At 34.0% G+C, this 70,739-nt stretch overlaps 6 protein-coding genes across 10 annotated transcripts; 2 read left to right on the forward strand and 4 right to left on the reverse strand.

The window, feature by feature from the left end:
- Window positions 1-1,302: 1,302 nt before the first annotated feature.
- Window positions 1,303-5,113, reverse strand: LOC105779751 (serine/threonine-protein kinase STY13). 2 transcript variants are annotated; one of them, XM_052629630.1, is made up of 7 exons: window positions 4,863-5,113; window positions 4,134-4,189; window positions 3,847-3,979; window positions 3,464-3,659; window positions 2,657-2,781; window positions 2,401-2,559; window positions 1,303-2,033 (listed from the first exon to the last, which is right to left on the reverse strand). In XM_052629630.1, the coding sequence occupies exons 1-7, from the start codon at window positions 4,869-4,871 to the stop codon at window positions 1,719-1,721; spliced, it is 993 nt and encodes a 330-aa protein (XP_052485590.1). In that variant the 5' UTR covers window positions 4,872-5,113; the 3' UTR covers window positions 1,303-1,718. The 2 variants fall into 2 exon arrangements, with proteins under 2 accessions (XP_052485590.1, XP_012459120.1); XM_012603666.2 differs by lacking the exon at window positions 4,863-5,113 and having other exon boundaries at window positions 4,134-4,843.
- A 667-nt stretch (window positions 5,114-5,780) lies between these two features.
- On the reverse strand, window positions 5,781-8,906 carry LOC105779753 (ribosomal RNA-processing protein 8). The gene is made up of 9 exons (XM_012603670.2): window positions 8,579-8,906; window positions 8,435-8,496; window positions 8,174-8,225; window positions 7,680-7,794; window positions 7,441-7,535; window positions 6,892-6,998; window positions 6,682-6,796; window positions 6,302-6,346; window positions 5,781-6,013 (listed from the first exon to the last, which is right to left on the reverse strand). The coding sequence occupies exons 1-9, from the start codon at window positions 8,753-8,755 to the stop codon at window positions 5,942-5,944; spliced, it is 840 nt and encodes a 279-aa protein (XP_012459124.2). The 5' UTR covers window positions 8,756-8,906; the 3' UTR covers window positions 5,781-5,941.
- A 3,125-nt stretch (window positions 8,907-12,031) lies between these two features.
- LOC105779752 (putative glucose-6-phosphate 1-epimerase) lies at window positions 12,032-14,882 on the forward strand. Of its 2 annotated transcripts, XM_012603669.2 has the most exons (9): window positions 12,032-12,427; window positions 12,588-12,734; window positions 13,178-13,252; window positions 13,344-13,400; window positions 13,500-13,657; window positions 13,754-13,885; window positions 14,126-14,228; window positions 14,306-14,405; window positions 14,487-14,882. In XM_012603669.2, the coding sequence occupies exons 2-9, from the start codon at window positions 12,657-12,659 to the stop codon at window positions 14,702-14,704; spliced, it is 921 nt and encodes a 306-aa protein (XP_012459123.1). In that variant the 5' UTR covers window positions 12,032-12,427; window positions 12,588-12,656; the 3' UTR covers window positions 14,705-14,882. The 2 variants fall into 2 exon arrangements, with proteins under 2 accessions (XP_012459123.1, XP_012459122.1); XM_012603668.2 differs by lacking the exon at window positions 12,032-12,427 and having other exon boundaries at window positions 13,132-13,252.
- Window positions 14,883-24,241: 9,359 nt separating this feature from the next.
- LOC105780034 (uncharacterized) lies at window positions 24,242-27,277 on the reverse strand. Its single transcript, XM_012604115.2, has 5 exons — window positions 26,875-27,277; window positions 26,714-26,787; window positions 25,888-26,193; window positions 25,718-25,801; window positions 24,242-24,897 (listed from the first exon to the last, which is right to left on the reverse strand). The coding sequence occupies exons 1-5, from the start codon at window positions 27,256-27,258 to the stop codon at window positions 24,531-24,533; spliced, it is 1,215 nt and encodes a 404-aa protein (XP_012459569.1). The 5' UTR covers window positions 27,259-27,277; the 3' UTR covers window positions 24,242-24,530.
- Window positions 27,278-29,935: 2,658 nt separating this feature from the next.
- On the reverse strand, window positions 29,936-33,198 carry LOC105780188 (serine/threonine-protein kinase D6PK). 2 transcript variants are annotated; one of them, XM_012604373.2, is made up of 3 exons: window positions 32,841-33,198; window positions 31,432-32,499; window positions 29,936-31,022 (listed from the first exon to the last, which is right to left on the reverse strand). In XM_012604373.2, the coding sequence occupies exons 2-3, from the start codon at window positions 32,472-32,474 to the stop codon at window positions 30,146-30,148; spliced, it is 1,920 nt and encodes a 639-aa protein (XP_012459827.1). In that variant the 5' UTR covers window positions 32,475-32,499; window positions 32,841-33,198; the 3' UTR covers window positions 29,936-30,145. The 2 variants fall into 2 exon arrangements, with proteins under 2 accessions (XP_012459827.1, XP_012459828.1); XM_012604374.2 differs by having other exon boundaries at window positions 31,432-32,507.
- Window positions 33,199-65,806: 32,608 nt separating this feature from the next.
- Window positions 65,807-70,378, forward strand: LOC105780137 (uncharacterized). 2 transcript variants are annotated; one of them, XM_052629632.1, is made up of 7 exons: window positions 65,807-66,043; window positions 66,147-66,238; window positions 66,559-66,658; window positions 67,143-68,001; window positions 68,203-68,333; window positions 68,585-69,396; window positions 70,173-70,378. In XM_052629632.1, the coding sequence occupies exons 1-7, from the start codon at window positions 65,937-65,939 to the stop codon at window positions 70,202-70,204; spliced, it is 2,133 nt and encodes a 710-aa protein (XP_052485592.1). In that variant the 5' UTR covers window positions 65,807-65,936; the 3' UTR covers window positions 70,205-70,378. The 2 variants fall into 2 exon arrangements, with proteins under 2 accessions (XP_052485592.1, XP_012459727.1); XM_012604273.2 differs by lacking the exon at window positions 70,173-70,378 and having other exon boundaries at window positions 68,585-69,511.
- The last annotated feature ends 361 nt before the right edge of the window (window positions 70,379-70,739 follow it).

The raw sequence follows: 70,739 nt of genomic DNA on the forward strand, positions 1-70,739 counted from the left end.
AATCAACCTACTTCTTCACTAACTGAGGTTAATGCCATAATTTCAACCTTCATGGTGGAGATTGCTATAATTTGTTGCTTTTTATACTTCAAACAAATTGCTCCATCTCCCAATGTAAAAATATATAGTTAGTGGTAGATTAGGAATTATGGGACAATGTATTTCACTTACCATCATTGTATCCTTCTGGTACTAACTACTTTTGATAAAGTATACCATAACTTAGAATCCTTTTTAAATATCTCATCCCATTATTAACTACATTTTAGTGTTCCAAGTTTGGTTTACATGTAAATTTAGCTAGCACCCTTACAACATAAGTTATGTTAGGTCTGGTGTAATCATTGGCATACCTCAAGCTACTAATAATATATATATATATATATATATATATATATATATATATTACATACATCTTGATAATTCTCTATAGGAAATAAATGCACGTTTGGATCAAAAGAGAGCACCAAAGTCTAGTCTAAAAACTTAGGTTTTTTATTAAAAATTCAATATAATGAGTTTTGTTTAAAAAATACTAGTTAAAGTCTTTGTAACCCTCATGCCAAGAATTACATTTACTTCTCCTATGAAGATTATCAACATATAAATATGAATTGTTATCTAATTTGTACCAATCACTTTTGTTGGTTTTAAAACCATTAAAAATTAAAGATAAGTCAAATTTCACATGCGAGATTTATTTTAAACCATTTAACCATTTACGCACTTTATTTTCATTACCTGGCATAACAAAGCTCTCATGCCCCATACCATTTTTTTCTTCTAACTTGACATTTTAAAAAAAAGTTGTTTTTACATCCATTTGATGGATTATCAAATCATAGATGACAGCAACTCTTATTGATCTTATTCTGCTCAGGAAAAAATGTACCTTTTTTTTTTGTCTAAAGCCTTTGACTACTAGCTTGAATTTATATTTATCAATCACACTCTATTGATTTATAGCCTTCTACTAGCTTTCAGGTTTTATTGGCAGCTAACATTAAAATCAAGAAAAGAATAAGTGATAGGATGTTCTTAAACATTAAATTTATGATAATTAAGACCAAAGTCTTGCTAGTTTTCCTCTCACTCGCAGATTAATTTTCTTTAACCTTTTCGTCCCCTTTTTACAGATCTTGTCAATCATTCTCAAGCCAGCTACTCAGTTCACTAAAAACGAAATCAAAGATTATGAATAATGCTATTGAAGTTATTAACTTCGTTGCTCCAGCTCTTCATTAACCTTTTTTCTTTTTGCAGTATTGGCATCTTACATATATTGAACATGATACAGTAATATAACCCTTCAAAAACCCCTTGAAATTTTATACAGACAACACTCGTATCCGAGTTGGAGTAGCATAGCATGTCAAAACGTAAAAGCTAATGCAATGTCTAAAGAAGAAAACAAGAGCATAGGCATTAGGATGCACCTTATATACATTGATATTTCCATCACAGCAACCCCTAAACCCCATAAGTTTTCTGAACCATCTTGGTCAGGGCATTCTAAAATTCATGTAAATCAGTATGTAAAGCTAACAGACACATCAGATTCATACCAGACAGCTTTCTGTCATATACATGTTATAACTGAACTAAACTAATCCGATTAGATTGTATTCTTTCTAATATCCGAGACTAGTTATCTTATTGAACTCCCCTAAATATTAGTTTGTGATATCCTCGAAAGTGAAGTTGTGCATCTGAGAGATTCAGTAACACTGGTTGAAGCAGAACAGGAAGCTTCTAGGCTGGTCTTCTTCAGTGGCTTTTGGGGTTTCCACTACGTCATCTCTTGCAGCCATCAATGAACTTGTACCAGGAGACTCCGGTGGCAATACAGCATTTTCTGAAGTCGTTCTCTTAGGAGGCATCACAGGCTCGGGTGGTGAAATGGTCGAGAGATAGTGTAATAGCATCTGTATGATTTGGCTGAAATTGGGCCGAGCATTTGGATCCTCTTGCCAACATGAAGTCACAATTGATGCCAAATCTTCCGGAAGGTCCTCGGCACTAGGCCTGACATTCTGAAACAACATAGTTAAAACTTAGACCACGATGCCAATACCGGAATACCATAGTTGCATTTGAAGAAACTTAATCGTATATGAGCTTATTCTTGGCAAACACAAACTTTGAACAGCTTTCAAGATGCATGCTACTCTAGCATCATCGAGAACTGGACACTCTCCAAATCACTTATGTATAAGATAAGGTAGAACTATCCAGGTTCAACAGTGGTCAGGTAATTTTCGACCATAACATATTAGTATTACGGTGATATTCATGGTACATAGTATCAGGCGAGCTTTTCAAAGGCAGGCTAACAAGCACATACTCAAGAAATCATTAATAACAAAAAAATTTTATAAGAAAAAGACTGCACATCATTACCTTAAAAGCAGCTGCATAAGCCGCTTGTAAATTTGACATGCCTTCAAAAGGCAACTTGTTATGGATGAGTTCCCACAACACAATAGCAAAGCTGTAGGCATCCACCTTATGATTGTAATGCTTTTTCTCTCCCTGCCTTAGTGTGACCGTGCTATAAAGCTGTTAACATATGTAAAAGGGTCGGCATCTCAAAAAAAAAAAAAAATCTGAAGGGAAGAAAAGTCGATTTTAAGTTCTGAATAGGTCAGTACATTACCTCAGGAGCCATCCAACGATATGTCCCGGTCTCAGCAGTCATCATTTCGGTTAACGATTCTTCCCTGGCTAAACCAAAATCTGCTAGCTTAACTGTCTTATGGTCTTCGGTCAAGATCAAGTTCTCTGAGAAAAGAAGAAATTATCAGGATCATGCATACCTAAGAGAGGTGACAGCAATATTGCATAAATTTCATTAAAGACTGTTGCTACTTTCATTTACTTCAAGTTAAATTTGCTGTTGGAATCATAAATAGCATATTCAATCCCTCCAACACCTACTATATGGCCCAATAAAAGCATTGGTGAAAACAACTAGGGTGTCAGCAAGCAAAATAACTGGATCTTGCAAAACCCCAAATGCCACATCTTGAACGTTAAGCCATCTTATATTATGTCAAATCGCCTGCGCGCCAATCATCTTACGTTTATCATTATAAGCAATAGATCTTTGGTACATGCATTGGTATTTCAAAGAAAAACTTTTTCTTTTTCGTATTTCTTTTCGAAGGTAAGTAAATTATACTGATCAAATTATCAGTGGCCCCATACAAATATGGAAAACAGGACTCATCAGTTGTAAACTCTTAATGGTGGATAACATAACTTGCAACACACACCATTGGTTATTTTGGATTCCTTTTGCTGTTTTACGAGTTGGACTAGAACAATATAAAGGAACAAAAGCCATAAAGCTGTAAACACCAAATCTTACAGATACATGGAGACAAAAATGTAATTAAACATAGAAGTTTTAACCTTTTCTAAGAACACTACTAAATCAGGCTTATAAACACACTAGTCATACCAGGTTTCAGGTCCCGATGAATGATTCCATGGGAGTGTAAGCATTCCATTGCACGAGCGATATCAAGTGCAAACCCAATCGCTACACGCAAGTCCAAGCACTTCGGCCGCAAATTCAGAAGGTACTTACGCAATGTCCCACCTTGTAAGAGCTCAGTTACTATGACCATGATAGGCTCCTTGCAAGCTCCAATAAACTGGAAACAGATAAAATCTCTGATAACTAAGATATGATATGAACCTATTTCCAATTGATATAACTTACAAACTTCATGATTTGCAGATATTCATTAACAATATCCACACACGCACACACAAAAAAAAAAAAAAAAAAAACATAAGTCAGCAACAAGAAATTAATGGCATATATAATAATTCAACAACCTTCACTAGATTTCTATGTTGAACTCTGGATAACATTGCAACTTCCCTTGCAAACCTTCCTTCTCTCCTTGCAATCTCTTCAGGGGTTTCCCCTCTTCGAACAACTTTAATAGCGACAGTCTCATCCTTGTATCTAAATGCATTCAATGGATTAAATTACACGAGATAACCGTTACATAATAACAGCTACAGATAATCAAATTATCAAGAAACACAAGCTTTTTGTTCTTCAAAGTTGATCAAAAGGTCAGACAGGATGAAGTAGAATCCAAAGGAAATTGACTTACTTTCCCTCATATACTTTAGCATGAGCACCTTCACCAATCTTAGGACCAACAAAAAGCTGCTGAGGATCAATCAACCACTTAGCATCTAAATTGAACTCTTGAGTTGAAAAAAAATCATTTCCAGACCCCATACTTTGAAACCGCCCTTTTTAAAACAAGAATAAAACAAACTAAATCTATTGAACAAACAATAAGGTACCCTTTCGAAAATCCCGCATTTGAAGGGAACATGAAAAGCTCAGAAACTCAAACTTTTCATAGCTGAAGGGCAAAAAAAACAGAGGAAACAAAGGACATGCCTTTGCCTACATTAAAGAACCTAAAGCCTGAATTTTTACTTTTTTTTTTAAATTTATTTTCCCAGCTTTAAAACAATAAAACCATCCCAAAAATCAGGGATTGTAGATCCAAAAAACCATCAAGAACTGCCCTTTAATGGGAGGCAAGGAATAAAGTCCCACATGTTCTCAGCAGACAACCCGCAACAAACAAAAAATTTAGTAAAATAAAACGAATATGTAGTAATAGAAAATTGAAATATATAAACCCAGAGAGAGATAACACACAATAGAAAAGACCCTTCAGCAAACAAGCAAGTGCTGACACAAGAAAATAATTTTAAAAACAAAGATAAGTTTTTTTTATGGGACGTGAGCTGAGTAAGCAAAGAAATGAAATAGTTGAATTATATTAAGATGAAGGAAATGAAAGGAAGAATTATTGGAGTACCGGGAGCATTAATGGTGGGATAAGAACTGGTTACTGGCTATTGATAAGAGACAGACACAGAGATTATTTAATTGTTGAAAGTTATTGTAATAGAACTACGGAAGTGCAATGAAAGCTGGGTTCTTTTTTTTCCCTTCTGATTTCCTAGTGTTATTCCTTGTGAATCTTAAACAATAGCGATTTCTATTGTTTGTTTCTTGAACTAATTTTGTATTTGATCATAAACCAAACATGAAAAAGTAACAAATCAGTCTGCATAAGGTTCATGAGATGGCTCATATCATATGATGAGAATGAGATTAAATAATTGTTGATTAAATCCACTTTCTTATGAAACCATGCACTGAAAACAAATTATTAAGGCAGTTGCTCTCTCTTTCGGTAGGGCTAGATTGTTTTGGGTGTTTTATATAATTTCAAAACCAAAGCTAGTACAAAATTTGGAAGAGACATGAGATTGAGAGTTGGGTATTTTCATGTGATGCATTCTGGTGGTGTTGGATATAAAAAGGATAAGTAGGGCAGACATGTTAGCTTCTTCCACCTTCCATTGCTTCTCACATGTCTCTTGTTAACCTTTCCTTATTTTATTTATTCTTTACCTTTTATTTCAGTATAATCATATATTTCACAAGTATATATCTATGTTTTTCTCTCTATTGTATTTTATGGTATTTGTAGAATATATAATAATTGTGGGACTAATTTCGGTGATATTTTTGTTTGAGCCTATTTCGTCCAAGTAAAATTTAACTAACATGGTCTGTTGAGAAGATTGATTCCAGTGTTAAACGTAATAGATATGTTAATCTTTGTAAAGATTTTCTACGCATTGAATGATTAAAAGCTATATTCATATTTAAATAGATATTTCAAGAAAAAAAATCCAGGCAACATAGCTAAAACTGCCAAAACTCATAGTCATGAAATGATCAGGCCTCGTTCTTTGATCGTCTCAAATAAAAATGATAACAATGAACAAAAACAGTTGCTAAAATGTGGCCTAACATTACATTAATGTGGATCTATGATTGACAACAAGCTTGACTTATCAAAGCAAATAAAAGAATAGGCTAATCTCAACGACGCTTGTATATACAAGGCTTCAACTCTGGCCATTCAATTTCTCTCCCATTTGAACTTTTGTTTTCCTACAATGGAAAATATGAACAGAGGTTAAGGAACAATGGATATGAATGGAACTACATATAATTCTTGCCATGCCATCCCATATCAGCTTTGTTTACTCGAAATCTGGTGCAAATGTCAAATAGTGGTATGTGTTTGGTAAGTTTTTTACATGCATTTGAAGGATCCTTGGAAGGTCAAATCTCATACCCATATCTAAAATGTGTCGGACACAGACGTCAAACACGAGTACTTCAATAAAAATGGAAAGTCGGAACAACACAATAAAGAGAGAAAAAAAAGTCACTAACCTTTTTCTTGAAGTATAATAGAACAAACATCTTATTTGAGAAATCCTGCAAATAGGGTTGAATTGAATGAGTTAGCTAAGGATAAATGGTATGCTTTGATGTAAATAAAAGGGTCCATATGTAAGTTACATAAAATCACAATTAGGTACCAAACCTTGTATTCGATTACTCCAATAGAGCGGTTATATAAAATGCTAATGTTATGTGATAAAACCAATATCAAATTGCCATTCTCAAGCCAAATATATATATATTTTAAATATTAATGCCATCTTAGTATTAGTCAATTTAGTCCATTAGGCTAGTTTGACCAAATTGTTAAAGGGCGTATAATTTTAGGGTTGATTTTACATATTAACCGATAAAAGAAAGATAATAACCTTCAATGCTGAAGTAAATCCCATCTCACAAACAGCTTTTGAAAACATATTTGGGTCTGCTCCTCCATTATTTGGATCAAATCTGCTCTTTACCTCTGCTATCAAAAGCCAACCACTGTGAAGAACCAAAACAAGTGGGTTAATTAACGAAAAACTCATTAAAAAAAGGGTAACAACAAACATTAAACAATATATTAAAGCTCAGCAAACCTTGGCTTAAGAACTCTACATGCTTCTTTAAGGTAACTAGCATAGTTCGTCCCCATCAATGAAAGGCAAAAGACAGCAACATCTACCGATGAAGGACGAAGTGGTGTCTGCCAGAAAATTTCAAAAAACAATCAATTACTACACTGAAAGCACCCAATACTTTGTGTTCTCAAACATTCGGACACATATGTGCACATGTAGAGAGGCAGAGATTCTTAAACTCTTATCTTCGATCCATATAGAACAGCTTGCATTCATTGTCGAAAATGAAACCTATAAACGGAACCATCTACTTGTCGTGTTTTCTTTCATTTTAAAAGGTAATTAAACTAGGTATTTGGTTGTATGGTATCCTATGGAACCAATTTTGAATCAGGCAACTTATAGTTGCAGGCAGACAGTAGTTTTCTCTACAGATACTATATAACCGATAGCATATGCAGTATACCTACTGATGGATCAAAATTATGTAATAACACTCAGTGATGACAGCAAGGACTCATGCAATGATCATAACAAGCTTGTATAAAGGATGAAGGAGGGGCTTACGTTTGACATATCACAAGAAATTACTGAAGGATCGTTTGAGACAAGATCGATCGAGAAAACTTTATTCTTCACATTTTTTGCAACGCGTGCGTCGCCTGTGATAAAATTGAGCAGGATGACAATGGAAGAAGAGCCAAAACAAGATATAACGGATGTAGTTAAACATTTATAATGGATATGAGTTCAAGAAATTATCATTGCAATACACAAAGGCAAAATCCAGTTAACCAAATTCTCACCACATCCAAAATCAGCTACGATCAAAGAAGAACTACGTTCCTTCAGCCATTTTATGATTATATTGACTGGCAGCTCAGGCCAATGTGACATTTGCTCTTGATATCCTGCATGGTACTGGCCAAGTGAGCAAAATGTATAAGTCCAGAATGCAGCTTCAATATCAGACTTAAGAACATCAGTTTGAACTTAGAACTACCATTCATGAACCATGAATGACAAGGAAACAAAAGGCAGTTTAGATGCATCAACATGGTTACATAACAATAATAGTTCAACACCTATTTGGCCTAGCACAAGCATAACAAACGAATTCAATGCAAAGATCCTACTAGAAGTCATTGCAGCTGAGTTGTAAGCTGTCTAAGGATTCAATTTCAGAAGCAAATAGTTATCACAAGAAAATATATAAAAAAAAAGACATGTAATTTCATGGAATGCAATTGAATATCATACAGAAGCTAAATAGAAGAATAGGAATAATTTTAAAGCTTACCATGTCAAACAATTCTGGGTCTTCCTTGAAATAGTCCAGTGCTTCTTTACCACTAAGAAAACACAAGAAACGAAGCTGAATTTGCAGTACTAAGTCGAAAAGCTACAACTTCAATTAAAAATTAACTAAAAACAAAAATAAAGCACCGCTTGTACATAAGGCAAAGAAACAAAACTTCTCTCTTTTCCTCCTTTGGACTTGAGCAAAACCAATACGCAACTAAATTCAAATAGAAGAGAAGTGAAAAGAAAGAGAACATACGTGCAAGTGTAAAGCTTTTCATTGATCATCCTAAAATGCCCACCAGCTAGCCTTGCTTTCATCTGCATATTGAAATAAATCCCATAAAAATAAATCCAATATCAGATATATATTTAAATATATGCGAATACATATAGAAGTAACCTTGTCAAGAAAACTAGAGGATTTTAAGGAAGAAGAAGAAGATTGATGGGCAGGGTTTTTTTGTTGATGGGTCTTTTTGTGAAGCTTTGTTGAGTGTTTAGGTAGCAAAGATGGTTGGGTTTTTTGGGGTTTCTTGTGTTTCCCCCTTCTCCGCTTTCTGCTTTGTTCTTCTTTCATCGTGTCTGGTTTTCTGCTCTATTCTTGACAGCTTCCAAAGTCCTTTGCTCTTAGTTTTAAGACAAGGGATTCATTCCTGCAGAAGAATTGGGCGAAGGTTTTTGCAGAGGAATTGGGCTGTTTTCAGCCATTCTAAGTCAATACATGTGTTTTTGAAGCCCAAATATCACTGCTAAAGGCTAATCCGAGAGGACCAACAGAGGAGTTGCCATATAAGCTATTAAAACTGTCCATGAGTCGCCCAATCGGATCTTGGGTAAGAGATCGCCTTGGCTCCACTTTACTTTTATTTAAATATTTAAATATTTATTTTTAATTATAAAAATATATTAATATTAATAAAAAATATTTTTTAATACTTAGAATAATAATGGACACAAATCGGAAGAGTTGTTTCGCGTCAGCTTGTTATTATATTTGGAAGCAACGGCGTTGGTTCTACGAGTTCAAAAAGTCTAGAAGTTTTTTACAAAAAATTTTGAGAAAATTTTGATAAATACAATATCAGTTCACCTAAAGATGTAAGACCAAATCGTGTTTCAAGAATAAGTCATCATGATAATTGAAGCAGACATAATCATCCAAAATCAAGTTTAGATGACCCTTGGATCCAAACTTATTTTTAAGATAAAGTTTGATTACTCTTAAATTCAAATCAAATCAAATTCTCGCCAAACTTAACTTGAAGATCAAGTCTCAAGAACCCTTGAAGTAAACCACATCATTCCTAGATCAAGTTTAAATGACCCTTAGATCAAAGTTAAATCGGAGAAAAAATTAGAGTTTCTTTTATATTAAAAATTGTAACTTTTTCAAAGTTCATAAATAAAATTTGACTCCAAATCTTTAAAGTCAATATTCAATTCAAAATTTGTGTACACTATTATATGTTATTTTTAAACTAACATATGTGTTCTAAGTATGTAGTTTACATATGCACAGCGTGTGATAAAATTTCTAGCATTAATAATGTTATTGATTAAGTTAGTGTCACAATTTAATTTAATTATTTTAATTTTAATATTATACATATTTTATGTGTCATTATTAATTAGCTTCAAATATATGTTTTATTATTTATTGTATGTTATTTTCAAACACACATATGTATTCTAAATTCGTGATTTTCACACATATACGCATGTGATAAAATTTCTAGTGTTAATTGATCTACAGAATAGGGTTTTGTTGTTGTGCCCAGGGATTATGGGTGAGCAAAAAAATCGACCAAACCGAAAATCAACCCAAATCGAAGTCTTTTGACGATTTATGGAATGTAAGTTCAAAAATTGGGATTACCTTAAATTGAACCAAATTCTATTTTTTATTTAATATATAATAAATTTTAATTTATTATGATATAAAAATAAATATTTTATATTTAAAATAGTGAAAGTAATTTAAAAGTTGTTAAAAGAATTATTGATTTTTAGAAATATTTATAGAAAAGATATTGAAATTTTGTCAAATAATGTTTAAAAGCAATAAAACAAAACTATTTTATCAAAATAAATCTAAAAATATCAAAATCAAAAATTTATTTGAAAAAATCAAAAATCAAACCAAACGAATTTATAATGAATAATTTTAAAAATTTATAAAATTTAAAAAACTCAATCGAACCAAATCGATATCACCCCTACCAGGTACATTACCCTCCGAAAAGTGTTCCATTATTATTGCTTGTTCGATGCTAGCTTGAATGGATTCTACAGTGTTGACTTTGAGTTGGGCGGGAGTTGGAAGCCTCGTAATGAATTAGGGGCTTTCGATTCGAACAATATGGTAGCTTAGGTCCCCCGTGGAACCCTAGCAATGTCTACGGGAAATGTTCGGATCAAAAAAATGAGGGATACTGGACGGCATGTCTCAAGCATCGCCCCTTACTCCTCCTAAGGTAAGGAGAGGACAAATTGGATATATGATAAATTTTAATATCAACATATTATATAATATTTAGTGGTAATGCATATTTAAAAATGATTTTTTTAAAATATTTAATAATATATTATTATAAAAAATATAGGAGTTAAGGATTGATATGAAATATTAAAAGAGTGAAAATGATGTAAGGTAGGGTTAAGATTAGATTGGATGAAATGAGAAATACACCGAAAGTTTGAAAAGAATACCTAAGCCTTACAATAGATTTGTTTGTTTGCTTGCAATTTGCCTACCCCTTATCTCTCTTACCTACCTACCCTATTCCTAACACCATCTTACCCTTTTTTTTTTTTTTAATTTTAATATTGATAATAATTAAATTATTTAGGTATTATAAGTGAATTTAATTTTTATTTTTATATTTTTCAAAATTTAAAATTTCAGCTCTTATTTAGGTGATAATCATTAAAATCATTAAGACTAAAATTTAATTAGGATTAAAATTTTAAAATTAAAAATACATTAACTAAAAATAACTAAATTAAAATATAATAATATAAAAGTAATAGTAAAATGAAGATCTCTAGGCCAGTTTGTAAATCTTTTAATGTAATTTTATTTATAGTAAAATTTGTAAAAAATATTTAAATATAATAAAAACATAAGACTTATTTAAAAATATATCAACAATTTTCCAGTATTTATGTCGATTAGAAAATTTGAAAATAAACGATAAAATATTGGAAGAGTTACCAAGAAATATAATATAAAAGGGTATGGGCCCTCCAAGTAAAAATTAAAAATGAAGGGGAAATTTTTACAATTTGAACATTTTCATTAGGGGTGTGAATGACGTGGACTCAATATTTTCCCATCACTAATAATGAAAACAGACAAAATTTAGATTTCAATAAACCAATTAGAACCGTTGATTATTTTAAAATTTTCCTTAAAAGATCACTGATGTACGTGTCAAACTTCAATGAACCTAATCCTCTGAGATTGAGATTCTTCCTCTTCAATGGTTAAGCACCTCTGACTTAGTATACTATTTTTAAATTTAACATATAAAAATAAAAGCATCTAAACAAAAATATTTAGGAATTTATTTTAAAATCAATTAAGCAACTTTAAAAAAAAATTCTTTGAATGCCTTTAAACACATATTTTTTTTTATTTTAAGAGTTTGAGAAAGGTAATAAATATTTAAAATTAATGAAAATGATCATTAAAATAAAAATTTTGATTGATATTAAATCACAATTAATTTCAAAATTATTATGAAATCTTGATTGGCATCAAATTTGGATAATAAGGGTAGTTAAGAGCAAGAAATATTGATGTAGTGAAATAAAAATTGGTTGAGAATAGACATGGCAAAGTGAAAGAAAGAAGAAGTAAAGAGAAAAAATCAAAGACAAAACACACAACATCAGATGTACAATGAAAGAGACAGACAGAGAAGGAAGACAGAGTATCCAATGACAAAAAGCATTACAAATAGTTAACATTTGATGTGTTTTCTTTGGATATCCTTCATTCATTTCACCATAACTTCCTCTTCTTTTTCTTTTTCTCTCTTCTAGACACACGTATTCTTCATTCATATTCAATTTTTAATATTCTTTACTTCCTTATTTCACAGCTTTCTCTCCAACTTGGGAGTTGGTGAAAAGTTGGGTGTTCTTCATAGTCGAAACTGATATTACTACCAAAATCTTCCATTTCTTTTCTTTTTATTCATTAAATATATATATATTCCTTATCATCACATTCACAACTGTAAATGTAAGTTCTAATTTTTTGTTTATCTAATGTGGGTTTGTCGTGTTAACTTGTTCTTTTATTCAAATATGAAATCTTGATGTGAAAATTTTCCTGCTTTTCTTGTTTGTTTGCATGTTTGTTTTACTGGGGCTTTTTTTTTTTTTTTATGTTTATGGTGTAGCTGGAGTGGAGGAAAGGGAAAGTAAATCCATTTTCAAGTAGCATAAGGGCCAGATTAAGGCCAAAAGCTATGCCAATGAATCTAGTTCATGATGTTGATGGATTGCCCAGAATTATACTCACTGAACCAACCGGTTCATCTGCTGAGGTTTGTTTTGCCTTCTTTTCCCTGAATTTTTATCAACAAGAAATTTAGAGAAATTTGCAGTGAAAAAGGAAATGGCCAGGTGAATCTGAAGCAATAGAGTGAAAAGTAGGGAAGATTGATATTTTAACGGTGAATATGGTTATCAGATATAATTTTACTTTGAGATAAATATCTTGTTTTAAAGCTCAAGTCCTTTTTTATTTTAAAGTTTACATAATTAAACAGGTTAGATTGAATCTGATTATCAAATAATGGGGTTGTTGCTATGATTATAACTCTTGAATTGATGGATAAAAGTTGATAACATTTCGAAAGATGTATGTGTGTGTGTGGATGTGTTTATCAAATATGTTAACCATCTTTCTCCCTTTTCTTTGCTACTGGAATTTTCTATCAGATTAGTACATAAAGGGTGCTTCAAAATTGACATAAAAGAGTTTCAGGTGCTACTCTATGGTGGACAAGTTGTTTCATGGAAGAACGAAAGAAGGGAAGAACTGCTTTTTATGAGCAGCAAGGTGAATTAATTCTTCTTTTATTCTATATGTTTTTCGATCTTAAAATGCTGGTGTTGTCTTTGTATTTACCTGTTTTTCCTGTGATCCCTAGGCAAATTGGAAGCCACCTAGAGCCATCAGGGGAGGTATACCCATCTGCTTTCCTCAGGTTAGTATATACCACGGAGTTGGGAGAACCTTAAGCTTAGAGACATTCTTGAGGGTAGGGTAGGGTGTATGTTCTTTATTTTATTGCTGGTTGTTGCAGTTCGGAAATCTTGGTTCACTGGAGCAGCATGGGTTTGCACGGAACCGAATGTGGTCACTGGACAGTGATCCTTCGCCTTTGCCTCCTGCTAACAACCAGTCATCGGTGGATCTTATATTGAAGTCTACAGAAGAGGATCTAAAGATCTGGCCCCGTTGGTATGCTTGTGTATCCTGTGTTCTTTTGAGATTAAATGTGGAAAAGCAGACTTCATGTATGCACTGATGAATGTTGATCACCCTGCAATTTTGCAGCTTCGAATTGCGTCTTCGTGTAACTCTCAGTGCTGGCAGGCTGACGTTGATCCCTCGTGTGAGGAATATGGATAACAAGACCTTCTCTTTCATGTTCACACTCTGCAACTATTTTTCTGTCTCTGACATCAGGTTGGAGCCATGATTTTTTGACCGCTGTTTCTTCTTTTTCATGCAATAATGGCCAGAAGGTTTTAAATGTTGAACTGCCCTAATTGATATAAATTCGAACATGAACTGTAGTGATGACATATCAGGACAGCTTTGCTCATTTTTTTGCTTTATTTTGCTTATGCATTATGCATTGATGATTGAGGAAGAAGTTCCATATTCTTTGCTTAGAAGAGTCGGAAAACTCTGTTAAATTTGCAGTGAAGTGCGTGTGGAGGGCTTGGAGACGCTCGATTACTTTGACAATTTGAATAACAGACAAAGGTTCACTGAGCAAGCTGATGCAATCACTTTTGATGGCGAGGTAGTCCTCTCGTATTTTCATATCCATGTGTAAAGCCTTAAAACCATAACTAAAAACATATAATTATTATGCTTTAGTTTGAAAGAGTATATTTGAGCACCCCAACAAAGATTGCCATCATTGACCACGAGAAGAAGAGGACATTCGAACTGTGGAAGGATGGGATGCCGGATGCAGGTTCATTCAAATTTCTTAAGTTACTTTGCTTTTGTAATCCTTGATTCTTTCCAAGGATCTAAACATTCACTTTGTGTGCAGTTGTATGGAATCCATGGGATAAAAAGGCTAAGGCTCTGCAAGATTTAGGGGATGAGGATTATCAATCCATGCTATGTGTAGATTCTGCTGTTATAGAAACCCCGATCATCTTGAAACCATTTGAAGAATGGAAAGGCCGACAAGAGATCTCCACAGTCTCCTCTAGTTATTGCAGCGGACAGTTGGATCCCCGGAAGGTTCTTTACGGCTTTCACTGAAACTCTGGTTCAGAGTAAATCAAGGTTTTCTCATGATTCAAATAGTTAGTCCTATTTGCTGTAAAATATAAATGCACTTCGTTGTGTAGTAGTTGCCAATATAGGGCATTTCACATTGTCTGAGAGGGATTATATATATATATATACTATAAGTAGATGGAAAACTTTCTCACTCTTACATATTTTGGCTAAAGATAACCATTTTAGTACATCTATAGATGAATTGAAGTATATACATAGCAATACTCCACAACTGTTGTTTTGAAACATAATGGAAGATTATTGAGGATTATGTTCATTGCACACCCCCTATTTCTTCGCTTCTTCCCATTGAATACACTGATAGAAGAATCCTTGTTCTCGGTCCCACACAATCCCTGCTCGGAAGTACATCTGCTTCGATCGAAGATTTGTTGTTCACAGGTACTGGTGGATACAGTCTCAATGTCTTGCACAATGCTGCATGTATGTAAACAAACTTGTTCAGCTCTCTTGCACTGAAACACACCATCTTCCCATCATTACTTTCTGGACAATTGGCTTTGATCTCTTCCAAAATCTTGTTTTCGACGGACGGATGTGATGTGATGAGCCAGAAAAATCATGTGAGTCCTATGCTTCTGGTTTTCCCAAATCACACATCTGATTCGTCTTCCACTAGATAAGCTGTCAACAAGTCGAACTGATCATCGGCCTTCGGATCACCTTAACTGCTCTTATCTCGATGAAATGCAGTCGTACACAAAATCATCCACAATTCCCAACCCTTTGCTCAGCTTTTTTTCCTCACCAAGTTGAAACCATTTCTGCAATCCCCAAACCATTTGAGGCACCACATTCCTATAAAGCAAAGCCTCCTCTATGTAATCGTAAGTGAAGCACATCTTTGAGGTCAAGTTCAGTTCCAAGCCTCAGAAAATGTTCGAGGACCGGGATGAGACTTCCCTCGAGCATTTGTAAGTAGGCTGCATACTTCTTGTTGTTCTTGGTTAATGACTGCAGCACCTTCCTTTGCCTCTTCCATACGTGTGAGTCCAAAGTGAGAATTCCTTGGCCGAAGGGCTCAAAGATTTCCCTGAACTCTGCACCTTTCTCAAATGTTTTCATGGTTTCTTTGTAAAATTTGGTTGAATGTTCATAGGATGGGTGATAACAAAGTCCAAGCTTGGAAACCAGAGTCCCTTGAACTTGAACGCGCCCCCATAGAACTTACGCATGTCAGTGAAAAAATATAAGATTCCTTCTGCATTGGAAACAAGTGCAGGCAACAGGCCAACAATAGGCCAAACCTTGACCCCTGAGTTTTGGTTTCTATACCAATGGCCAAGAAACAGGTAAAGGACAATCAAGAGAGTCGCTACAAGCATGTCCACTGCCATAACTTTTCTTATCTTTTTTTTGGAACAGGTTTTGTTTTTTATTGTATTTATGGTTGTGATGCTCCATGGCTTTTCCAAGCTGCTCTTTTATAGAAGAACCAAAAAGAGTCTCTCCAATAAACCAAAAAAGACATGGTTTCATTGATCATAGGACCCCGAGTGAGATCATATCTGGCTTATCTTATTAAAATAGCCTTAAAAAGTAAATAATTATAAAAATTATTTAAGTTTAAAAACAATCACCCAAATGACATTAAATGAAGGTTGGGGGACTTAATGGTTGGTTCCACCTTGATTTTTAACCCAATTATTGCCTTGTTATTGTGTCAAGCTTAAAAAAAATTAACTTTTGGGGTTGGGGGACTTAATGGCCGGTATCCTTGTATTTTTTTTTCAGACGGTAGCATACTGGTATACATTTATACCAGTATTTGAAAAAACAATTGGGTTGGGGGGTGTAAGTGGCCGGCACCACTTTACACAAAAATATTTTTTTTTGTGCTAACACACTGATGGTCGGCACCCATTTTACGAGATAAAAAAATTTGGGTTGGGGGTACTAGATGGCCGACATCAGCTTTTTCGGGGATCAAAATTTTTTTTCAAGTGTTAGGGCACCGATAGCTGATACCCTTGTACCCGATTTGAGAAAAAAAATTGGATGCTGGGACGCTGATGGTCGGCACTCTTGTACCAAATTTCAAAAAAAATGTTTTTTGTTTGTTTTACCAGTTGAAAATCAATACTAAAAATTTCAGTTTTGTTTGTTGAGGAGGAAGTAGAAATTGTTGAAGATGAGTTTCTAAATTCTGCTTGTTTATATTCATTTTGATGGTGAAATGATAAATACAGCTGAAGAATGTTGTGTATTTCAAAGTCGGCAGAAAATCATAATGAGATTCAACAAGCTTGTGTTGCTAGCGAATTTGAAACAGAAGATCCGTAAAAAGATAGCTACCCGTTGCGGGAAGCAAATGTTGAGACTGTTTTACAAATTTTCAATTTCAACAAATCCGCTGAAGTTCTCGAAAATGGATCTTGAAGATGATGATGATGATCTAAAGGCAATGACAACAATTTATTGTCCCCTGTTGAGTTGTTTGTGGAGATAGCTGAACCGGAACTTGTTCAAGTTGTAATTTTAGTAAGCCAGCGTTCGAGAATTGATTTTGATCTTAATGTCTTCTAGGAAGATTAATCAGGTTGTGGAGGTTCACTGCAAACTCCAAAAAATCCAAACTACGGTGGATGTTCGTACAACATTCCAATCCCGTGTCATCGTCTAAAGATTCATCCAGAGGTGTTGGCCACCATAGAAGATAGTGATGAAGGGTCCGGTAATAAAGGGTTTAATAGTGAAGATTTTAGTGACCCTGATTTGAATGACATCCTTGAAGACATAGACGATGAAAGCCCGGTGGAGGGTGAAGATGTACATCCCCATTAGGCCGAAACACGAGATCCGATATAGTTATCCACAGTAATTCAGGGGCCTTCATAAGTGATATACCTCCTGATGCAACGCTTGCACGAGTTCTCTGAATATCCAGATTTAGTGTCAGCTTACCTACTGGATGAAGAATTGAAAGTTGAAGAGTTGTTCGTAGGATAACAATTCGATAACAAGAAAGACTGCTTACATGCAATAAAGTAGTACAGCTTGAAGTTGTCTGTCGACTACAAAGTCACGAAGTCAATGCAATCTTTATATGTCGAAGAATGCTGGAAATCCTTAAATGGCTATAAGTGGCGTATTCGAGCTACATTAGTACAACGGACACAGATGTGGACAATCGGAAAAATAGAATATCCTCATACATGCACGGCCGCTCATATGTCTCAAGACCATCAAAAGTTGAATGCAAAAACGATATGCAATTGCATCATCCCCTTGGTGAAAGACTCGCCCACCATCCCTGTATCTACGCTTATTGCAGATATGCAAGCTCGATTCAAGCACAAGGTTTCCTACAGGAAGGCATAGTGGACGAAGCAAATGGTGATGTAGCAGTTATATGGTGACTTTGATGTGTTATACAACGAACTACAAGGGTGGGTAGCTGTGATGCAGGAGTATGTGCCGGGAACGGTGACGATTTGTAAACATTGCCGTATAGAGGCCCGGACGGTGAGATAGAACCTGGGAAACGAGTTTTCCACCGATTTTTTTAGACGTTTGAGCCGTATGTTAGGGCCTTCCCTCACTATAAACCGATGTTGCAGGTGGACGAAACCTGGCTCTACAGTAGATACACACAAATACTCCTTATTACGGTTGTACAAGACGACAATCGAAATATACTTCTTATCATTTTTGCCATTGTGGAGAGTGAGAACTTTGAGTCTTGGGAATTTTTCTTGTCAAATATGCAGAGGCACATTGTCAGGAAAGACAGCATTTGCCTAATCTCGGACAAATCAAATGGACTACTTGTTGCGATAAGGCGTTTGAAGGTTTCATGAAGGTTCGTTTATTGCATTCGACACATCGCGTCAAACTTCCATAAAGAGTATAAGAATAAAAAAATAGCATAAAGAAATAATGATAATGGGTAAAAAACACTGTTCCAAAATTGATCTGATCATATTTTATTTTTTGAATCTGTTTGTATTTTTTTCCAAGATTTATCAATTTGTAATTTTAAATTTATTTTTTCTAAATTTATAACGGTGTAATTGTTTAAAAATATTGATTCAAAAATGCATAAATAGGGTACGAGTTAGAACCGCGAAGATTTAGGCAAAGGTTCGCGAGACTTGAAGCTCAGATGACATCATTACTAGAAAATTATCATCTCCGTTAGTGGTTGGGTAGTATGGAGAATTGGCAGTGGAGTCTAAGTTACGATGATGGGTTTTGGTATAGTTAGATGACAACCAACCTCGTAGAGATGGTTAACTCAATCTTGAGGCATATACGTCATTTGCCAGTTTCTGTTGTTTTCTCAGAAACATTTTATAGATTAGCCACGTTAAGGATGGGGCTGAGACAAGTAAAGTAGATAGAGACCGGGCACGTGTACGTTGAGGGCATCCAAAAGGCATTGAAAGTAAATGCGAATAGAGTGCGGAGGATGAACACAGAACTGTATTCGCGTGACTTGGAGACTTTCCGGGTTCAAGAGCACGTCTGCCGTCGCTTATGGCTTTCGCCCAGGTCATACACAATTGATCTACGAAATAGGCGTTGCAAGTGCAGGTTGTTCCAAACTTTTCAATATCCATGTGCGCATGTTCATGCAGCGTGTGCACGTGCAAATCTAGACATCGAACAATTCATAGACGAAGTTTACATACTGCAACGCACATTGCGTATATAGGACAATGAATTTCCAATAATGCCGAATGTCTCCAACTAGGAAGTTCCGCCGCTTGCTTTCAAGATGTTGTTTAACCGCAATCTCCGTAGACATCCTAAAGGTCGACCACAGTCGACAAGGATTCAAAGTGGCATGGATGTCAGGGAGACGGGCGAACCTAAACAGTGCACAGTATGACGAACATTCGGTAACAACCGATCCACTTGCCCACATCGTATCTATGATCTAGCATGGATGTCTAGTGATTTCTTAATTTTCCATGATTCAATTAATGTATAAATTAAAGTATAGATAATTTTCCATGATTTCTTAATTTTAATTAAAAAATCAATTTAAAGATTAAATAAAAAATAATTTAATACGTTTCAATTATATAGATTATAACCAACTTATAAACCAATTAAAGTGTAGATGATTTCAATTAAAAAATAAAAATTAAATACATAAAGTTTAACTTAATAATTAAATTATAAACTAAAAATTAATTGAATTTCTTAATTTTAATTAAAAAATCAATTTAAAAATTAAATAATTAAAGTTTAACTTAATAATTATATATTAAATTAAAATTTAATTGAATTTCTTATTTTTACTTAATTTAAATAAACTTAATATTTAATTGAAAAAAAAAAGGAAGGGAAGGGATGGTGGGTGTCGTGCCAGTGTCGGCCCAGAGGTCAGAGCCTAGAATGGCCATTAGATGGCCGACTTCAGGCTTAGGTAGGCCTGCTATGTCAGGCTATGCATGTGGTAGCCGGCGTTAGCCCTGTCAGCGAGGTCACGGTTCATTAGTAGTTAGCGTCAGGCCTGCATCGATGTGACCCGACGGGCACAGATCACGGTGCTCTCAGGTATTTTTTTCCTTTCTTCTTCCTAATTATTTACTTCACCCTCCCTAATGGTCTCCCTACTATAAAATCCCCCATTTGGACCCCAACTGTCCCAACACCACAATTTCCACCGCCGATCACCGCAAGTTCCACCATCGATCACTGTCAACCACCGCCGAATGTCGTCAACCACAGTCGAACGCCGTCGACCACCGTCGATCATCAAATTTTTTTCCTAATTTTTTTCGATACTTTAAATATGTTAGTAACTAAAATATTTCAATCAAAATTAATGGTTTTTCAGTTTTTATTTTATTTTTAATATCGTTCATGATAATTTCTTTGATTTTTACGCGGATATCAAAATGGTTGATAAATTTCTTCTAAAGTATGACAACCACATTGCTAAATTTGTTCACGATAAGGTAAAATATTCACTAATTGACCTTGAACAAAACTTACAATAATTTGTTTTTTACCAATAAATAAAACTTATTATTTTTACTATTTCTGCAGGAACAATACCATGTTGTCAGACCACAACTCCATAATCCAAAATATTTTCTAGATCAGAGGGTTCTACCGTATTTGAATGTCGCGGGGTCTGGGGTAGTCGCGTACATTCAAATTATTGATCTTCGGGCCAACTTAATATCAGCATTGGTTGAACAATAGCGCGCTGGAGACATACACGTTCCACCTCCCATGTGGGGAGGCAATAATCACACTACAAGACGTAGCAGCCCAGCTAGGGCTGTCTATTAACGAATAAGCAATGCCAAGCCGGGAAAAGTGACGGATCCGTGGGGCACTTGCCACCGATTATTAGGAAAAATACCCCCGATGATGAGGGAAGAAAATTAATCGAGTTGAAATTAACTTGATTAAGAAGTAACTTCAAGCATCTCCCTAGTCGTCCAACGGAGATGGCATTATCTACACTGCTAAAGCGTTTATTCTGCAGCTCATAAGTGGGATGTTAATGCCGAACGTAAATCAAAATAAAGTCCACATTATGTATCTCCCCTTACTCGAAGACCTGGCCCAAGTCGGTAACTATACTTGGGGATCTACAGTATTGGCGTGATTATACCGCGAACTTTGTCAAGCGACAAAGCCATCCACGAAAACCATGGGCGGTTGTGGCCTTCTATTGCAATTGTGGGTTTTATACCAGATGTTATTTCTAGGAGATGTGAGCCACCAGAAGCTATCTTGTCCACAGGATGTCATCTTTATACTATCTAGTTTCTGCGGATGTCGTATTCAGACAAAAAAATTTACGCCACTCATACCAAAATGGGTTCACGATTAGCAAGCTCCAATCATGACAAATGTTCCATTAATTAATTCTCATATGGTCAAGTGGCATGCCACGAATCGGGTCTTGAGATAGTTCAGTTGCATGCAACTTATCCCTGACCCTCTATACGACTTCAAAGAAATACACAGGATGGACAAAAAGGAGAGGGACCAAATAAATTGGGCGAACCAACATGCTCCGTACATTATTCTGTGGAACGCCCGACATGAGAGGTAACCCCTCTTGTTTATCTCGGAGATAGGGTTCATTTCTTCACGCGAATACGCAACATGGTATGTTGAGAATGGTTTGCCCTACATACATCAGGGTCGATAGATGGTGATTTCGGAGCATGCACAATCGACATCTACTCAATGGCCAAGGACCGGAACACAATCGCGTTGTAACCAAGTTTTACTTTTTGGGAACATAGAATTTGTCTCAAACCCTGGGCCCGAATCTGAATCATCTGAGGAAACCTTGCAAACCCCCATCTGAATCCTCCTTCGTTCGAGGACATATTTGGCGACAACCTTGAGCCTCAACACTCGGCACACTCCGGATCGTCCTCATACCACTCAGAGCTCCATCAGTAAGCACCTACGCTTAACATTGAGGATATTTTTTGCTCAACACCTCCGGTCTTGCAATACCCCTTCACCCCCGATGACGGGGTATACAATTATACAACTTTTTTAAGTACACTGGGAGGGACACCAGACACCGGCCCAAGCAACTATCAAATGCCTCCTCAAAGTGCACGTCCTTGCCAACAGAAACAGCCCAATCGTTATACGCCGGCCTCGGGGATGTCGTCAGGATCTAGACAGTTTTGATTTTTTTTGTAGATATTAACTTTGTAATTATTCTTCCAATATGAAAAATTTTAAATTTTTAACTTAATTATTTATGGGCATAAATGAGTGCAAAATATTAAGTAAAAAGTAATAATTTAAAAAAATGATAATTCCCTAAAAAATTGCATATAAAAGAAAATGCGAACATCCTAGAAAACTAATATACGAAAATATATAATTCGACCAACAAATAATACCAACTAATTTTGAATAGTAGTTTCTCCACAGTTAGTCATCTTTTGCTTGAATCAGGTCTACATTACATTTAGTAATTTCGACCATGTTTGCCTGTCGTATTTTTTAACCGTCACCGGTCCACATAGTTCGCCATCTATGGTGAAAGTAGTCATTCGACCCTTAATGGCACAATGTGGTTCATGTGACAGTATGTCATTCCACTCTGTTAAAACATGATAGTATATAATTCAACCCTGAAATTCGATTGTACACTCTAAAACGCTCTCATATGCAATCCACTAAATCACACCAATTTGCTGATATACTCCCAAATACGGTATCCTCATTTGATGGTACACACCCAAACACCCCCATTTAATGATAATCTCAACAATTTTTTCTCATCTAATTACAATACCACAACCAAATAGCTTATATATATAGGCTAAAGGGGTGTTGGCCATCAATGTCCTAGCACCCCCCAATTTTTTTTTCAAATATGGTCCAAGGGTGTTGGTCATCAGTGTCCCAGCACCCCACAATTTTTTTCCTCAAATCAGGTACAAGGGTGTCGGCCATCAGTGCCCCAACACTCAAAAAAAAATTTCTAACCACCGAAAACGCTAATGCTGACCATCTAGTACCCCTAACCTCAAAATTTTTTTATCTGATACTGTGGGTGTCGACCATCAGTATGCCAGCACCTAAAAAAAATATTTTTTTGTGTGTAAAAGTGGTGTCGGCCACTTACACCCCCAACCCAATTTTTTTTTTTCAAATACTGGTACAAATGTATACTAGTATCTACCGTTTGTAAAAAAATACAGGGGTGTTGACCATTAAGTCTCCTAACCCCAAAAATTAATTTTTTTTAAGCCTGACACAATCATCAGGTAATTATTGGGTCAAAAATTAATGTGGTGCCTGCCATTAAGTCCCCTAACCCATTTTATTGTTCATTTAAAGTCATTTGGGTGATTGTTTTTGAACCTGAGTAATTTTTGTAATTATTTATTTTTTGGGAGTCATTTTGGTAAAATAACCCATATATGGTGAAGAATCTTTTAGTTCGGGTTTAAAAATTTATGCATGTTTAGCATTAAATCTTTTATTATAGTCCCTGAACTCACTCAAAAATTCTTCTTTAAACAAAAGGTAAATATAGAGTTAGTTGCCATCAGCTTCTTTTGATAGAAAATCTTCTGCTTGATACATGAAGAAAATGAAAGGCATATGTACATTTTTATTTATTTAATATCCGATAGAATAATTTAGAAGGCTCTCGGGACAACATGGCCTCCAACTTTGTAATTTTGATGCAAAGCAATCCTAAACCTAGTAAATTCTAATTCCAAACGTAAGACACCCAAGTTTTTGCCCCAAGCTTTATCGGACTAGTATGATAAAAATACAGAAATAGCATGCAGATGAAGAGAATTTTTATAGGAAGAACACTAAAGTTGGTAAAACAGATTATAACCAATCTCAGGATGTTGTAACTTTAGCCTTTAAGATTAAAGGCCGAAATCTCAAGTTTCCTGTTTTAATTACCTGGTCTTTTAACATCAGTGATCATGAATATGGAGGGTTTTGGGGGTGTCATATAGTCGAGTCAATGCCAAATAAACAGATGTTGAAGGAGGTATTCCTTTAAAGCATTAAGAAAAACAATACCAAACAAACCAAAACTTTAAATTATATCGTATCCAACAAATTTTAGCAAGCATTTTTCTACTCATAATTTCGGTATCGAGCTGAAGCATTCCAAATGTCTAATTGCATCTACTGAAACATCTCAATGCAAGTAGATATCAAAATAAAAGTAATATGACTATTTGTACCCATCTCCTAATGAAGTTTGTCGTTTGGAGGATTATTTTATTGTCACCATTGCCTCCGCAACCAAAAAACAGGGGTGTACAACCCTTGAGCAAACAGTACGAAATTGGATTACATGTCCTTAATTCAGCCTGACCTTTCTATAGTAGCTATAAGCCACAGCAACGGTTGCCACAGCTCCAACCACCGCTGCTGCTGTAAGAACATCACGTTGTTCCCATGATCCTACCCAGCTTGTCAAACCGCACAGCCCCTTTTTTCCATGAGCTTCTGTTGTTTCTTCAGTTTTCTTTGTTTCACTTACTTCCGAGCTAGCAGTCATGCAACAGCTAGACCCATTAGCACCCTGGCAACAACCGCCCAAATTTTCCCTGGTCTTTTGAACAGTTGACTCTTCAGGCTTCTCATTTTTCTTCACTTCTGTCCCATTCGGAAGCTTCTGTTCCCCTGTTCCATCACCACTTTCAGTAGAAACCCCCATTTGACCCCTGCAGATGTATGGGTTAATACATGGTTAAAAGCATTTATTTCATTTTACATGTAGTTGCAAGGAACTATGCTATTCAAACTTAATTGCATCAGCTACAGTACGTGTCCAGCACAAATGCAATAAAAATTTCTAAGTTTTTTCATGTATTTGAAGGATCTTTGGAGGGTCATCTCCCGGTACCATGTCCAAAAACGGGTTAGACACGAATGCCAGACACAGGGACTCAAATGAAGAGTCAAAGCAATATAGCAAGTAAAACTAACTATAAAAGAAAAGAAAACAGCAAAAGGAATAACTAAAAGTTTTTTAAGGCATAAGGAATTAGCCATTCGATAGATATGGGGCTTCCCATAAACAAAACACTGTATATTGTGTAAATAGTACTTGTTTAAATGATTTCCCTAAAATCCTAGCAAAAAAAATAAAGCCCAACATAAGTAGCATGAAGTCAGAAAAGAAACATTCATCAGGACATTCCACAGAAATCAAGTAAAGGATAGCCTCCAGAAAGAGTTCTGAAGTAGTATTAGTGCAAAATAAAGCTAAGAGTCAATTAGCTACTGCCTTGTCAGCAGTTAAGACAATCAATGCTAGGAACGGCTTCAGCTGCTGCAGTAAATCATACAGGTCTAATGGTAAATTAGATACTCTTTCAATGAATAACTTCAAATTTATGCATTTTAAGCATGTTCAGACAAAAGATCGAGGTAGTATATCCATTTTGAATAGATAAATATCATCAGAAATGGAACAAAAGGGGCATACTACACATTAACTAACTTAAGTTCAGCACAAACAAAATGTCAAAATCCACAAACCTCCAAAGACGTTCTATTATTTTGCCATTCGCAATGTGCTGATCCAGCAATTCAGGTACATCTTCAGGAGTAACATAGCCATACCTGCAATTGTTTGAGGCGAAGTAATCAATAACATCAAAATCCATCCAATACAAAGAAGCACGATGAGACAGGGATGTAGATATTACCAGTGGCCTGTAATTTTTCCCTTGGAATCTGGACTGAAGATAATCAAGTTCCCAGCATACTTGTGCCCTCCAATGTGAGAGCAAGCATTTACAAACACCTGATCCTTCAATCCTCGCAATGCAATCTCCTCATTCAGCTTTTCAATCAGGATCGGTCCACATACACCGCATCTCTTGTCACGATTACCATGAGCACACACAAAGACATAAGAACCAGTAAACGTTTCCTGCATTCCGGAAGCCCATGGTTTGCCATTCACAAGCACATCCTCAACAAAGCCATCCAGATCAGCCTCGGTCAAACCCCTACCATCAGAACAACAAAAGATCCTCAGCAGAAGAATCCCTTATCTCATACTCTATTAATAGAATTTTTCCATTATTTTTCAAACAAAAAAGAAAAACATTCTATCTCAACTCAACATATAAGCATTAGAAAATAGTAAATAAAGCAAACTCTAGCGCAGGATATGCTGGCCTACAATTTACAAGAGGATTGCATTGACACAGTCAGACCTTCAACTTTTGACACATTTCACCATTTAGTTAAGCATGAAAATTATTGTCTACAGTTATAAAAAAAAGTGAAGTCATAATTCAAGAAATGCTACTTTCATGATTTACAAATAACCAAATCAGAAATCTTATTACTTTTTTTTTTTGGGGGGCGAGGGGATCAGATTCTTAAACCGATAATTTTTTTAAAAAGTAAATTTCTCACCAAAAATCTATTCGGTTTTACAGCATCCGATCTTGTAAAGGAAGTCAAAAATATCTAAAAAGGAAATTAGTTCTAAAACATTCAAGACAGGAAAGGAAAACTTACTTGTATTTGATCATTTCAGGGAAAATCAGCACATCTCCATCAGATTGCTCTCCTTCAATAACCGTCAACAGTGTCTATCAAAGAAAAAAGAGAAGGAAAAAAACAAGATTAATTGAAATTCAAACCTTAAAGGCAATGGTGAACCGATCGAAACAACGAACCTTAACAGGGATGTCGTTTTTGCGAGACTTAAGAGTGGAGGAGAAAAGCTTAGGTAGGGAGTCCTCTTCAACGCGGGAAGCCCAATCGGTATAGGACCTATGGCGGAGGAACAAGTGACGGTCGTAAGGATTGACGGTGCCAGCGAGGTTACTCGAGTACATCTCCTCGCGCGTGAAGCCATACTTCGCCTCATCTTCGGCGGATACAGTTGAGAAGTTGCTACGATCCGCCATGGATGAAGAAGAAACAGAAGGCAAAGGTTTTAGAGAAACGTTAAGCTGAGTTCGAGCAAAGGAAATGGAGGATGTGAAGAAGCAGCGGGAAGGGTGCGCAATGCGCATAAGGGGAGCTTTGAAAGAAAAATTGAATCGAGCGTAAATCATACGCGCGGACTGAGATTGAAGGAGCGGATTAGCTGGTGTTAGGGCTATTGAAGGTTCGGTAGAACTGCTTTCTTTCTTTCCTTTTTCTTTTTTTTTCAATTTGAGTTAATTATAAGGGATAATATAACTTTTGGCCCCTGAACTTGGCAACTAGGTCTATATTGGCCCCTGAATTTTTTATCCACTTTGACCTATGAACTTGAAAACCGTTATTCATTTAAGCTTATTTTGTTAGTGATCGTAAAAAAAAATAGAGAGGATAATATAACTTTTTATCTCTGAACTTGGCAAGTAGGTCCATATTGGCCCCTGGACTTGGCAAGTAGGTCTACGTTAGCCCTTGAACTTGACCACTGAGTTCACTTTAGTACCTATACTTTTTTTGGTCAATTTTAAGCTTGACAATTAGATCTATTTTGATCCCTAAACTTGAAAAACCTAGAAGTTTAATGACGTGACACTCTGAGTTTGAAAAATAATTTTTTTTAGATGATGATGTGGTACAATCCCGGAGTGTCATAGTTTGTGTTTTTAAAATCAAACCCATGATTGAACAGGTTAGACCATCAGTTCTCAATTCAACCAGTTAACCATTGAACCAATAATTAATTAATTAATTAAAAATTCATAAAAATCTAAAAAGAAATAAAAAAATATAAATACGATTTTACTTCTTTTAGATTTTTATGAATTTTTAATTATTCATTTAATTATTGTTGGTCCGACAATTGAACCAATTGAACTTGTTGAATTGAGAACTGGTGGTCTAACCTGTTCAACCATCGATTTAGTTATTGAAACACTAAATATAACACTTTGAGATTGAACCACCTCATCATCTAATTTTTTTTCAAGTAATGTTGTGGCACAATCTCAAAGTGCCACAACATCTAACTTTTAAAATTTTCAAATTCAATGATCAAAATGGATAAAAAAAAAGTACAAGTTGTAAAGGGAACCTAATTGTCAAGTTCATACACCAATGTTTAGGGGCCAAAAGTTACATTATCCTTTTTTTTTTTCACGTAACAGAATAGGCTTAAATGAATAACAATTTTCAAGTTTAGAAATCAAAACGGATAAAAATAAAGTCTAGGAACCAATATGTACCTACTTACCAAGTTCAGGGGCCAAAAGTTATATTGTACCTAATTAAAATGAAATTTATAAGAAGTAGCAAATTCATACCAACGGAATAGTCCAAAAAATTCAACTTCACAAATAATAGCATACGTATTCATATTGTTAAACTACACCATTAGCAACTAAACTATACATAAGTTTTTGTTTTGGTCACTTAATTAAGAAAGTTATAATTTGGTCCTTAAATTATTCTAAAGTTTTCATTTAAGTCACTTAACTATTCAAAAGTTTTTATTTAAGTCACTGGGTTGTTAAGTATTTTTTTAAAGTTCCACAAGTGAGCTCCAAGCGATGATTCGACGATTGGTACAGTAGATCAATATCTATCGATGAGTAGAAGAACATACTTTAGATCTAAGTTGATTTGGCAGTCAATGTCGAAGATTGAAGAAAAAATTCATTTGAATTTTGGTTCACAATTCGTGACATTCAAAGTTATTTCATGAAAAAATTGAACTATAGAAAAGAAGGAGAAAGAGATCTTTCGATTAGTGCAGACAATGCGGATAGAGAAATCCATGTAGCATCGAATTTAACAACCCAGTGTCTTAAATAAAAACTTTTGAATAGTTCAGTGAGCAAATTGTAACTTTTTTAGTTAAATGACCAAAACGAAAACTTACTCATAATTTAGTGACTATAGTTCAGCTCACCCACATATATATTAGATGAGATCAAGGTATTAATGTGATATAGTTAGCAAAAATTCTTGAAAAACCTAAAAACATTTATCAAATAAAATAACATTAAAATATGTGATAGGTCTTTATACTATTTGAAAAATTAAAATTTAAAATTTAACCTTTATACTTTTATTTTTATGAATTTAGTCCATTTACTTTTCATATTTCAAAATTCAAGTCCAACTGTTAATGTCATTTAATTTTTTGTAAAATTTAGATTAATTACAACAATTTTTAATTACATGGTTACTAAATGAGTGTTTATTTTAAAATGTCACACCGACAAATTAAATCGTGTTAAAAGTTATATCTAAAATTTAAAATTTGAAAAGTAACAAGATTAAATATCTGGAAATAAAAATACAGGGACTGGGACTAAATTCAAAAATTTTAAAAGTAGATGAACTTATAACATATTTTATCCACAAAATAAAATATAAATCATAGCCGTCGTTATTGAAAAATCCAAAGAATAGTAGGTGCAATTACCGCATGGATAGCCAGTGGACTAGTAAAAATTTCTAGAAAGGAAGCAGGGCCCACCTACACGGGAGACCTTACCTGATTTGATTTACCCCTCCGATCACGTTGGAGAAACGAAGATATTTTTTCGTGTACGCCAAGTAGGTGGGACCCCCCCAATTGTAAGGCCCCACGTAACTCTTAGCTGACGAAGCGCGTGGGAGAAAAAGAAAAATGAGTTCTGGTTTGCAAACGTGGAATGTTTTAGTTGGGCCTTTCGTGACGAACGCGTCACTTGGTAATTATTGGCCCAAGTCAATTGTCCGTTTAATTTCCTCTCTATTTTTTTCAATATAATATTAAAATAAAATCCAATAAAACACCATACATCCTTTCAATTCATTTGAATTCAGCTGATAATTTTTTTCAAAGAAAATGCAGTTGTTTGAGGGGTGGGGGGGGGGGGGGGCTTCAAAGTACATGTCCCTATCAAAGGAACTAATGATTTAGCAAAAGATTAGAGACCAGTTGTGCACAATTGAAGTGAAGGTGCATGGTGTTGGAAACATTGTTTCTAAGAAAGAAAATGATTACGAGAATCAAAAGAAATCAATCTCTAAATAATTACCAGAAGGCTTCACATCTAAACCCGGAACCTTGTCATTGGTTGGTGGTACCTTTGCCGAGTTTGTTCCAGCAGAAAAGTCCATCACAACTTGCTTCGGCACATCGGGTGGATTTGCACAACGAATGAGAGCCCAATTCACGCTTTGAAAGAATGGATGCTGTTTAATTTCGGTAGCGCCACGCCTATAGGCAAGCCGATGCTGCGGTTCCTTTACGAGTAAACCTCTGATCAAGTCCTTAGCAGCAAAGCTCACGCTAGGATACTCGGGAAATCTTAATGGCTGGCCAACGACATTAAATAGAGTTGCACGGTTCCCGGCCCCCTTGAACGGGGTTTTACCAAACAAAAGTTCGTACAAAAAGATCCCAAATGTCCACCAATCTACAGCACTTCCGTGACCTTCACCTTTAATGATTTCAGGTGCCAAGTATTCATGAGTGCCTACAAAGGACATCGATCGAGCATTTGTTGGTTCTGCAATGAGCTCTGGAAGAGGACTTACTTGATGACTTGTTTCGTTCTTTACTTTGCTCTTCTTTTCTTTCTTGGACTTGCTCGAAAAAAACCGCGGCCCAAAACATGCAGGTTGGATACAATCTGGCTGCATCACACAAGTTGGCTCAATACATGCAGGCTGAGCACAGTACGCTGAACTTTTCGATTCCAGGGTCAAATTCGAAGATTTAACCAGAGTAGGAGAGACGGAACATCTAAGAGAGAGGTCGAAATCCGAAAGCATAATGTGCCCATCTTCTCTTACCAAAACATTCTCCGGCTTAAGGTCTCTGTAAATAATCCCAAGCATGTGCAGGTACTCCAAAGCAAGTAGAACTTCCGCCACATAAAATCTGCGGATCATCAGAAAAGATCAATGCAGATAACACAGTTAGTACTAGTACTTACTCAGCTTTAACCGTTTTACATCAATCAGTCCATGCCAGACCACGCATTATCATCATCTGATATGCTGAAAAAACCTGAATGAACGGTATATAATTAGGGATGCCCAAAACCCGGGATCCCATGGTGCGCAACAAGAGATGATAATGTCCCGTATATGAATACGACCAACTCAATACAAAGGGTTTCTTATGGTTCTTTATAGAGAACCACAATAACAACAATATTTAACATCGAGTTTCTAGCAGGAATGGATCCACAGGTTTATCATAAAACATTGTTAATTTGACCAGCAATAAACTAAAAATGCAATAATGCATGCTTGATTATCGAATAATGAGAAGATCAAAAGCAAACCTGGCAGCCTGCTCAGAAAAGTACTTCCCAGGTTGTCTTTGCCGGAGAGCATGTAAATCGCCTCCAGGGCAGAACTCCATCACCAAGCAAGAAAGCTTTTGCGTTTCAAAGTGTGTATACAATGTAGGTAGGAAGGGATGATCCAAAGACTGGAGAATTTCTCTCTCTGTTTGGGCTCTAGGAAGCTTCTTTCGACTCGCCAAAAGAGCTTTATCCATAACCTTCATGGCGAAATAAGTCTTTGTGCCGGTCAATTCCGATAAATAAACACTGCCAATATCCCCACATCCGAGTCTCTTCAGCACCCTGAAGTGCTTGAAGTCCAAATCTCCCTTCTGAGATCGAACGGCTTGAATTGCTTCCCATCTTATATCATTTGCTTTATGGGGCTTATACACTGTACTGCTTAGAAAACTCGAGCTGCTTTCATCGCTAACATCACTACCAGTGCTCTCTCTATAGAGGCTTGTCTTCCTACTCTCACCTAAATCGAAGGAATTACTCACTTCACCGCTTTCACCAGACTTTTCAACACTGTTTGCACATTCACTAACTTCAGTATTGGTGAAACTTTGTTTGGCTTCAGCATAATGTGTGCCAGCGCACATATTCAAAGCTGGATTCGGATAAGAGCTCGGTTCCATTCGAGATACAGTATGGTTGTTCAACTGCACAACTTTTTCAGATTCCAATGAACCACTTGAACTAGAACTTTTGTGATCATAAATGGGATGTTTGAAGGAAGATTTGTTTTCCGCTTTCTCGGATTTCCCTTTACTCGAATCGGAACATTGTTTTGCCGTATCAGGCAATTCTTCATACTGCACATTGCCATCAGCTGGTTTGGAAGAATGCTTTTGATAACCTATAGAACCGTTGGGATGTCGAACAATCCTTACGCCATGGTTAAGAGTAGCAACATGGGATGTCGAAACAGTCCTTTCTTTTTCGGATCCGTTCGGAGACGGAGGCCGAGATGGCCTAGGAGTCCCAGATGTTGAAGGAGGGTTACTCTTTGATGAAGAAATTACAAGTGATTCCATTGAACAAATTCAACAAAACCTATCACTGACAAACTAAAGTTCAATTAATTGCCAGAATCTTCTGCCAAGAAACAAATATAATCACCACCAACATTCACAATTCAGAAAAGACTAGAGATTCTGAGCTTTACAACAGATTAATAAATCATAATTAACAATGAATTGAGCTAGAAAAGGAAGCATGACTTTCAAGTTTCTCAAAAACCCAAAAACTCAACCTTTTTTTCTTCTTTTTTCAGAGTTAAAATGCAAACTTTGTTTACTAAGAAAATGCATTAACAAGGAAAAAAAAAACCTTGATCAATAAAGCAAAAGCAAAAGAACCCACCAAAGAGCAAGACTTTAATGAGGCTTAAACCAAGTTACCTTATCATAGAACAGAGAAAACAATGCAGTGGAAGGTGAAATCTTTCATGAAATGAAAACCCCAGAAAGGAAATTTGAAAAAAAGAAAAGAAAAGAAAAGAAAGAAGAAGCTGTTTTTTGAAGAGAAAAGTGAAACAGCTTTCCTGTTTCTTTGAGGGGTTTGCCTTGTTTCTGAGCTTCTCTTCTTCTTAGAAGCTCTTCCAGATCCGATCCAAACAAGGAAAGAAAGAGAAAGTGAAAGAAAACAATGATAATAGCTTTGGTATTTTTCTCTCTCTCTCAAATTATAAATTAAGAATGAAAGAGGTGTGTGTTCTGTTATTTTCGTCGCTTTATGAAAGAGGCAAAACCAAAGCTATAACTTGACCGGCAATGCAAAGCAAAGCTAAGCTTAAAGCCGTCTTTGTCTTTGGATTGTTGAGTGACTTGCTTTCTTTTTTTCTTTTTTCTAAGGAAATACTTTTAATTTATATAATGATTTTATTACTATTTTTAATGTGTTGAGTGAAAGCATTACTATTTATATAATTTTTAAAGTAAAACAATAAGGGTATTTTTAGTATTGTAATTCAATTAATCGAAACTGAAAAATAAAATAAGAGATAATCTTATAAATATTAAACAAAGCTTTTCTTTATGTCCCTTTATTTTCTTTGCTTTGTCTCCTCGCTTGTTTTATTCTTTGTTTTTTGGCAAATAAAAATCCTCCAAATTAGAAGTGTAAACAAAGAGATTCAATTTGGGGCACCCAACTTTTCAACGCAAACAAAAGCCTTCAAATGGGGACTTTAATTTTAATTTTTTAATTTTGAAATTAATAACACACCAATATCTTTGTAATACATCTGACGCTCTCCGTTCGTTCGAGTGGAGGTGTTGCCAAAGCTCATTATCTTATCAAGAATAAACATCCCCCATGTCTCGTACACTACCCGTAAGGTTTATCGATTAAACTCTAAGGCCTAATGAAATAAAACTTGATTTAAGAGATACATCCTGACACATTAGTAACATCACATGACTCATTCTATAAACATAAAAAAAATAAAACTCAATATATATATAACTCTCACTTATTATGAATAAGAGGAAACTTATTAACTCGACTAAACTACCTATTCCCTCCATTCATCGTTGTCTTTTCTCACCTTCGTTACATCAAGAAACTATTTGTTGAGGGGAGGTCGAACTCTCTCTTGGAAAAAGTCTTTGAAATGTTATTCGCTTGGGAGCTGGCAAACCCTTCAACGGAAGGTATTATCCTCATATCGAGGTTTAGTCCCCAACCTTCGCGAAGAGGCTCAAGTGGTACCAAGGTTGCAAAGGTAAGGCTACATATGCTTTAGTCGGTGGTTCGAATCCCCTACGTGCAAATTCGCCATAATTAATATTTTGTACAATATTAACTCCTCTCCCATGAGCTTTACAAATCGTATCTCCATCAATCAAGGTGTCTCTCTCCATGAACCATACACAACTCTCCGCGGAGGCTAAGGACAAAATCCTGACATAGGGATAATACCTTTAATTAAGGGGTCCGTCGACTCTTGAGCAGATGACACTTTGAAGACTTCTCCTAAGAAAGCGTTCGACCTCCCCTCAGCAATCAACACCATTAAACATTTTAATTTATTCATAAAATCATATTAATTATATTTTTATTTATTATATAATAAAGTATTGGATTCAAAATATTATTTTTTATTAATAAAAACTAAAAAACATATAAATTAATGTAATAAATGCACTTACTAATTGAATTAAGACTTGATAAATAATATCTTATTATAAAATATTTTAATTAATTTATATTTCATAAAAAAATATAACTAATTAATTTAAAATAAATAAACACGTGAATAGATGTGCATAGCACGTGACGTAAGAGAGTAGTTAGATGAAAGCCATCCCTTGATGAACTTGCATCAAAAGATTAATTATATTGAAGTGTGCATTTAAGAAAAATTAACACCACAATTTCCTTAAGAAATTACAAATTAGACATAATTCAACTCTTTTGCCCTACTACTCGCCACATAAAAAATCTATTCAATCTCTTTCTCAAAGACTAAAATTTATTCTCCCTTTATTGGCTTACTACTTAATTTTCCATCTAATATAAATATTCATTTATTAACCATCTCTCTTTTTGACCCAAATTCCATCCGAACACTAACATTCAATTCTTTAACAATAGCATTCTTTGTTTCGTAAACATTTCTCTCACCAAGTGGCAATCTAAACAACAAATGTTCTTCTCCCCTTTTCTACCTTATAGTTACAAACGATTCTCTTTATACATTTTGCACATCTTTCAAGTTTCACTGTATTTATACTCATGCAATCTCATCCCCCTAAAAAATTATTGACATTAGCAATAGGCACATACCTTACATTGGGAACATCACCGTTGGAGCTTCAATTGGATTCTTCTCATATTTTACCTTCTAACTTTGGTTTTTCTCCATGTTGATGCAACCAAAATCTCTATTCTTTTGCAAAGTAGTGAACATTATTTAGTCCTTACACACATACACATTGGCAGCAAAATCTACCACAAATTTAAAATAAATTTCCACTAAATCATTACTTCTATATAAAGTACATCAGCATCATTATTGGTTCATCACTGTCCTTTTTAACATTTTTAAACTCTTCAAATCTTCTCACATCTATGGACAATGAGATTGAATGTCCCATATTCTTCATAGTAGTATCGCCTCACATTACTATAGTCTCACAAGTCAAACCTTTCTTGTTGTCCACTTTTACCATTGGAATTGTTCCTTCCTTTATATATATATATATATTCATAGTTAATGTGTTTCCATTCATTAGCATGATCCTCTCTATGCATCCGTTGATGTTCTTATAGAAGAGTAGTTAATTCTTCATCCCTATTCAACAACTAACAAGCTTGCTGCTCAAACTTATTAATATGATCAAGTAGATTACCTTATTCTTCCATTCTCAATATATATAAGTCTAACCTCAAGCATAGATGATTCTTTAATGATTTTGATGCATAAATCTCTTTTTTACTCAAATCTCGATAGGTATTTTCTCATTAACCTACTGTACTTAATTGCTATAATAAAAGCTAACCTAAATATGATTGCAATTTTCCTCTACATAGGGAACCACTCACTTTCTTTTTATTCGTATAAGGCTTCAATACGCATATATATATGGATATAGAAATGGTAAGAATAGGCGGTTCACCCAGTTTAAGACAAAGCGGAGGGCCATCAGATTAGGTGGTCAAAATGGTCAAAAGAAGGGGTGTGTTGTATCGGTGTATGTTCTTTCGTCCCTTTATAGCTCTGAGCCTTGGGTCTTTTGTACTTTTAACTCCAATCCCAAGGTGCCACATGTTGTGCCATTACTATAAAATCAAGGACAAGTGGCCAAGTGGTTTGGGCCTTAACAAGGTGGACTATATTTTACAAGAGGTTTTCTAGGTTGTTGCCTTACCACCAGTTGATTGGTTTTTAACTTCAGTGTTGTTTTATTAGCCAAGAAATGTCCTAAAAAAATTTGGATAGCTCTTCGAAGCTAGCGGTTGGCCTCAGTTGTAGTTGTACTAACTATTTGCATTACCTCGAAGTGTTAGGGGGAATACCTTGCATTTCAACTCGTCCAATGTCTCTAAGATTTCCATGTATATTTTAAATTGGGATAGATGGTCGGTAGGGTCTTTTCTTTCATTAAACATTTTTTCGGAAGCTTGAAATTGTTTAGGTATACCATGCCATTGATATGGGGGGCTAAAGGACCATTGCCACTAAGCATCCACTTAGTGGAACCATGTTGTGCAGTTCACAAGTCTTGTACTTACGGAGAGAGTCTATACTTCCTCTTTCCACCTCATATATTGAGACATGTTACGAGACACACTCCTGGTCCCTCTAATGTGCTGTCCCTTTGCCAATGGGTATCATGATTTGGGTTTAAGGGTTAGGGTTTAGGGTTGGAAGATCTCTCCTCCTCGTCATTGTGTTGTCTTCTTTCCTACAATTGGATATTTAATAGTTCTTACATACTGCGCTACAACAAATCTTATTTTTACTGATAAGCCAATTATATTGATGTTAGAACTTTTGAGATTGCCTGTATTGCTTTTGCAAGTGTCTAAATTATTGATGCAATTCATAGAATTGTTGAGAACTCACATTTTGGTTTTGGGTGGTGTATGTTTGGTTTGGGTATTGCTAATTGGGGTAAGGCTCCTAATACCTCTACTGATATGGGTACAACTGAGGATATTGGGTATATAGGTTATAGTAATAGATTCTGATGTTTTGGTTTTGTTGTTGGGAGTGGTTATTTTAGTTTTTTGGGGAGATTGGGATGGTGGTTTCTAGGTTTGCCATCATAGTGACTTCTTGGCAAGAGTTAGTCTATGCTGACCTTAGCAATTATTATAAGTAGATATATGCGGATATAGAGGTGGTAAGGATGGGTGGTTCACCAAGCTTAAGAGAGGGCAGAGGAGTGTCATATGAGGTGGTCGAACTGGGTAAGATGGTCGAGAGAAAGGGTAAGTTGTATTAGATTGTTAGAAAAAATTCGGTTCGAAAATGGTTTTCTTGCACAGCGACAAATTAAAATTTTGAAAACTGAGCCGATTTGTAATATTTATAGCAATAAACCCTTTACCAAAATTGCACTTATTTTTTTGGCTAGACGAATCCTCGTTGTTCCCGAGTTTTAACTGAACGACATTCTCTGCTATTCTCGTACCACGAACTGCTTCGAGTGTGGGCTCGAACGAATTCAAATCAAACACAGAACTAGAAATTATTTACTTTACTTTCAGTTGAAAAGCAAACCTCTCTTTAGTAGAAACCAGTAGAATTGTTATTCCGAAAAATAGAATTTATACTTAGAAAATAAATTCTCACTATTTTCGGGCAGAATAACAATATCTCAAAGTTGTGTATTTAGCCCTATCGGTGCCATCTATTTATAAGGAGAAGAAGTGAAACCTTTGTTGATTTAGTAGAAGTATATTTTAATAGAAAAACAAAATCCTAGTCTAATTAGGACTGGGGGGCAACCATGGGCAAAACCAGGGGGCTGGCAGAGGCCCTGGCCCCCCTAAAATGGAAAATTTTTCATTTAGTCCATTTGAAATTTTTAAAATTTTAAATTAGTAAATGTAAAATTACACTTTGTCCCCCTTAAAAATGATAAAAATTTGATTTAATCATTTTAAAAATATAAAGATAAAGGTTATTAAAATGGTGAAATTGCATTTTTATTATCGTAAAAATTACAGTTTAATTTTGGCCCCCCTAAAAAAATTTTCTAGCTCCACCCCTAAGGGCAACCCTAGTTAAATATACTAGGGTTTGTCGTCTCATATATTTAGCATGAAAGGCTTTAGGGTCTCTCTCATATCCAGTCAATTATAAGTACTTCCTGGACTTTTAACCAGCCCTTTATAATTCAATCCAACCCAATACTTATTTTTCTATTTCCCAAAATAAACATAATAAATTAATTTCCCAATCAAATAATTTTCTCAACTCGATTCTAATTCCATTAAAATCATGACAACTTTACTGTAAAATAATCTATGAGAAAATATATTTAATATTTCTACATTCAACATATTCACTATGACCAATTAATTTAATTTTATTTTTGAACTTCAATTAATTAATTAATAATTTAAAAATCATATATCAATTATCAGGTCATTTCCACATAGAGAAAACCACATTCATTTCCAAATGTTTCCAATTTCTCTAACTTTACCATTTCTGTTAATTTGATTCAACATGCAATTCATTTTCGGTTTCAACAAGCTAGTAGAGGGATTGATTGAACATATGTTATTAGGGCTCAAATGATTTATAATTAAGTTACAGCTTTCCGTTTATTAATTATAAACTCATTTAGTCACGAAGTCATTCCACTATAGTATCATGATTGAGCTCTCCCTAATAACATGCCATTACGAAAGTAACTAGATCAATACTCGTCCAATGACCTTGTCATAAGTGTGTAACCCTCATAGGATATACTTAATCTTTTTGGGATAAATTCACTCTCCCAATATTATCTTATTTTATCTCATGGTAATCATTACATCTTCCTTCATGAAAAGTCAATTACTATTAAATAGTAATCAAGTCATTCATCACAAAGATGAACGATCCGTGACCATGTTTACTTTTCATCTACCATGTAATGCCAATAAGAGAATATCATTTACCTATTGTTGGAAAATCGAGTTTAGAAAATGCAACGAAAACTAGATTTAAGGAAAAATCAAAGTTTTGATTTTTTTTTCCAAAACTAGAACTTGGTTGTGTTATCTAAAGTAATAAACACTTAATCAAAATTGTACCTTTTCGATTCGTTTAGGATGAACGCTCCAATCGAGTAGTCTTCTCTGTTATCCTCAAGCTCACATCTACTGAGTGTGGGCTTGCTTCGAATTAGAAAATTTTCCACAAATTACCATTGGAATAATTTCGCAATTTCTCTAAACTTTTGAGCCAAGTTGTAAATAAGAAAAATATCTCTAGAAATTTTTTGAAATAATTTTTTCAGAGAATTTTCTCTCTACAACTTTCTCTTGAATTCAAGTGTGTGAAGATAATGACTCATGACTCTCTTTATATAGGGAGAGTTTAGAAAGTTCAACGATGATTAAACTTAATCACTTTAATATAGTATTTATCAAGATAAATATTAGATTAAATTTAATATTAAATCTATTCAATTAAATCTATTAAATTTATTAAAATATTATTATTTTTTGGAATAATTAATCTGAAATCAAATTATCCAGTAGATTCCCAATATGAGTGTGATTCCTCCACTGCCCAACTATCGAAGGACCACTTGTCGACCATCGAAATGTCGTCGTTGCCGTAACCGGCACCGTCGTGTCCAGTGGTGCCATCACAGGTGCAATACCCTCATGGCACCTTAAGCCGGTTTGGCTGTTGCCAGTTCGATCTGGGCCAGTGACGACCCAATCGGTTCGATCCTGCCACTAGTTGTATCATCGACCTGGTTTCACTTACCAGGCTTGGTTCGACCAGTTTTTAGGTTTCGATTTTGGGTTCTCAGGCCAAATTTTCGATCTTAGGTCCAATTTTCAAGTTCAATTATCCATTGGGTCAATTGTTTGACTTGAAAATTAATTTCTAAAAATATCATATTAATTTTAATTAATTTGATTAATTTAATTTTATTTGATCAAAATTAATTTTCTAAAAAATCACTTAGATTTTCCAAATTAATTTTTTAAGAAAAATTTTTAATTAAATTCTCTAGTTGAACAATTCTCATGACCACCTAATTTAATTCCACATCGAATAAATCAACTCAATTAAATTATTTCCAAAGTTGTAGAATTTTCTTTTAATTCAAATGCAATTCGATTGAGCTTTTGTTGAGCTAGTGAATGGACCAATCATATATATATACATTAGGCTCGAGTAATTTTAATTATGCCCAGAAGCATCGTTCCGATAATTCACAATTTACTTAATCATGGAGTTAGTCCACAAGAAGTACCATGATTGAAAACTCCTTATTGTATACTCTTTAGGAAAACAATTCATCCAACTACTTTATCCAATGACCTCGTCATGTGTGTGTTACTCTCATACGATATCCTCGATTCTTTTGAGTTAAATTCGTTCACTTAATACAATCTTATTTTATCTCATTGTCACTATTATGTCTTCTTTGTAATAGCCCGATTTTAGGCCTAGTCGGAACAGTGGTTTCGGGACCACAAATCCGACGAAAAAAAAATGTAATGGCTTGAATTTTCAGAGGTGTCGGAACGGTGATTTGAGATCACTAAATTCGACAAATGGGTAGAAAATATTATTAATTTAGTAAGTATAAGTTAAATGTGAAGTTAGGAAAATTTTTGAAATAGTGAATAGTGCACTAGAAATAAATATTAAAATAATTAGAATCGAAATGAGGTATCAAGACCTCGGGATTTTAAACCGAGCCATAAATATTTTTATAAATATTTATGGAGTGTTAAAAGTTAGTATTAAAGTTTCGTTAAGAAATTTTAAAGTTCGATAATTAATTGAACAAAAGGACTAAATTGTAACAAATGCAAAATTATAGGAAATGATTAAATAGCTTAAATGATAAAAGGAAGAGGGCTTAAAAGGAAAATAGACCCAAGGCCTATTTGGGCTGGACGGCAGGGCATGAAATCAGCAGAAAGTAAAGAGAATTAAGGGCAAAATTGGAATATTGCAAAATTTGCTTAATAAAGTTAGGACCAAAGTGGAATTATCTAGATTTCTCTTCATTTTCTGAATTCTCATCAGCTAAAACACCATGGAAGGGCTTCTTCAAGCTGGTTCTTCATATTTTTATTACAAGTAAGTTCAATTCTTGACTATTTCTTGAAATTTTGTATTTCTATGACTTTTACAACTAGGCCCACTTGTTAAATTCATTAGTTTTGATTTTATGAAAGAAGTTGAAAGTTGATATGAATATGTGCTGGAACTATATGATGATTTATCATGAAATTAGAGCTTTAAATTGTTCATATGCTGATTTTATTGAAAGAATTGAATAGAAAGTGAATGTTTGGGACCTAATAGTAAAAGAGTTTGAAGATAGAGTTATATGTGGAAATTCTGAATTCCAATAGTTGTGTAACAGCTTATAATGTCTAGGTAAAGTATTAAATGAGAAAATTAGATTAATTTAGGGGTTAATTGAGAAAGGACCGAATTGTATAAACTGTGAAATTTGGGGCAAAATGGAAATCAACATTTTGCAGTAAAGCAGTTTTGGACAGCAGTAGTAGTGTAACTTTGAAAAATCACCAAAAATTGTAGAGATTGAATTAGAGGATGAATAAAATATGAAACTAAAGCTTATTGAGTCTAGTTTCTTATAAAAGAAACGATGTGAGCAATGGAATTGTAAATCATGAGATATAATAGATTTTGTGAGACAAGGTCAGAATGAATTCGGGTTCCCCTGTTCTGACTTTGGAAAATCATTAAAAATTGTACAAAAATGATTATGAGTTATAGTTTATATGGTTAGAATCCTTAATGAGTCTATTTTTAGAAGAAATAAGCTAAAACATCATCCGAATTCTGTACAATGAGATAATTAATTTTTAGTGAAGAGTGGTCGGAACTGTCAGATAGCGAAACAGGGGAAACTGTAAAGAATAAACTGTACTATTTGGCTGAACCAAAAATTCTGAAAATTTTATGGTATAAAGATATGTGAGTCTAGTTTCAGGGAAAATTAACGGATCTCAATTTGGAGCTCTGTAGCTCCGGATAAAAATAATTTAGTGACTCTGACTCGGATAAACAGCTTTGAATATATATGTTAGTGAATATTGAAATTATGGTTAATGTTGTTTAAGTGTGTTATACACATTAAGGATGTGGAATGGAGAGGAGGAGGAGGAAAATTGAGAAATATATGAATGATTTGTGTATAATTGGTCATATGTTTGATTATAATTGATAGATGATGAAATAGAAATGATGCTTAAATTTGTGCATTATTGGACATGGTTTAAGCTCATGTGTGAAAATAAAGTTTCATAGCATGTGTGTATGGTATATTCGGTATATGATTTGGCATGAAATAATGTCATGAATGGTTTATCATGTGGTTAGTTCCAAAAAGAGTTATGTTTCAATACACTAGCTTGCAACTATGGTTGAATGATATGTTTATATCTTGTGTAATGTGCATAGGAAACAAGTGTGGAAGATAATGAAATAGTAAGTTCATATGGCTGAAATTTAATGATTAAATGTTAATTTCATGAATTATACAATGTATGATGAAATGTATTTATTGTTGAAATGAGAATAAAATAAAAATGTGAAAATCGAATAAATGATCAAATTAAGTGGAACGCCGGATTTGAGTACTTCTGATCAAGTGACAAAGTGATAAGTGGTAGTTTTAGCTACACTTATCTGATCAAGTGACAAAGTGATAAGTGGCTACACTTATCTGATCAAGAAACAAAGTGATAAGTGGTTACACTTATCTGATCAAGTGACAAAGTGATAAGTGCTAAACTTATCTGATCAAGAGACAAAGTGATAAGTGATGGCTTTAGCTACACTTATCTGATCAAGTGACAAAGTGATAAGTGCTACACTTATCTGATCAAGTGGCAAAGTGATAAGTGGTAGCCTAGCTACACTTATCTGATCAGGGACAAGTGATAAGTGATCATACGTAAGACCATAGTTATACTATGGCAAAGTGAAAGTGAAGTACTCAATTTTCCGTGACTGCTCCCTAATTTGATTAAGGATGGTAAGTGACAAATGGGCCAAAAGAATTAAAGTAAATGGATAAGTGGTAGTGTATTTATATCGGACGATGTTGTTATTCAAACTAAAGTGATATTTTCATTGCAAAATTGAGAATTTCATAAATGTGTTATTGAATGGTATAATCAATAAACATTGAGTTAAATGGTAAATACGTATTAGTTTTGAACTTGATGTCATTGAATTGTACGTGAATTAAATGGAAATTGCTAGTGATATGATTTAAATTATGAGCATGAGAAATTGCGAATTGAATGAAATGGAAATGAAGCATTAAATTGCATGAGTATGTATCGGGTCTCGCAGGCCGTAATTATTATGATTATAATATTTTGAGGATATATTGTGAAAAGTTATAGAAACATGTTAATTATTTTGAAAGTTTTAATTTTGATGAAAATTTATAACTCGGTTAAATACGTTTACAAGTGTATGTGTTTTGGTAATGCCTCGTTCCCTATTCCGATGTTGGATACGGGTAAGGGGTGTTACATTCTTAATGATTAATATGATCACCATCAACAAATGATTATGATAAATTGCTCATTCGAGAACAAGCAACCCGTTATCACGTTCCATATTTATCAATCCACACAATACCAATAAGAGGATATCGTTAATTTTTTAATCGAGCTATGAATTCCATTATTACTAGTAAGGTCATGTCAGGCACAAGTCATATACCCAACATACCGTTTATGGGCTTGATCATCTTTAGAGCATAAGCCTCCACTTATAATACACACGGTCAATGACTAACTCAGGATTTAGGTAAATCATATCATGAACATCACAAGTGAATTAATTCACAAACGGATTCAGAATTAATTCATCTTGAGTCCAGTCCAATGCATCAATCTTCCAATGAATACATCTATGTCTCTATCCGTGGAGTCAACTGCTCCGATAGCCAATACTAGTCATCTCTCTAATTGGAATTAGAGATGACATAATAATCCTTCTAAGCATTTGAATCAAATGCTCACTTTGATTCTTTTACGAGATTACGAACTCATTTAAATTGTCTATTAAAGTAAGTTGTCTTTCTTGCAATGTAAACATTCTTACAGTGCCACTTCTCATCAGCTTGAACTTAGACAATCAATGAGCTAATATTTTCTTGTCACAATTTCGCTATGAATGCAAAATATGGAAAACAAAAACACAAAAGACATAATAATGAAATGTGAAATTAAATTTATTTATTTTTCATTGTTCAAATACATAGAAAATAATTACATGTTTACTACAATATGGACACATTTCCCAACACCCATATCTCAAACTATGAATTCCACTATTGTGAATGACGCTATATACTGCAGAATTTGTATACCGAAAGCACCAGCTTTTGCTTCCTTATATATTTAAACTTAAGCTTTTTCTTACATCAAAATATACGAGTCACACATACATAGTTCATCATCCACTCAAGATTAAGGTATGTCACACTATGAACATCACAAGTGAATAAATCCATAAACGAATTCAAGATTTATTCTCCTTGGGTCTAGTTTGATATGCTGCCAGTCCAATTAGTCACATCTATGTCTCTATCTTTTAAGAGTTATCCGCTCTGATGCCCAAGACAAAGCATCTCCCCAATTGGACTTGATAAACGAAATATGAGTCTTTCAATCGATTTTCTCATTTTCGATTAGACTAAGGAAATGTTAGGTTCATCTACTAATATAAGTTATCTTTCTGTATTATGATCTGACCAAGCAATACCGCTTAATATTAATTAAAAAATTAGACAACTAGTGAGCTAATATTTGCTTCTATTTTGCTTTGCAAGAAAAAATCATATGAGGACATTATACAAAGAAAATTAATGTAATCCATGAATTATTTTATTAACCAATCTATTTAAAAAAATTACAAGTTTATAAACGAATATACTACACTTAGGGCACCAAATCCAATAGTATTGGCATATGTTCCCCCTTTTTAGATCCAGGGTTTGGGTCTTATATACCTTTAACTCTAGTTCTGAGGTGCCATGTGTCGTGTCGTTGTTATAGGATCGGGGACAAGTGGCCAAGTGGTCTGGTGTTATAGGTCCAAGTAGAGTTGAGCTATGATATGATTTAAATCCCTTCAGATGGGATGTGGTAATTGGGATTCAATGTGGTGGTTGTTATGGAACCCATGTGTCAAGCAAGTTGTTGTCCATTGACTTATCCCGAGATTTCCTGTTGGTGAGTTTGGTGAAGAATGTTCAATGAGACTCCCACTAAGGTGTGGGATTGACAACGTATTCCAGGTGAGGTGTAACAGACCTGATGGAGTTTTATTTCATTCTTAAGTTTTATTGCTTCAAATCAATTAATTTGTAGATATAGATTTGTTTTGTAAACGGATTGATCAGTTGTTTAACGTCACATCAATAATGTGCAAGCATACATTGTCAATGCAGGTATAATAGACAGATATGAGTCTGTCGGATATCGATCCCATAGGGATGATTGTCTTTTGTCTATTAATGTTAGTGTAATAACTAGATAGAAACGAGATAAAATGTGAGCATAGTTGTTGGAGCAAAAACTTGAAAACAATAAAATAAAATATGAGAATGAGAAATTGGGATCCCCAACATGAATCTTCAGCAGAATACTAAGTGCTCACAAGGTATAAATGGATAGATGATTGTCGAGCCAATAAATTTCAATTTATATCTTACCAAGCGTCACTCTTCTATTTAATCTGAGACTTAAGCATGCACATTAACCCCACTTTCTGATGATGGCAACATGACACTATTAAGAACAAGTGGAATAAATTTCTCTAATCCTCACTCAACTTCTGTTGTAATGCTTGTTGGCTCGAACTATCACTGCACTTTCCAGTGTCAATGATTGCAATAACACTTCCATCTTAAGAAATATTCAAACCCCAAGATTAAACAATAAAAGTAAGATTGAATAAGATAACATTTAACCAAGAATTCATGTGTATTTTCATACAAATAGAAAACAAAGAGTAATCACCAGCATTTAGAAAGAAATAAGAAAGAACCGAGTAAAGAATACTATTCCTAGACAACTTGATTGAATCTCTCTATTCCCTCTTGTCTCGTACTTAGGTCTCCTCGTCAGAAGCTAATATGCATTAATTTTCACGTTGGCTCACCCGTGAGAGGCTTAAGCTGCTATAACCGCAAGCTTCAAGGTAGGATGAAGAAGATGATGGTCAAGAAAAAAGCTCACTCTCTATTTTTCTTCTCATGTCAACTTTTTATGTCCTCATCCAACAGTACAGGTGTCATTTCCTTAGAATTATTTTGTCCTTATACATACAGGATGGTTATGCCTAACTGGACAGCTTACGCATTTTAAGTTCTTATCGGACAGCTGTCAGATGCAGCAACAATTTTGGACGCAATCTGGAATTAACTCATGCAGCGACATTAATGTAAAAAGATAGCAAAATTAAAAAGAAAATAGGCTAGGATTCACTAAGTTATAAAATGCAATTTACTAAACTAAAAATGCTAAAATATATACTAAGGATAATTAAATGGGAATAATTTAACCAATAAGTAAGGAGGAAAACCTATGTTCTTTCTAGTGTTATCACACTCTAAACTTGAGTTTTTACTTGTCCTCAAGTAAAACAAAAACTAACAAGGTTACACAAGAATTCACTAAGTCAATTGATCATTCTAGCAACTTGAATCACCTAAAATCCCAATGAATGATTCACATTCAGTTGACAGAATATTGCATCGACAATACATAAGTATGAATAACTAAGATTGCATATTCATCAAAACCAGCATCATGCTTCAAATCTTAAATTCTATTTACCAATACAACATTTATTGTATATATATATTTTTTATTTATTATTTTTTATGTGAATAAGGGATATCGTTGAATTACTGTACCATTGTTCTTGAGAAGTAACGATGGAGAGCAACAAAGCCCCAAGAAGTACGTAACTGCGTCGACACGCACTCATGTAGTGACAGCCTTTGGCTAGATTCATTTTTCTGACGCTTGCATTGGAGTGTTCCCTTTTTAACATTTCACAATACAACCACTTTGGAGTGTCACTTCTTCATAACTATATATACATATGAGTAGATATAAAAGGCAAATTCATTCAAGATTCAAGGAATGCTACTAGTCATCCATTACTAATGCAAGCCTAAATTATTCATCAACGAATTGAAGATACAACAATCAGTCAAATTTATCCAACTCATTCATTGATAATTCACATGATTTAAGAATTAAGCATTGAATGTAACAAAAATTTTCAAACAATTTTCATTAACTATAATTAAACCTTGCATGCTTCATTACCAAAAAAGAATTTGAAATGTAGGCGCATTTCCAAGCCCTATGTGCATTCCCCCAAACTTAAAGTTTGCATTGTCCCCAATGCATTAACATGAAAATGTAATGACAATAAAAATGCAATGACAATGTGTACTTATCAAAATAAAACTTACAGCTAGATGCAATGCATGAATACTATAGTGAAAGCTTAAAATAAACTAACTTAGTTATCCTCATCCATCGATGTAGCTGCACGATATTTCTTCCTCCTCTTTTTCTTCTCCTCCTTCTTTTATTTGTATCATTTGAGCACTTTCTCTTCTTTTATTTGGGCTTCGTACGGTTTTCAAATTGCTCCTCAATTTTCGGCTCTGCCCTAGTATTATCGGTTGATTCCTATATATGAGCGGCCATATGGAGTGGTCTAGTGTATACCATTATTGCCAATAAATTGCATTGTTCCTCACTGGTTACTTCAGTAACTTCAGCCGGTCTCGCTCCATCTTGTTCTAAATTATCAATATTTACACCTACAGACTCGGGTGCGGTGACAATGTTCATAATAGAATCTTCCTCTTCTTTTTCTTTTTCATCTTCAGTAACTTCTTATTCTTCAGTAACAACTTTTGTAGGAGTAATTTCCTTCTTAACAGCAGTATCTTCTTGATCAGTAAAAATACTATCCTCGAACAAGCTATCAATCTTTCACAGGTATTTTTCAATGTCCTTAAATTCCTCTTTTTTGTCATTATCAGAGACCTGTACAATGGGAGAGGATGCCACCGATCTGTCTCAGTCTTCTAAGTCATCATCCACGGATGAGAGTTTATAATTTCGAATGATTGGTGGAAACACTGGAAATTTAGGTAGTGAGGATGGGCTTAATTGGCTTAATGTGGCCACAATAGAACTGTTCTAGGCTTTGGTATAAGCATAAAACAAATTTTGGGAGTTCTCCATATCCTATATTGTAACGACAAACTTGATCTGCCTATTGTTGCTGGAATTAATCATTTTTTGACATCTTTCATTTTGTGCCATAATGATGTCTCTGTATTCAAATTTGTTCTTTTACTGTCGACTTTGGTTTTGCCCTTCCTTGTCTTGCTTGTTTCTGGCTCTTTTAGTATCAATGCATCTTTTCTATGAATCATTCTTTTTATAGAGGCTTTATTGATTGGACCCTTATTTTCCAGGACTTCCTCACCATCACGGGGCACAATTCCTCTTTGCTGACACAATAACATCACCAATGATGGGAAAATTAAGATTCCAGTTTGCCTTGTGGCGCAGTCAGCAATTTACTGGTAGAGTATTACACTAACATCAATCTCTCTTCCCTTGACGATGGAATGTATCAGACACATTCTATCGAGGGTGACTGTGGTGCTGTGAGTAGAAAACTTTAGCCTACAGTTGACAAAATATAACTAGATTTTGCTTTGCAAATCAGGAAGTGATGATACATCGTATAATTCTTTTGATGGGAACTTTTCCACAATGCTCCTTTGACACACAAGTCTTTCACCAATAGGTCTCATTTTTTATCTGTGATATCCTCAATGAACTCGGAGTGTTCGTCTACATCCACTTTGGTGTTGTACAGCTCGTTGATTTTTTTAGCGTCCCATGGTATTAAGCCTTCTCGAACAAAAATAAACTCTAAATTATGATCATAAAGATTAGCATAAAACTCATGTACTAGTGAAGGAGAATAGCTTCCAAGATGGGTCAAAAATTTCCCACTTCAACTTCGAGATGGCTTTGTAGACTTGCTTACCCAAGTCTTGTTGTTGCGAAAAGAAAATGCGTTGTTTGGGGTGGAAGTTTTGCTTCAACATGTTGTCTTGAAATTTTTCCTTTGCCGCTTTATTCAAAAAGATTACTGACTCTTTTTCTACATTGGCCTAGGGGATTTCGATTCACGAACTGTGATAGTAGAGGACACATGTTCTTCAGCAGATTTGGTGGCTTTCTTGATCGAGCCTCTCGTTTTTGCCATCTTTTGTTGAGGGAAAATGGTTTAAAGTTGAAAAGATATGATCTTGATAAGAGAAAGGAAATAAAAATAGTTGCTAGAATGTGTTACAGTTGGTAGAGTGGAGGAGGATCTATAGTGAGTGAAAGAAGAAAATGGAGAGCTGTGTTATTCTGTGGAGAGATATAAAGCTGGCGGGAATAGTTGTGTCAAATAAAAATTGTCTGCTCAAAAGAATCAAACGACTGAGTAATTTTTATCCAACGGTGGAATCTAAATATCTCTGAATCCTGATGAGTTATAAATGGTCATACAGAATTACAAAATGCGTTGACATCAAAATTTCAATGTATCGACAATGGTACCTAATTATTTTGCAAAAAGGAAAACAAACTTTAACAAAACATAAATAAAATAAACTAAAATCATGGAGTAATAATTAAAAATTAAAATTTTTCAACCAATTTAATGGTTTCTGCTTGCTTTTGATCATTGTTGCCAAAATAGTGTTTCAGCCTCTGTCCATTTACTTTGAACTAGTGTCCATCACGTAAATCTCGAATTGTGATTACACTATGAGAAAATATGTTGACAACTTCAAAATGTCCAGACCAACATTAACGCAATTTACCTAGGTGCAATTTAAGTCGAGAATTGAATAATAAAACCTGTTGACCCGCGATAAATTATCATTGTGAAATAATCTTGTCATGCCATCGTTTGGTCTTTTCCTTATAAATCACTGTGTTTTCATAGACATTTCTCCTAATCTCCTCTAGTTCAGTGATATCCAACAGCCTTTTCCTTCTAGCTACGTCATAGTCCATGTTCACTTGCTTAATTGCCCACATTGCTTTGTGTTCCAGTTTAACTTGCAAGTGACATACTTTTCCAAAAACCAATTGATACGACGACATCCCTAATAGAGTTTTGTATGCTATCCACAATGCCCATAAAATGTCATCCAATCAGAATGACCAATCTTTCTTCGAAGGGTTTACAACCTTCTCAAAAATGTTCTTAATTTGTCGATTCGATACTTCGGCTTGTCCATTGGTTTGCGGATGATAAGTAGTAGCTATTTTATGATTAATTCCATATTTCTTCAGTGCGGTTGCCACTTGGTTGCAATGAAAGTGTGTACTCTGATCACTAATCAATACCTTTGGTGTGCCGATGCGGGTGAGTATATGCTTGTGAAAAAATTTCAACACTATCTTTGCATCATCCTTTGGAGCTGTAACAGCTTCAACCCACTTCGAGACGTAGTCAACAACTACTAATATATAAAGATTTCCAAATGAACTCAGAAACGGTCCTATAAATTCCATACCCCAAACATAAAATAATTCAACCTCTATAATTGGCTGCTGCAATATTTCATTGCGTCGGGATATAGAACCGGTGCGCTGATACCTATCGCATTGATTCACAAAATTGTGGGCGTCTTTGAATAATGACGGCCTATAGAATCTTGATTAGAGAACTTTAGTAGTAGTTCTTACACCACCAAAATGATCTCTATAAGGAGCATCATGACAATACTTTAGGATTGAAAGCATCTCCTCTTCTGGAACACAACGTCGAATGATGTTGTCATTGCATACCTTGATTAATTACGACTCGTTCCAATGATACTTCACTGCGTCACGAAGAAATATTTTTTTATGGCCTGTGACACCCAATGGGAGTTTTTCGCACACTAGATAATTAACAAAATCTGCATACCAAGGAGTTACATTTACAACAAATAACTTCTCATCTGGGAATGCGTCGACAATTTGAAGTATGTTTCCGTCTTCTTTGCCAACTTTCAATCGAGACAAATGGTCTACAACTTGATTCTCTAAACCCTTACGATCTTTTATCTTAATATCAAATTCTTCCAACAGTAATATCCAGCATATCAGTCTTAGTTTGACATCCTTTTTCGTAAAGAAATATCTCAACACCAAGTGATCAGTTAATACAGTAACCTTTGCATCGACAAGATAGGAACGAAACTTGTCAAAGACTACAACCAGCAATTTTTTTTCTATGGTGGTATAATTGAATTAAGCCTCTATAAAAGTTTTGCTAGCATAATAGATGATGTGAAATATTTTTCCGTTTCGTTGTCCTAGAACTGCACCCACGTAAAGTCACTTACATCGCACATAACTTCAAAAGGTTAAGACCAATCTGGTGAAACGACAATGGTTGCATTCACTAGCTGCTTTTTTACCTGAGTAAATGCATCCGGACATGCATCGTCAAAGAATAATTTTTTATTCTATTCCAACAATGAGTATAAGGGCTTTGCAATTTTCGAAAAATCTCTAATAAAACTTTGGTAAAACCCCGCATGTTCAAGAAAACTGCGAATACCTTTCATGTTTGTTGGTGGAGGTAAATTTTCAATGATTTCCACCTTAGCTTTGTCTACTCGAATGCCTTGACTAGAGATGCGATGGCTTAACACAATGCCTTCAGTTGCCATGAAATAACAATTTTCCCAATTCAAGACAAGATGTGCATCCTCATATCGCTTCAATACTTTATCCAAATTGTCAACGTAATGATCAAAATCATTCTCATAGACTGAGAAATCATCCATAAAAACCTCTAAAGAGTCATCGATCATATCTGAGAATATTGCCATCATGTACCTTTAAAATATGGTTGGTGCGTTGCAAAATTCGAAAGGCATACGACGAAAAGCAAAAGTACCAAAGGGGCAGGTAAAGGTTGTTTTCTCCTGATCCTCCAGTGTAATAAAAATTTGATTGTCCCTAGAATAGTCGTCTAAAAAGCAATAATAGGCATTTCCAACAAGTCGATCCAGCATTTGGCCAATAAAAGAAAGTGGGAAGTGATCCTTCTTTGTGGCTGTATTCAATTTGTGATAACCCATACAAACTTGCCATCCTGTGGGAATACGTGTAGAAATTAATTCGTTATTATCATTGCATACCACAGTGATGCCACTCTTTTTTGGTACGCATTACACTAGACTTACCTAATTGCTATTAGAAATCGGGTAAATAATTCCAGCATCAAGCCATTTTATGATTTCCTTCTTAATAACTTCCTTCATCTTTTCATTTAATCTTCTTTGATGTTCAATCGATTGTTTGCCTTCATCTTCCAACTTGATTTTGTGCATGCAAAAAGAAGGACTAATACCTTGAATGTCGATAATACTCTAAACAATAGCTTGTTTATGTTGCTTGAGGATATGGACCAATTTCTCTTCTTGAGTTATATCCAATGTTGTGGAGACAATAACTGAGAGAGTATTGCGATCACCCAGCAATACATATTTAAGATGAGGAGGTAGTGGTTTCAATTCCAGAATAGGAGCTTCTTCAATAGATGGTTTGAAAATTGGAGTTGTTCTATTAGCTAGGTCTAAGGATTCAATCTGTTATCCATGCTTGAGTTCAAGATTATTAGCTTCAACCATGCTGTCACAATCGTCTAAGGACTCGGCATCAAATGTCACTGCAAACTCTTCAGAAAGTACTGTGCTTTGGTCATTAAATTCTTCCTCAATTAGATCATCTAGCAAATCGACAGTATGGCATTCTTCTTTGTCATTGCATTGAATAGATTCAAAAACACTAAAGGTGACTTGATCGTCATTAAGTTGCATGATTAGTTCATCTTTGTAAACATCAAAAAGAGTTCGACCGGTGGCTAAAAATGATTATCCCAAGATTATGGGAACCTCCTTGTCTGCCTCTCAGTCAAGTATGATAAAATCAGTCGAAAAAACAAATTTATCCACACGAACTAAAAATCTTTGATTTTCCCTTCAGGTTGAGCCAAGGAACAATCAACTAGTTGTAATGTCACTGCAGTAGATTTCATGTGACAATTTCCAAACTTTCTAAAAGTAGATAGTGGCATTAGGTTAATGCTAACTGCCAAGTCTCATGAAGCCTTGCCCAAATAATGATTGTCAATTGAACTTAAGATGATAAAGGTCCCAGGATCTTTCAATTTAAGGGGCAACTTTTTTTGTCAAAATAGTACTATAGCCTTCTGTGAGTGTAATAGTTTTAATATTAGCGAACTTCTTCTTCCATGACAAGAGGTCTTTCATAAATTTTCCATAACTCGAAATTTGTACCAGAGCGTCTACTAAAGGAATATTGATCTGTAGTTGCTTTAGTGTGTCCAGGAACTGTTGATACTACTTATCATCCTCATTCTTCCTAAATCTTTGTGAGAAAGGTAAAGGTAGAGATACATTTACTTGCGCTGACACCTTTGATTGCATCTACAGTTTCAAAGGTCGGACATTAGGCATATAAGTGATAATTTGTGAAACTTCTTTATCTGATGCATCGATAAACTCTTTAGATACAACCTTCTCACCAGTGATCACTCCATCCGTATCTTGAGGTGTTACTGTAGAGTCTATAAACGGTTCGCCAGTTTGTTTACCACTCCTTAGAGTGATAGCCTTACAATGTTTTTTCCCCCTTGGACTGGGATTTTTTGTGTTACTAGGTAATGAGCCTAGTGGTCGAGCATTCAGATTCGAAGCAAGTTGTCCTAATTTTGCCTCCAATGCTCAAATAGAAGATGAATTCCCTTATACGATAGCTTCTGTACAAGTAATATACTCCCGCATTAACGCCTCAAGAGTTGTTAACCGGTCAGAAGTGGAAGTTTGAGTGCACGGTTGTTGTCGATGTCCTTGAACATTTTGATTCGGTATTGAAGAGTGTTGTGGCTACATTGAATTTTGTTGTGGATGTGTCTAGCCTTGTTGGATGCATCTGAGTGTGCTGATTGTAGTTCTGCTATTGTTGATTGTAATTCTCTTATCTTGGATTATAATTGTCCTGAGTAGATGTATTCTCATATCTGAATGTTGCAGCATTTTGTCCAGCATTCTAAGTTCCCCAAAACGGTTAATTACATCCAGAGTTGTTGTAAGAGTTACAATAAGAATTGTTGCGAATGTTACTAATATAACATGCATTCTCTGCATGTTGTGGACAATCTTCATAGCTATAGTTGTCACTACAAATCTCACAACAAAAAGCAAGAATATCAACTTGCTGAGCGACTTGTATAGGTGCAACGCCACTAGTCCCTTGCATATTTTTAATCATGTTTGTAAGAGAAGAAACTTGAGCACTTAGTGTGGTTACTGTATCTAATTCAATAACTCTTAGAATAGTTTTTGCTTGTGCAACTCTGGAGATAGGGTATTGATAATCATTCTGAGCAATTCTCACAGTATCATTATAAGTACAATCTAGCAGAGGTCCATTGGCTGATGCGTCGACAAGATTCCTTGTATATGAATTCAACCCATTATAAAAAATCTCAATTTGTGTTTCTGGTTGAATGTCGTGCATGGGACAACGTCGAACTAAAAATTTATAACGTTCCCATATGGTGTGAAGATTTTTATCATCCAGCTGATGATAAGTAGTAATATCATTTCGAAGATAAGCATTCATTGTCGACGGGTTAAATCGCAAAAAAAACTGTGTTGCTAGTCCATCCCAAGAAGTAATTGATCCGACAGGTAGCCCAAAAAACCTAGTACGAACTCTTCCCTATAAGGAATAAGGAATAATTGCATCTTCAATGCATCATCAGGAACGTCTTGTTGACTAAAAGAAGCACAGATCAATAAAAATAATTTAAGATATTCTCTCGTATCTTCATGTGGCAGTCCAGCATATTGTCTATTAGAATTCAGCATTTGAAACATTACTGGCTTGAGTTTAAAATTCCCAGCTTGGATTGCTGGCTAACAACTCCCATTTGTAAATCATCCAAGACAGGTACTACAAAATCTCGTATAATCTTATTTTGTATGTGAGCATCTTGCGGCAACAATGGGTTATTAACATTTTTGCTATTGCATCGAGGGTATGGTTGCATTGTTCCCTAGTAGAGCCATATTTCTTTGTTCTTGAAGTCTACTCCTAATAGTCCTTTCAATTTTTGGATCAAAATCGGTAAGAAAATCTAACTTGCTTCGGGTCATAAAACACTTAAAATGAAGTTGAAGAAATAGCAACAAAAAAAAACAGTTAGTGAATACTAAATATTATATAAGGAAAATACAATGCAAAAACACACAAAAACAAAAATAAACATCAAACAAACGTCATCCCCGAAAACGGCGCCAAAAACTTGATTGGTTGTTTAACGTCACAGCAATAATGTGCAAGCATACACTGTCAATGCAAGTATAGTAGACAGATGTGAGTCTGTAAGATATCGATCCCACAGGGATGATTACCTTTTATCTATTAATGTCAGTGCAATACCTAGATAGAAATGAGATAAAATGTGAGGATAGTTGTCGGAGCAACAACTTGAAAACAATAAAATAAAATATGAGAATGATAAATTGGGATCCCTAAAATGAATCTTCAGCAGAATACTGAGTGCTCGCAAGGTATAAAAGGATAGGTGATTGTCGAGGCAATAAATTTCAATGTATATCTTACCAAGCGTCACTCCTCTAGTTAATCTGAGACTTAAACATGCACATTAACCCCACCTTCCGATGATGGCAACATGGCACTATTAAGAACAAGTGGACTAAATTCCTCTAATCCTCACTCAACTTTCGTTGTAATGCTTGTTGGCTCGAACTGTCACTACACTTTCCAGTGTCAATGACTGCAATAACACTTCCGTGTTAAGAAACATTCAAACCCCAAGATTAAACAATAAAAGCAAGATTGAATAAGATAGCATTTAACCAAGAATCCATATGTACTTCTATAGAAACAGAAAACAGAGAGTAATCACCAGCATTTAGAAAAAAATAAGAAAGAATCGAGTGGAGAATACTATTCCTAGACAACTCGACTGAATCTCTTTGTTCCCTCTTGTCTCACACTTAGGCCTCATTGTCAAAAGCTAATCTGCATCAATTTTCATGTTGGCTCACCCGTGAGAGGCTTAAGCTGCCATAGCCGTAAGCTTCAAGGTAGGATAAAGAAGATGATGGTCAAGAAAAAGCTCTCTCTCTCTATTTTTCTTCTCACGTTAACCTTTTATGTCCTCCTCCAACAGTACAGGTGTCATTTCCTTAGAATTATTCTGTCATTGTACGTACAAGTTGGTTATACCAGACTGGATAGGTTACGCATTTTAAGTTATTATCTGGACAGCTGTCAGATGCGGCGACAATTCTAGATGCAATCTGAAATTAACTAATGTAGCAACATTAATGTAAAAAGATAGCAAAATTAAGGATAAAATAGGCTAGGATTCACTGAGTTATAAAATGCAATTTACTAAACTGAAAATGCTAAAATATATGTTAAGGATAACTAAATGGGAACAATATAACCTCACGGCTTGACCACACGAGCGTGTGTCCCTTGACCTAAGCAAAATTTTGATATTTTCTGAAAAATTTTCTGAGTACCCGATTTAGTCCCGACCTGATTCTAATGTATATTTTAGGCCTCAAGGGCTCATATAAGGGACATTATAATTGATTTCTGATATGAATGCTATAAGGCATAAATTATCTGTTTATCTAATCTGTAAATTTCGAATGTTCCGTAACCCTATTCCAACAACAAATACGGGTTAGGGGTGTTACACTACCACCATTAGCCAACTAGTGACCAAAAAAGACAAAACTAAATAGTTAGATGACCATTTTGTAACTTTTCATAGTTGAGTGTTAGAAAAAAGAAATTTACTAATAGTTGGGTGACCATTTTATAACTTTTCATAGTTGAGTGACCAAAAAAATTACTATAGTTGGGTGACTACTAGTGTAGTTTAATCTATATATTTATAAGTTTAAAGCTATTAGTTTCCTATTAGTTACCTATACATTTTTTAGTAGTAGTAGCTAGAAGTTGCAATATAAAGTCGACAAGATGAGTCGGAGAAACTGTGTGTGTATGTGTGCCCGAGAGAGAGAGAAAAAAACTTACCAATGGAAACTAGGAAGGGAAGTAGGAGAAAAGATTGTATGAAACTATGATTCCACGTTATCCTTATCCCTTTCCAATAGAAGAATGACAAATCATATATTTCCTCTTGATTTTCAATTTTTTCCTCCTCAAAAAATTCAAATCCAACTAAAAATGCTAAAAATCAAGAGGAAAAATTTGATTTATCATTCTCCTATTGAAATGGGATAGAGATGACGTGAAATCACAGTTTCATACTATCCCTTCTCAGAAAAATAGTAGCTACAATGGCAAATTTGAAGGTCTAGGAAAAGACAACATTAAGGATTTGACCTAACTAATATTATATATATATACATATAGAGGGGTAATTTTGTAAATATTATGAGGTAAGACAGCGCGGGCTTATTGTAAACCCAATCTCAACCTAATTTTGGCTATTTTTAAAATTGGTGCAATTTAACTCGAATCCATTTTTTAAAAAAAATGACCCTATTGAGTCAAAACCATTGATTTTGAATTTTTTTTTTTACCATCATTGCTCTCAAATCAAAACTTTGATACTAGTTGTTTATTTTATTTTTACAAAAATGGATGAAAGGAGAAAATAAGGAGAGAAACTAAACCCAAGTCAATAGGCTTACTCAATACACACCATCTTAACTCCCCTCATTATCACCATTACAATCCAAAATTAAAATATCCGCAATAGAAAGAAGACAAATAACAAAATCAAATTATTTTACTTGAGATAAAACCACGATTATTAAAAAATAAATCCAAGTCATATTTGGGATGATGAACACCCTCAACCATCAGGTCATCACATGAGATTCTAAAAAAATAAATTTTTAAACAAATTACAATGTATAAAATTAATTGAATTTCAATTAATCATGATTATCCACAAGCATTAGTCAACATTAAGATTCTCTAAATAAACTTGCTTTTTTTATAATTAAAAGTATAATGCATTTTATTTTATCAATTTACATGTTTCAGTTTTTGTTTCTATTGACAATGATAATTTAGATAGCTTTTAATCATACCATAATTAAATAATTGGGCATAATAATTATACTGTAAATAATTAAATACTACTAATTAATAACAATTTTTATGGTCGAAACAATGATAAATTCATTGAACTTTATGGTTTTTTAATTAAATATTTATTATATTTTATTACTTTCAGATTTACGTACAATAAAACAGCAGCTTTTATAAATAAAATAGTTATGGTTTTTTAATATTTTAATAATTTTTCTTTTTAATGTTATTAAATTTTGGAAGGTAAAAATAATAGAAAATCACATGGTTGGTTAACCAAATCTCATTAAATTTTATTTTAGGTTAATATATGCTATTAGTCCCTGTACTTATAAAAAATTGAGATTTAGTCCCATACTTTAAAAGTTAAAGATTCAATCCTCCTACTTTTCAATTTGAAAAATCCAGTGCAATCATTATTGTTGTTTATAATTGTGGTCAAAGTTTGTCAATTTAATATGTTTATTTTTAGCAATCATATGCAACATTATACTGAATATACCAAGTTTGTAAATTTTGACAGAAACCATAAATAATGTTAATAGTTGGATTGATATTTTTAAATAAGAAAAATAGGAGGACTTAATTTTTAGCTTTTTAAGTGTAAGGACTACATTTTAAATTATATCTAAATACAGGAAGTAAAAAAAATTGTAACCATTATTTTACTACTTATCTGGCGGGAACGACGAAAGGCCTTCACATGCAGGAACGTGAACATAAATCAAGAGGCACATGGACGGCTGTCATGGCATTACCGTGCACCCAAAGGTGAGATTACCCATGATTTTTTTATTAATATTCCTGTAGGGGCATCCTACCTTTAATTTAATGATTAGCGCCCTTAATCACGGGGTTAAAATTGTCTTTTCGCATTTGACCCTATCTTTCTAGAAATAGAAAAAAAATTGGGAAATCAATGTCTAATCTTTGACAGGGGCACCTTGAGAGCATGCCACGCTAGAGGGTCCCACAATGGGGCTTGTAGGGGCAAATAATGGGACCCTATTGAAAGAGTTCTTTATTGAATTTTTGTAGGGCAATTGTCAGGCATAGTCAGTCCTAAATCTAACTCTAAAGTAGATATTGCTTTGTTTAATGTATTTTTGTTTCATAATTTAAGTTTTTTAATATTATTTATTTCATCATAGTATTTAAAAGAGTTTACATTGTTTGTTATACATATACAACTTAAAGTAAAACTCAAATTCCTAAGTCACAAATAGTTTTATTAAAATATTAAGTTGTTAGTATTCAAGGTTTTTTATTAAAAATTAACTCATATAATTAAAAATATATTTTTATATAAGAGAAAGGAGGAAGGATTGTTTGCAGTTTAAACTCGAAATGTAAAAGTTATTTTTTAATTAAAATAAAGAGTTTTTATGAATAAAATGAAAAGAGACTTATTTAACTATAACACAAGCATAATGATTACTGCAACAAAATGAATTAAGTGAAATACATTTTGATGTATTAGCTAAATAAATATTAATTTAGGCTATATTTGATAAATTGAAACATTAAATACTGAAAAATATGTTTGGAAATATTAAGTGTTGAATTTAAGTCGTAAAATCTATTTAGTGTACTTAAAATTAAATATTGATTATAATTAGATTGTTTGATAGATGATAATACAATCTTAAATGAAATAGAATTAAAAATAATAATTTATTTTATTTTCTATTAAGTGATAAGTAGGTCTCTATCTACTTATCACTTTCTACACATTTTTGTGGAAAAATTCTATCTAGTAGTTTTTACTCTAAATTATCAAATTAATTTAGTAGCTTATTAAATATGTATATAATGAATTTGGTAGGAAAATATTAGAAATTGGTTAAATAAGCAAAAAAATTACATAAATTAATGGATTGAGTTGAAGTGATAAATTTAAGTTATTAATTAAGGGAATAACATTTATTTTTATTCCTTAAAAAAATGTTGATACAAATAGTAAGAAGTAAAATAAAAACTAAAGTGATACAATGTGATACTGATTATGCTTCACTTGAACTACCCATCTCTTCTTGACCATTTAATTTTATGATGATCTAACGGTGAAAGGGAATTTTCTCCAGATTTGGACGGTCCCTAAGGGATGTTTGATTGAGTCCGCCATTCGTCTCTTTCAAGCTTTTTGCTGCTGGCACGTGTAATGATTGGGTGGATATTCAGACAGGTTCCAAATCTATGGGACCCTTTGTCACCCAATCAAACAAACATTGTTACAACAATCATTGTCAGTGTGCATATTGGCATTAAATCATCTCTCTTAAGGAACAGGATAATATTATCTCCTGTACCCGGGTTTATGCTAAGAATGCATTTTAATTGAAATTATTAGTATTTTTATACATAATAGGAAGAAAATTTAATTACAGCAAACCAGTGATGATGATAATAATAATAATAGGAGAAAGAATAATGAAAGAGAAACAAAGAGGCAATGACATTCATGAAATAGAACACTCTTCAAAGTTCAAAAATGACAGAAGAAGCTGTTCTGTTTTATGTTCTTAAAAAATAAAAAGCAAGATATAAAGTGTTGGATCATGGATGTCAAATCCTTACAGTTGGATCTGTTTGGTATAGAAATGTCCTTTCTTTAAGTTGAAAATGCAAGGAAAGATATTGCAGACTTGGATATATCAACTTGTTTATAAAAATAAAAAAGTTGGGATAACATGGATTAAGACTGCCTTGTCACTGAAAATTCTAATACATAAAGAACAAACAAACAGAAGTGACAGCAACGGAACATAAATACCCATCAGTGATCCATGTTGTAATCTAATGTAATGGGCTTCCCCCCCCCAGTTATACAAAGACAACAAGAAAAACAATGGTGTCTTTGACAGAGTAGCAAATTTGACAGGTGATCTTTAAAGTTTGCTGTTTGATTGGTTTGTTCTTAGATTAAAGTAAGAGATGTTTTTATGTATTATTGTTAGCTTTTTAAAACACATGATGAAGGGCCCCTTCACTTTTGACAACTCATTAAGCAAGCAGAAACATGAGTACAAAATAGGTCCCTTAATTGTCCCAAAATTTACAATCGAATATATGAAATGCAATGTACAGCTGAATTTCCAAAAACAATTCAGTCGGCAAATTTTGGCTCAGGGCCAAAACAACTATGCTCATTAAGACAGTTGTCAAAGCTGCCTCCAAATATACTACACCTGTTACACTTTCATGCAATGACATTTTCAGATATAAAAGAAGCTCTTTTAAACTTAAAATTTAGGGTTATTTTATATATAGCTTAGCCGGAGCCATGGACAGTAATAAAAGTAAAGAAAGCAGTCAAAGCCGCAATTCGAAGACGGCGAAGGAAGTTAAAGGTGGTGGTGCAGTGGATACCGGGAAAAATGAGAGGGAAAGAAGGGGTACCTCACTGAAGCCCTCGAGAAACTTTAATCCTTCACTCCCATATTTTGATTGACGTATTTTTGTATTGTAAAAGAATGCAATGTTAATTCTGCCTTTAATGTCATTTCACAAATGGTTTCGGTTGGAATGGGAGTTAATTTGTTAAATTAATTATTTAATTAGTTTTTATAATGATTGATTTTTATTATGGTAGTTGATATAGTTGTAAATTGTAATTAAAAAAGTGAATATAAAAGTGCTAGTGAGGTGTGCCATAGACATTCGCACAACATGGCATTATCTCTAAATATTTGATTTAGATGATCACTATTGAATATGATTATTTTAAATAATATGTAGCGAAATAGTCATCACATTATCAACTCAATGAAATGTGACCTTATCTTGTATAATTCTAATGTCTTGTATAATGTAAAAAGATTTCCATTTATACATGGAAAATGATGTGTCAACATTGCAAATTATATTGCAAAGCACACCATCTATTGTTGCACCAACAAAATGTTTAAAAAAACTAATTAATACTTTGGTAATCACCAATCTAATCCATGAAAGTTATATGATATATTCATTAAAATAACTTCAATTTGATGCAAAGTTGAAGTTTTATCCATGTAATTTTGGAGAAACTTTTGAACTAATAAACACATTCTTTATTTTACATTATATTATTAAATTGACAATTAAAATTAAATACAATATCATTTTTAGATCCTAACTTATTGATTTTACTATTTTAGTTGATAACGTGATATTATACATATTTCTGGAAGCTTCATATACTATTGGAAGTCTTCTTACGTCAAAAGAAATCAAATTAAAGTTGCATGAAAATTGTTTTACATACAACCGGTTACTTAAAACATAATTTAGAAAAAAAACTGCATTACCATTTGTAAAGACTGTTATCATTGTGGAAGGTAAAACTTGAAGCTAATAGCATTCGCAAAATGAAAAAGAAACCAAGATCAACACACATGCAATGCTATTAAAGGGTTATAAGCAATCAACAATCTTTATTGTCAACACTTTGTAGCCTTGAACAAATTGTAAGTTTAAAGAAAACAATATACAAGCAAAAAGAAAAAGTCCGCCTTTTATAAAATAAAGTGTAATTTAGGGTGCATATATACATTTATTTACAAATGTATAAATGTATCACTTATCAGATTCAATAAAAACCAATTAAATAACAAGTATATTATTTTGAATTTAAAATTCGATTATAAAATTTTATTATTGTTTTCTAAAATTTGATTTTCTTAAATTCAAACAAAAAAATTCAAAATATATATATACAAGCAAAGTAATTATGAGATACTTCAATATATCATAAAATAAATTTAACTATAGACAAAAAAATTATAATTAATTACCTTAAGATTCTTAATCAATTAGCACATGCCAAAATATCATTGTAAATTTTATCACTAAGAGAAAGCATACATTTATGATTTATTAAATCAATAACATAGTTAAATAATTTAGCTCGATACCATACGTAAAAAATTCAATACACCTAAAATACTTTATGTGTACCTCTCTAACCATTATTGATCAATAAAGTAACTTTACTCCATGAACCTTAATTAACTTTTTCATCTTTAGTATTTCTCTAACTTTTTACCTAAATAATACAAAAAAATAAAATTAATAACTGAAATGTAATGATTTAAAGTATTCAGGGACCTGATATACAAATTTTTCATTTGAGTGGCTACTGGAAAAAAAAAGTGAAAGGGTGCCGCTTGACAGTGTAGCGGCACCAAACCCTAAATGTGGCTAATTGCCTTGTAAACTCTTATTATTTAATATTTTCTTTTTATTCCCCTCCAACTCACTATATTGTGTTAAACAAGCCCTTAACCTATTTTTGTAGTTAAATAAGCCCTTAACTTATGATTTTTACTCATAAAATCCCTTTATTTTAATATTAAAGTAAATATATTTTGAATTAAATTATATACACTTTCACATCAACATAAAATCTAAAAGTAGTCAAAAATTTCAAAAGAGTAGTTAAGAATATCATGTATATAAGCACTTTCAAGAAATTTTAAATTTTTTATTTAATAAACTATTCTCATCAAATTCACATCAACATAAAATGCGAATTAGTTTATTTTTTAAATAGCTTGACTTTGGGTAAAATATATTTACTTTAATATTAAAATAAAGGGATTTTATGAGTAAAAATCATAAGTTAATGGCTTATTTAACTACAAAATAGGTTAAGGACTTGTTTAAACACAATATAGTGAGTTGAAAGGGAATAAATAGAAAATAATAAACAAGGAGGGCTTCCTAGGCAATTAGCCACATTTAAGGAACCTTTTAAAAAAGAGTCACTCAAAATGGAAAATTTTCATATCAGGTCCTTGAATACTTTAGATCATTACGTTTCAATCCAATGCGGTTAATTTGACAGGCGGCACCAGTAAAACCATACCATTTTGGTAAATAATTTAATGACATGCCATTTCAATTGTTAATTTTATTTTTGTATTATTTAGATAAAAAGAGTCTATTTCTCTTCTAACCCTTTCAATTAACTTTCACGATTCACATGCACTTTATAATCTAGATTCAAGATTTATGCTAAAAGTTGGAATAGAGTTAAATTCTTACCAGGAAACTTTATAATAATCAGCAATTTAGAAAGTAACTATCTTTTACTCTTGTCACCAAATATCACTTATCAAATGAGCCACATTAATTCCCAACATGCTAAACTCAAGAGGGTATGAAATTTAAAGCTATAAATAAATGATGATTTTCACACTTCTAACAAATTAATAAATCATGAATATAAAATTAACACTATACATAATATTAATAATTTTAATATCAATTGATTCAACAACGATATCATTAATTATTTAATTACATAATAAACTTATTTTTTTCCATATTACAATATTACTGTTCAAATTTGTTTTATTTTAATGATTTTAAGAATTTATATTCACTTTTATAATAACTTAATGTCATAGTTGTAAATTAACTAATAAAACATTTATGTTATTCTGATTTTATTTAATATAAATTATAAGTGCAACAATTTAATTTTAATAAAAATTAAGATAATAACAAGTGTTAGGTGTAATGGTAAGATGCATTGCATTCTCAATGAGAGATATATGTTTGAACTTTCGAAACGATAATTTTAAGGGAGGCAATCACAGACCCCAAACATATTTGTAAAACGGATATAGAGAATACCAAAAAAATTAAAGCAACTAAATTAATGTTACTATATTGATGCATATGATCACCTTGTACATTGCACTGGTACACTACAAACTAGTATTGGTATATAGAGGAAAAAAATTTACATAATGACTTATTTGGCAATTAACTTTATAAAAAAATTTATTCTAGCTTTTCATTTAGTTTTTTATTGTCTTTTTAGCCCTTGAACTTGTGTTTTTTTGTCAAATCACCCCAAAATGGTAGAAAAGTAACGTTTTTTAACTTTGCTAACATGACAATCCACGTGTAGCCTATGTCAATATTTAATTAGTTTTTTAAAATTTTAAAAATTCAAAAATATTATAAAAATTAAAATTATTAAAAATATATAAAAATATATTTTAAATATTTTTAAATTTAAAAATTAATTAAATGTTGACATGTCATCCACGTGTATGTCATTTAAGCAAAATTTACAAATATTAACTTTTTCATCTATTTTGGGGTGATTTGACTAAAAATAAAAGTTCAAGAGGTAAAAGAGGCGAAAAATTAATCGGAGGGTTAAAATGATTTTTTCTAAAGTTGGAGGGCAAAAAAAGGCATTTTACCAAAAAAATGCAAATCTATTTCTATTAGTAAATATATTTAAAAAAAAAACCTTAAATGGCCTGTATATTCAGGAAAACCTAAACGGGCTGAATACAATCCATGCTAATAAAATGGGCCAACAATCTTGGAAGTCAAACATACTCTGACCCAGAAACGACCCGACCCGACCCGACCCATTTCTATTCGAAAGCTCAAAGATTTCGATTTCAGCTTCTCCCTATTCCTATGCTCTTCTAAGCTCCAACCTTTCCTCATTTTAGCTCTTCTCACCGAGAAGATTGCTTATGGGATCTCTCAAATTCAGCATCTGAATTTACATCGCGGAATCGAAGCTCTCATTGTAAAGAGAAATGGCCGAAACCAAAGAGAAGAGCCTGAGCGACGAAAAACCGAAGCCAAGAGTACGCCCAATTGTTCGCCTCGGGATCTTCCTCATCTCTCACAGCTTCCACGTTAGGTATCACTAATTAATTTGAATTTATTTTTCCCATTTTTTGGGGTTTCAATAAATTGTTTTTAATGTTTGTTTGTCGTTTTGAATCTTTTGATGTTTATTTCAGTGTCGTTTGCTGCACTGCTGGGGTTTTGGCTCTGTTTCTATTGCCTGTTCTTGCTAAAAATACTTACATCTCCGAAAATGCCCTCATGCCAGGTTCCCTTTCATTTTCATTGCTTTATGTTTCAGTTTGAATAATTTGAATGGATTCTGTTCAACACTTATTTTATCTGTACCGAATTTGAATAAGTTTGAGTGAAATTTACCGTTCATTTGGATGCAAATTGATAAAACAGAACACTGGAGTTATCATGGAAAGAAGAAGAAGAAAAAGCTGATATAAGATTGTGTTCTATTTTCATTATTTATGTGATTTCAGCATTTGATTCCTTATGGATGTCCTAGTAATGATAATACTTTTCGATTTTGTTCAATCTGTGTTCTTGATGTTTGAAGTGTGGTTTTGACTTATGCAGGTTCTGCGAGTCCCATGCTTTCTAATCAGCATGTTTCGGATGGAAATAGATTGGTGAAGGATCTAACTAATCCAAACTCGAAATCTTCAGAAACAGGAATGTATGTGCTGGTTGTATGCATATGGTTTAAAATTTTGGTTTTGTGGTTTTTTTGTTCCATGCACAAAGAGTTTGAGTATTGTAGCATGTAGCATTTACAGGGAATAGTTGAGAGTTTATGTTTATTAGCAAGTTATAGTTATCATGCATGATCTTGTGTTTTCTAGGATGTAGAATCCCTTTTTTCCGGTTATTGTATATTGCTATGAATCATATCTTATTTGGCTAAACCTGGGCTATGCTAAAGTAAAGGACATAAGCATACCCATAAACATATAGAAATGTTCTGAATATAATCTCTTAAAGTGTTAAATATTTGATATCTCTTATCTTTACATTGGGATTTTTTGCTGTTTCCATATGTTTTCTTTCCACACCTTGGTCTTCTTGTAGTTATCATCTACCTGACTGATCAATACGTGGATAAAAATAGGTCAAAGAAATGTGATCTGATTCTGTTTACCTTGTTTGTATTTCCATTTCAGAGAAAGTCACAAAATCATAGCACAGTACATGTTAGACTTGGGTGCTGAAGTTAGTTTCCACAAATTCCACCCTCAGATGAATCAGTTTCATCCTTTACACTTTTTCTCTAGCCCTGATTCCGGTAAGATACAAGAGAATTACAGTTGTTCATCATACGGTATCAATACGGTTGGGATTATAAGAGCTCCTCGTGGTGATGGGAAGGAGGCTATTGTCTTGGTAACACCTTACAATGCTCTAAAGAGTGGATTTGGTGAGGCTTTATCTTTAGGCATTGCATACTCAGTATTTTCGTTGCTCACTCAAGTTACCTGGCTAGCCAAGGATATTATATGGCTTGTTGCTGATTCGCAATATGGAGAGTATGCAGCGGTTGCTGCTTGGTTAAGAGAATATCAGACTCCTAAATTTAGCAGTCTGAGTGCTCCAAATGCTGAGATGTGTCCAGATGTTAATAATCTTTTTGAGTTGAAAGGTCATTCTATTTCTGGAAGTAAATTCTCCAATAGTTTTAGACGTGCTGGGACTATGGCTGCTGCTCTGGTCTTGAAGGTTAGAGATCAAAATGAACAATTTGAAGACACTATTAGCATTTATGCCGAGGCATCTAATGGACAAATGCCAAACTTGGACCTCATCAATGTTGTGAATTATTTGGCAGTGCATAGGCAAGGTTTACGTGTAAATGTGGAGAAATTGTGGTCCCTTCTTAACTCCAGTTGGCTTAAAAGTTTGGGGGAAATCTTTGAATCTCTAGCAAAAGTAGCTAAAAGCTTATACCCCAAGTGGAAATTTGGTATCCCTGCAACAGAGTATGTTGAAGGCACTGCTACACTTGCAAGCTCATTGTATTATCAGGTAGAATAGTGTTGTTACTTGGTACTCTCTGATTTTGTTTGTTGTTTTTCTCCTTTTCTCTGTTACATTGTGACATATGTTCTACTTCTAATAGTATCAAATAGATGAAGTAAAGTTTTAAGGAGTTGCAGATTTGTGCTTCTCTCTGTTGATTGAAAAGATGTTTGCTTTCTCTATCAATAGTGCTTTTGTTTTTGTTAGGCTCTAGGTGTGCCTACAGGCCCACATGGTGCTTTCCGTGACTACCAAGTTGACGCAATCACGTTGGAGATTTCACCTAAATTTTCATTGGACAAAGTCTGGCGCAATGACATTCTTCTAAGAGGCGGCCGGTAATTTATGTTTCCCATTGTTTTCATTTATTTTACTATTGTAGTTCTCATTAGCAAGTGGCTTACGAAAGGAGATTGTCTTGAAATTTTGAACTCTAGATGATGTGAATAATCGTGTAGATAAGTTGCATATGGTACAGACAGGAGATAGTTGCCTTTAGATAAGTTCTACAGTTTGTAGATCAATTTTATATAACTTTGTTATTGCCACCTTTTTTTTTTTCTGAAGGATTTCATGTTGCTTGGTGCAGGTTGATTGAAGGAGTTATACGATCAGTAAATAACCTCCTTGAGAAGTTTCACCAATCATTTTTCTTGTACCTCTTAACATCTCCTAGTAAGTTTGTGTCAGTAGGGGTTTACATGATTGCGTTTGCACTTCTCATAGCACCACTTCCAATGGTTGCGGCTTCTCTCTATGTGGATGCAAATAGTTCAAGCAAGCGTTCAAAAGGTGATAGCTCAACTCCATCTGCAATCACTGATACTGATGAACACAGTATTGCTATCAGATCCTGGAGGTGGCTTAATTCGGCTAAACTAGTTTTTATTGTTCACCTATGGGGTGCTATTGTTTCATTGCTTCCGTATTTCATCTCCCAAATACCTGATTGCAGCCCAACAACCAGCTTCATGATCTGGGTTTTGCTTTCAATCCTCAGCCTTCTAACCTTGAACTCAGTTCTGGCTTCTCCTTTAGCTTGTGCTAAAGCAACTCAAGAAAAAGAATGGGCTCTTGTGAAATCGGTGACTATCTCATCGGTGTTCATTGGATTGGGGCTCATGTCAGTCATTAATTTTGCTACCGCAGAAATTGGAGCTTTATTGATGGTCCCAATGTGTTTACTGGCTCAACCTTTAAAGCTTGATGTTAGAGCTGGTACTCTGAGAAGTTTTTGCAGGATGATCTGCAATCTGGTTTTAGGGCATATTGCTTTTCCACCGGCTGCTTTTTTTCTGTTGAAAGGGATGCTTGATGGTTTTGGCAATGCCAACGTGGGTGACTTCTGGATGTGGGTTGAGTCTCTTTGGGCATGGAACAGTGCTACATATCTCTTTATTGGTATGGTACAGTTGCCATGCTGGGTCTTATGCATTAGCATTTTGTTTCATACTTGTTGACACGTCTTAATTCTGTTCGGACCTGCAAACTTAATATCAAGTGCACTTTAGTTTCAGTGTTTGCCTTCTTACCTAATTTCAGTCTTTTAATGAAAATTAGACTTAACTTGGAGAGCACATGCGGTTGTTGCTCGCCAAAGCTGCATGATGTTCTGGAATTTGGTTCTGAGTTTGTAATTAGCTTGTTGGCTGACCGGATCACAATGAGGTTTTGACATTGTCTTTTAAGAAAAGGTGGTATTCCACGGATGATTTGTCAGGCCTTTGTGGTTATTTTCTTGCTGAATTGATTCAAATTTCCTCTTGAGGTAGAATCGGGGCTTGCGAGTAAGCTTAAGGTGAACTTAAGTTTCAAAGGAGGAAGAATCTCTACATGTAGATTGCCTTCTTTTGGTGCACACTCTTCCGCTAAGGAATAAATGCTTGCACCACTTACTGAATTTTCCATGAAAAAGATAAGTCATGAAATAGAAAATTAGGATCTTATTGCAAAATATTGGATTTTATCCGACATAATTTCTTCGGATAGAAGGGAATCATCCATTGAAACCTCTATTTAAGAATAGAGAATAGGGGTTTGCTTTGAAATGCTGTTAGAAAGTTATAAATTTAAGTAGAAGAAAGAATATGATAGGCACTACTAGATGCCTTGCTGACGATCCATAGCTTCCAACTGAATATGCTTGTTTCATTTGCCTAACTTGTTCTTTTTTCTAGTTGAAGTGACATATATATTTAGTCATGGATGAGCTAAAGAAGATGCAAGATATCAAAGGACCGTATTCTACAACCACTCCATAAAAAGGTAAGCAACCAATGAGACAAAGCAAACTTGATTCTCTCTTAAAGATTGCAAATTGATGTGTCTATTGATTCTTTGCTGCCTGCTTTAATTATATATGTGATCACCGGGGATTCTCTTCTTTTCCTTTTTGTTCTTAAAATCATGGATGCGTCTGCTCAAATCTTTCTTGCACGCCCAGCCCAAGCATTGCAAATTTAATTTAACATTCAACATTTACATCTTTTGACAATTTAATTTTATTTTTTTAAAGTTCAATTTGACTTTTAAATTTAAAAAAAAAGTCGAATTTGATCATCACCCTTTAAAAAGAGTCAAATTAATTTTTTTAACGGAACTACGGATTAAAAGATTAAATTTTTAAATATTGCAGTCTGCATGATAGCTCATATATATTTCATTTTTAAAATTTATATATATTTGAGTATTTTTATAATTTTAAATTATTTGATGACGTAGTCAATATTTTCATAAAAAAATGA

Source organism: Gossypium raimondii, chromosome 4, assembly GCF_025698545.1.
Source record: "Gossypium raimondii isolate GPD5lz chromosome 4, ASM2569854v1, whole genome shotgun sequence".
Taxonomy (NCBI): Eukaryota; Viridiplantae; Streptophyta; class Magnoliopsida; order Malvales; family Malvaceae; genus Gossypium; species Gossypium raimondii.

Excerpts from the sequence above, each read along its gene's own strand:
- LOC105779751 (XM_012603666.2), bottom strand. The coding sequence starts at position 4,264 with ATGGGGTCTGGAAATGATTTTTTTTCAACTCAAGAGTTCAATTTAGAT. Across the intron at positions 3,660-3,846 it reads AACATAGAAATCTAGTGAAG|TTTATTGGAGCTTGCAAGGA; the intron begins GTTGTTGAATTA and ends ATCTGTTTCCAG. Across the intron at positions 2,560-2,656 it reads ATCGTTGGATGGCTCCTGAG|CTTTATAGCACGGTCACACT; the intron begins GTAATGTACTGA and ends ATATGTTAACAG.
- LOC105779753 (XM_012603670.2), bottom strand. The coding sequence starts at position 8,755 with ATGAAAGAAGAACAAAGCAGAAAGCGGAGAAGGGGGAAACACAAGAAA. Across the intron at positions 8,497-8,578 it reads CCTCTAGTTTTCTTGACAAG|ATGAAAGCAAGGCTAGCTGG; the intron begins GTTACTTCTATA and ends TTCAATATGCAG. Across the intron at positions 8,226-8,434 it reads GAAAAGCTTTACACTTGCAC|TGGTAAAGAAGCACTGGACT; the intron begins GTATGTTCTCTT and ends GTGTTTTCTTAG.
- LOC105779752 (XM_012603668.2), top strand. The coding sequence starts at position 12,676 with ATGATGTTGATGGATTGCCCAGAATTATACTCACTGAACCAACCGGTT. Across the intron at positions 13,253-13,343 it reads TGCTTTTTATGAGCAGCAAG|GCAAATTGGAAGCCACCTAG; the intron begins GTGAATTAATTC and ends TGTGATCCCTAG. Across the intron at positions 13,658-13,753 it reads CTAAAGATCTGGCCCCGTTG|CTTCGAATTGCGTCTTCGTG; the intron begins GTATGCTTGTGT and ends GCAATTTTGCAG.
- LOC105780034 (XM_012604115.2), bottom strand. The coding sequence starts at position 27,258 with ATGATTTACGCTCGATTCAATTTTTCTTTCAAAGCTCCCCTTATGCGC. Across the intron at positions 26,194-26,713 it reads CCTGAAATGATCAAATACAA|GGGTTTGACCGAGGCTGATC; the intron begins GTAAGTTTTCCT and ends TTCTGATGGTAG. Across the intron at positions 24,898-25,717 it reads ATAATAGAACGTCTTTGGAG|GGGTCAAATGGGGGTTTCTA; the intron begins GTTTGTGGATTT and ends ATACATCTGCAG.
- LOC105780188 (XM_012604373.2), bottom strand. The coding sequence starts at position 32,474 with ATGGAATCACTTGTAATTTCTTCATCAAAGAGTAACCCTCCTTCAACA. Across the intron at positions 31,023-31,431 it reads TTTTCTGAGCAGGCTGCCAG|ATTTTATGTGGCGGAAGTTC; the intron begins GTTTGCTTTTGA and ends GATGATCCGCAG.
- LOC105780137 (XM_012604273.2), top strand. The coding sequence starts at position 65,937 with ATGGCCGAAACCAAAGAGAAGAGCCTGAGCGACGAAAAACCGAAGCCA. Across the intron at positions 66,239-66,558 it reads CGAAAATGCCCTCATGCCAG|GTTCTGCGAGTCCCATGCTT; the intron begins GTTCCCTTTCAT and ends TGACTTATGCAG. Across the intron at positions 68,334-68,584 it reads ATTCTTCTAAGAGGCGGCCG|GTTGATTGAAGGAGTTATAC; the intron begins GTAATTTATGTT and ends TGCTTGGTGCAG.